This window comes from Haliotis rufescens, unplaced genomic scaffold, assembly GCF_023055435.1.
Source record: "Haliotis rufescens isolate VD_foot unplaced genomic scaffold, xgHalRufe1.0.p SCAF_9, whole genome shotgun sequence".
Classification (NCBI taxonomy): Eukaryota; Metazoa; Mollusca; class Gastropoda; order Lepetellida; family Haliotidae; genus Haliotis; species Haliotis rufescens.
The window spans coordinates 25093073-25159911 of NW_025964383.1; the positions used below are offsets into that span (position 1 = coordinate 25093073).

General features: G+C 41.1%; 3 protein-coding genes across 3 annotated transcripts in view; 1 reads left to right on the forward strand and 2 right to left on the reverse strand.

The window, feature by feature from the left end:
• The window catches only part of LOC125377344, a 12500-nt gene extending 1770 nt beyond the window's left edge, over positions 1-10730 (reverse strand). The window contains exons 1-7 of the mRNA XM_048390381.1: positions 10719-10730; positions 8801-8965; positions 6145-6312; positions 4815-4866; positions 4194-4332; positions 3024-3095; positions 1834-1903 (exon numbers count right to left, since the gene is read on the reverse strand). Of these exons, the coding sequence (XP_048246338.1) occupies positions 1834-1903; positions 3024-3095; positions 4194-4332; positions 4815-4866; positions 6145-6312; positions 8801-8965; positions 10719-10730 (678 nt within the window). The remainder of the gene's footprint in view (positions 1-1833; positions 1904-3023; positions 3096-4193; positions 4333-4814; positions 4867-6144; positions 6313-8800; positions 8966-10718) is intronic.
• Positions 10731-23153: 12423 nt separating this feature from the next.
• Positions 23154-45028, reverse strand: LOC124128002 (DNA excision repair protein ERCC-5-like). Its single transcript, XM_046491420.2, has 15 exons — positions 44922-45028; positions 43546-43661; positions 42543-42718; positions 41210-41421; positions 39860-39938; positions 39187-39330; positions 37623-38382; positions 36508-36899; positions 34356-34475; positions 33383-33596; positions 32143-32287; positions 30583-30671; positions 27238-27340; positions 26009-26093; positions 23154-25136 (listed from the first exon to the last, which is right to left on the reverse strand). Exons 2-15 carry the CDS (start codon positions 43631-43633, stop codon positions 24648-24650), a joined length of 3096 nt encoding a protein of 1031 aa, XP_046347376.2. The 5' UTR covers positions 43634-43661; positions 44922-45028; the 3' UTR covers positions 23154-24647.
• Positions 45029-47346: 2318 nt separating this feature from the next.
• On the forward strand, positions 47347-62143 carry LOC124128010 (H/ACA ribonucleoprotein complex subunit DKC1-like). The gene is made up of 14 exons (XM_046491431.2): positions 47347-47422; positions 48122-48165; positions 49342-49428; positions 49896-49987; positions 51368-51617; positions 52852-52978; positions 53718-53848; positions 54635-54778; positions 55701-55821; positions 56369-56487; positions 57215-57318; positions 57874-57943; positions 58597-58734; positions 59826-62143. The coding sequence occupies exons 1-14, from the start codon at positions 47407-47409 to the stop codon at positions 59889-59891; spliced, it is 1509 nt and encodes a 502-aa protein (XP_046347387.1). The 5' UTR covers positions 47347-47406; the 3' UTR covers positions 59892-62143.
• Positions 62144-66839: the final 4696 nt, after the last annotated feature.

Sequence of the window (66839 nt, forward strand, 5' to 3'; positions counted from 1 at the left end):
TTTGGACCTAAGTTTGCAGTGTTTTGGACCTAAGTTTGCAGTGTTTTAGACCTAAGTTTGCAGTGTTTTGGACCTAAGTTTGCAGTGTTTTAGACCTAAGTTTGCAGTGTTTTGGACCTTAGTTTGCAGTGTGTTGAACCTTAGTTTGCAGTGTTTTGAACCTTAGTTTGCAGTGTTTTAGACCTAAGTTTGCAGTGTTTTGGACCTTAGTTTGCAGTGTTTTGGTCCTTAGTTTGCAGTGTTTTGGACCTAAGTTTGCAGTGTTTTAGACCTAAGTTTGCAGTGTTTTGGACCTAAGTTTGCAGTGTTTTGGACCTAAGTTTGCAGTGTTTTGGACCTAAGTTTGCAGTGTTTTGGACCTAAGTTTGCAGTGTTTTGGACCTTAGTTTGCAGTGTTTTGGTCCTTAGTTTGCAGTGTTTTAGACCTAAGTTTGCAGTGTTTTGAACCTTAGTTTGTAGTGTTTTGAACCTTAGTTTGCAGTGTTTTAGACCTAAGTTTGCAGTGTTTTAGACCTAAGTTTGCAGTGTTTTGGACCTTAGTTTGCAGTGTGTTGAACCTTAGTTTGCAGTGTTTTAGACCTAAGTTTGCAGTGTTTTAGACCTAAGTTTGCAGTGTTTTGGACCTTAGTTTGCAGTGTGTTGAACCTTAGTTTGCAGTGTTTTGGACCTTAGTTTGTAGTGTTTTGAACCTTAGTTTGCAGTGTTTTAGACCTAAGTTTGCAGTGTTTTAGACCTAAGTTTGCAGTGTTTTGGACTTAAGTTTGCAGTGTTTTGGACCTTAGTTTGCAGTGTTTTGGACCTAAGTTTGCAGTGTTTTAGACCTAAGTTTGCAGTGTTTTGGACCTAAGTTTGCAGTGTTTTAGACCTAAGTTTGCAGTGTTTTGGACCTTAGTTTGCAGTGTGTTGAACCTTAGTTTGCAGTGTTTTGAACCTTAGTTTGCAGTGTTTTGGACCTAAGTTTGCAGTGTTTTGGACCTTAGTTTGCAGTGTGTTGAACCTTAGTTTGTAGTGTTTTGAACCTTAGTTTGTAGTGTTTTAGACCTAAGTTTGCAGTGTTTTAGACCTAAGTTTGCAGTGTTTTAGACCTAAGTTTGCAGTGTTTTGGACCTTAGTTTGCAGTGTTTTGGACCTTAGTTTGCAGTGTGTTGAACCTTAGTTTGCAGTGTTTTAGACCTAAGTTTGCAGTGTTTTAGACCTAAGTTTGCAGTGTTTTAGACCTAAGTTTGCAGTGTTTTGGACCTTAGTTTGCAGTGTGTTGAACCTTAGTTTGCAGTGTTTTGAACCTTAGTTTGTAGTGTTTTAGACCTAAGTTTGCAGTGTTTTGGACCTTAGTTTGCAGTGTTTTGGACCTTAGTTTGCAGTGTTTTGGTCCTTAGTTTGCAGTGTTTTGGACTTAAGTTTGCAGTGTTTTGGACCTTAGTTTGCAGTGTTTTGGACCTAAGTTTGCAGTGTTTTAGACCTAAGTTTGCAGTGTTTTGGACCTAAGTTTGCAGTGTTTTAGACCTAAGTTTGCAGTGTTTTGGACCTTAGTTTGCAGTGTTTTAGACCTAAGTTTGCAGTGTTTTTGGACCTTAGTTTGCCTGAATTCCAGTTTGAAGTGATGCAGGTCTCAGACGTTTACCTCTTGGTGAACCTCGCGAGCATGGGTATGGTGCCGACAAACCAGGAAACATAACTGTCGCAAACCGGGATTCGAACCCACGATCATAGATTTCTAGCTGCCCAAGAGACTGTGCGGCACCTCAGACGCCTGGGTTACTTGTACCCAGGTGAGGTAATGAACAAAACCAATGTCATAAAAATGAAGTGCTTAGTTTTCTGCTGAGTCATCACCTGTAGCTTCTTGCTCTGTGATGCGCTCACTCTCTTCAGTTCCTCTAACTCTTCATATGCTTCTAGAAGTCTGAAAGGGAAGACAGTTGACCTGCTATAACAATGTCTCATACTCGTGTATACAAAGGGGAGGTTTGCTTCATCGGAATCTAAATATTCCCGTTTGAAATACTTCCAAGTCACAAATATGTATTTGTCTATTATTATCAAGGGGCGGTCGTGTAGCCTAGTGGTTAAAGCGTTTGCTCGTCACGCCGAAGACCTGGGTTCGATTCCCGACATGGGTACAATGTGTGAAGCCAATTTCTGGTGTTCCCCGCCGTAATATTGCTGGAATATTGCTAAAAGCGGCGTAAAACCTTACTCACTCACTCACTATTATAAGCAAAGGTTCAAACACACCCACCCTCACTATATCACCCCATCTCACACATCAGTTCAGACAGCGAACATCAGTTTCTCTGTTCCCATCTTTCCTTACTGGGCCGCCTCCGTGGTCTAGTGGTTGAGCGTCCGCCCAGAGAGCGGAGGGTCCGTGGTTCGATCCCCGGCCGCGTCATACGTTTACAGATGGTACTTGTTGTTACCCTGTCTGGCGCTTGGTATTAAGGGGACTGGTTTGCTCAGAGTCAGTATACTGTGTCTGAGTGGGGTATTCATGTTAAACTGCGGTATGGTATCTCAGTGGGTTAACACTATAAATCGGTTTCAGTCCGGACTAGTACAAGCAGCCACACACACACACACATGCATCCACGGCTCTATATAAGTGTAATAATAGTGTGATATTGCTGGAATATTGCTAAAAGCGGCGAAAAACATCACTCACTCACTCACTAATGTATGTTGACAATATATGTTTCAGATGCTAGTATTTCCAGTCGTTGCATCAACATTCTTTTCCGTTATATTATTTAAATTAATCACCAGTAGATCTGTTCTTGTTGCCCACCCGCCTTGATATTGCTGGAATATTTCTAAAAGCGGGGTAGTATCATACTCACTCACTCACTCACTAATCCCTGAATATAGAACAATGCACAACAAGAAATGCAATCGAAATGGCAAATCATCATGTCTAGTGATGTTTAAGTTCCAAATTGTCTTGAATTTTTACATGTCACAGGTGTCTTGACATTGAAGGGTTATCTTATATGAGATATCTTTGCCTTCATTCTTCTGTCACTCACTTGGCATTGCTCTCTTGAAGAACTTTCTTCTTCTCTCTCTCCCACAGCTCCACAGTGTTGTATCGCTGCAACCTGAAACATCCAATCTGAACAGGTGCACATCCAATCTAATCAGGTGAAAATCCAATCTGAACAGATGCACATCCAATCTAATCAGGTGAAAATCCGATCTGAACAGATGAACATCCAATCTAATCAGGTGAAAATCCAGTCTGAACAGATGCACATCCAATCTAATCAGGGGAAATTCAATCTGAACAGATGAACATCCACTCTAATCAGGTGAAAATCCAATCTGAACAGATGAACATCCAATCTAATCAGGTGAACATCCAATCTGAACAGATGCACATCCAATCTAATCAGGTGAAAATCCAATCTGAACAGATGAACACTTAATCTTCACAGACAAACATTCAAACTGAATAGGTAAAATTTCGGTCTGAACAGGTAAACATCCAATTTGACCAGGTTAACATCCAATTTGAACAGGTATATAATAAATCTGATCAGGTGTACATACAATCTGAACAGGTGAACAATGAAACCTGAAACGTAAACATCCAATCTGAACAGGTAAACAGTGACATCTAATCTGAACAGGTAAATATTCAATCAGAACAAGTAAACATCTAATCTGAACAGGTAAATAATTAATTGGAATGGTAGAACATCCAAACTTCACAGATTAACATCATCCAATCTAAACAGGTGAACATCCAGTCTTTAACAGTAGAACATCTAATCTACAAAGGCAAATTGTCTGCTAGACATGTTGAATGTCCTGTAACATTTGTTTTGTATGTTTGTTGTTTTACGACGCACTCAGCAGTATTCCAGCTAGTGGTGGTCAGCAAATAATCAAATCTGGGCCAGATAATCCAGTGATTGACATCATGAGCATCGATCCACGCAATTTGGGATACGATGACATGCATCAACCAAGTCAGCGAGCCTGACCACCCGATCCCGTTAGTAGCCTCTTACGAGAAGCATAGTCGCCTTTTACGGCAAGCATGGGTTGCTGAAGACCTATTCTACCCCGGATCTTCACTGGTTTGTCCTGTAACAAACTGTGTTGTGAAAAGATGTCTTTTAAAAAATGTGAGCGGAAAGCTAGCCATAACAAAAATCCTGGAACAGAAAATGAGTTTGTTCAGTTTCCCATACTCTGATATCTTGTCATTCTTCTCTGCGATGAGGTTCTCCATGTACGCCAGCTTGCCGAGGGAGGTCTTCAGTTCAACGTGCTCGATGCTGTGACTCTGCACCTCATCCAGGTACTTCCCCTCCGACACAGACAGTTGAACTGCATCAGTCATAATTAATTACTATTGTGAATATGACTTAAAGAAATGTTAACAATATTCAAGCAATATCGCTCACTATGCAAAACACCAAGAATGGACTACTGACAAACCTAACCACAACCGTAAGGATTGCGACATTGTGACCATACAATACACACCGTAGCAAGCACTAGTGACAAGCCTAACCACGACCGTAAGGATTGCGGCATTGTGACCATACAACACACACCGTAGCAAGCACAAGTGACAAGCCTAACCACAAGGATTCCAGATTAGCACAGATCCCAGCAACCCATGATTGTCATATGAGGCGACAATATTCATCAGATGGTCAGACTTGGTGACTTGGCGCTGTACACCTGTAGGATGTTATCAATCACTGGTTTATCTGGTCTAGACTCAATTACTTACAAGTTGATTTCATACAGCTGGGATATTGCTGAGTGCAGCTTAACAACTAATGAACTATTAAAAGACTCACTTTCTAGGGAGCGTTTCTCATCCTTCATTTTCCTGAACGTGTCTTCATAATCCTGAAATATATCAAATTCAAAAAATTGATTGGCATTTGATTGGTTAACCAAGCATACTTTTTGCGTTTATATTTTTAAAAAATTGATAACAATTTGCGCCACGCCGACCAATGGACAACTGTTTCCTGATAACCACATTACAGAACGGAAAGGGCCTGTGTTGTTCGTATTGTTTTTTGTGTGTTAAATGAATACTAAAAGCTGTGAAGTTATTATTGTTGACACATTTATTCATAAGAATTGGCTTCAATATGATTTTGTTGTTTATGGAGTTCTAAACGTGAAAATCAGAGTGCTGTGTGGATGTTCCTAAGTATGCACGCCGTAACCTATAAGTCAATTCTCACTTGTGTGTAAAATTTCCGTGTTTTGTCCTGCAATCAAACCATACTCATTCTGATATGATGGGGGGACACAGGTGGCCCAGTCGTCTAAGGCGCCGCAAATCGCTGTGCAGAGTTGCGTCCCTTGGCACGCCAGAAACCTATGATTGTTGGTTCGAATCCCGGTTCGCCCCGATTATGTTTCTAGGTTTGTCAGCAACATACCCGTGCTCGTGGGTTTCACCAAAGTGGTAAACGTCTGAGACCTGCATCACTTCGGGCTTTCCTCCAACATTAAGCTGACACGCCGGACAGCACATCTGTACATTAATATTATAAAACATATTTCACCCTGTCTGTCATTTCCTGAGCGAAATTATATCTATTTCCCAATAAAGTGCACTTTCACGGGAATATTTGTGTTTTGTGTTTCGATTTTTTTTAACTAGGATTGACAAAAGATGACTTTATATAGTCGGAATCGTACAATCGACTCTGCTTTATACAGATATTCCCATTGGACAAGGAAAGGAAAGTCGCTTTATTATGTACAGATGAAAATACAAGATGCAGCAAAGAGGGTTTGGGTGATCCTAGCACAGTCAGGCTGGTTTGGCTCATCATCAGCTCAGGGCCCTTGCCCCCTCTACACGCAGCCCAGACAGCGAATGGGACTTCTCCCAGGAGAGAAATCACTCGAACCCACCCAGAACTTTTCGGAGAATGTGAAGACTCCCCAATACTGTTGTTGTTGTTGTTGTTGTTGTTGTTGTTGTTGTTGTTATCATTATCATTATTTAGAATACAGTGAAGTTGATTGGTTTAGAAAGCTGACACTTGGGTGGTCAAAGTTCACTCTGGGCTTACCTGATGTGATTTGTCAGATCTTTAATGAGAGTAATTGTATGTGAGTACAAGATGTGATTGTGATAAGATTGATGAGCCTGAAGTGCACCTGTAACTTGGTGTAGATGGATTGCTCGGCCCCGGACAGCATGCTGAGCAGGTCAAGGAGAAGCTTAGCCGGGTCAGTGTTCTCAGACGCAGTGAACTCCCCACCACAGTAGTCATGGCACTGATCATACAGGTACTTGGCCCTGATGTCCCGCCACACACCCTTGTCCTGGGGGAAAACAATAAGTGTTAACCTTGTCCTGGGGGAAAACAGTAAGTGTTAACCTTGTCCTGGGGGAAAACAATAAGTGTTAACCTTGTCCTGGGGGAAAACAGTAAAAGTTAACCTTGTCCTGGGGGAAAACAATAAGTGTTAACCTTGTCCTGGGGGAAAACAGTAAGTGTTAACCTTGTCCTGGGGGAAAACAGTAAAAGTTAACCTTGTCCTGGGGGAAAACAGTAAAAGTTAACCTTGTCCTGGGGGAAAACAGTAAAAGTTAACCTTGTCCTGGGGAAAACAGTAAAAGTTAACCATGTCCTGGGGGAAAACAGTAAAAGTTAACCTTGTCCTGGGGAAAACAGTAAAAGTTAACCTTGTCCTGGGGGAAAACAGTAAGCGTTAACCTTGTCCTGGGGAAAACAGTAAGTGTTAACCTTGTCCTGGTGGAAAACAGTCAGGGTTAACCTTGTCCTGGGGGAAAACAGTGAATGTTAACCTTGTCCTGGGGAAAACAGTAAGTGTTAACCTTGTCCTGGGGAAAACAGTAAAAGTTAACCTTGTCCTGGGGGAAAACGGTCAGTGTTAACCTTGTCCTGGGGGAAAACAGTCAGTGTTAACCTTGTCCTGGGGGAAAACAGTAAGTGTTAACCTTGTCCTGGGAGAAAACAGTCAGTGTTAACCTTGTCCTGGGGGGAAACAGTAAGTGTTAACCTTGTCCTGGGGGAAACAGTAAGTGTTAACCTTGTCCTGGGGAAAACAATAAGTGTTAACCTTGTCCTGGGGGGAAACAATAAGTGTTAACCTTGTCCTGGGGGAAAACAGTGAGTGTTACCCTTGCCCTTTGGGGAAAACAGTGAGTGTTAACCTTGTCCTGTGGGAAAACAGTAAGTGTTAACCTTGTCCTGTGGGAAAACAGTCAGTGTTAACCTTGTCCTGGGGGAAACCAGTAAAAGTTAACCTTGTCCTGGGGGAAAATAGTAAGCGTTAACCATGTCCTGGGGGAAAACAGTAAGTGTTAACCTTGTCCTGGGGGGAAACAGTAAGTGTTAACCTTGTCCTGGGGAAAACAGTAAGTGTTTACCTTGTCCTGGGGGAAAACAGTAAAAGTTAACCTTGTCCTGGGGGGAAACAGTAAGTGTTAACCTTGTCCTGGGGAAAAACAGTAAGTGTTAACCTTGTCCTAGGGGAAAACAGTAAGCGTTAACCATGTCCTGGGAGAAAACTGTAAGTGTTAACCTTGTCCTGGGGGAAAACAATAAGTGTTAACCTTGTCCTGGGAGAAAACAATAAGTGTTAACCTTGTCCTGGGAGAAAACAGTAAGTGTTAACCATGTCCTGGGGGAAAACAATAAGTGTTAACCTTGTCCTGGGGGAAAACAGTAAAGGTTAACCTTGTCCTTGGAGAAAACAGTAAGTGTTAACCTTGTCCTGGGAGAAAACAATAAGTGTTAACCTTGTCCTGGGAGAAAACAGTAAGTGTTAACCTTGTCCTTGGGGAAAACAATAAGTGTTAACCTTGTCCTGGGGGAAAACAGTAACAGTTAACCTTGTCCTGGGAGAAAACAGTAAGTGTTAACCTTGTCCTGGGAGAAAACAATAAGTGTTAACCTTGTCCTGGGAGAAAACAATAAGTGTTAACCTTGTCCTGGGGGAAAACAGTAAGTGTTAACCTTGTCCTAGGGTAAACATATACATTATTCACTTTCCTCAAGGAAAATATTTAGTATTTGCCTTGTCCTGGGGTAGAAAAATAAATGTTAACTTGTCCTGGGGTAAGCATATACATTATTCACTTTCCTCAAGGAAAACATATATAGTATTTACCTTGTCCTGGGGTAAAACAATAAGGGTTAATCTTGTCCTGGGGTAAACATATACATTATTCATTTTCCTCGAGGGAAATATACATTGTATATAGTATTTACCTTGTTGTGGGATAAACATAAACATGATTTTCCTGTCCTTGAGGAAAATATACAGTATTTACCATGTCCTGGGACAAACATGTACATTATTTACTTGTCCTGGGGTAAAAATATACATTATTCACTTGCCCTCAAGGAAAATATTCAGTATTTACCTTGTCGTTGGGTAAACATAAATAGTTTCAATCTTGTCTTGGGGTGAACAAATACAGTACTTACCTTGTCCTTGGGGTAAGCATATATATTATTTACCTGTCCTGGAGGTAAACAAACAGTATTTACCTTCTCCTGGGAGAAACATAAATAGTGTGTATCTTGTCCTGAAGGTAAACAACCAGCATTTACCTTGTCCTGGCGTAAACAATACAATATTTAGCCTGTCTTGGGTTAAACTTCCCAACACATAACATGTCCTGGGCGATATACATATATATTTCCAACCTTGTATTACCATAATACAATAGTTCCAATCAATTTCTATTGGTAACACTAGTACTGTCCAAATAGTCATGATTAAAGTCTATGCCATCAATTATCCTATCATCTATCCTACCAGTGTTGGCTGTACTGACCACTTTAACCATCTTGTCCAGGACCTCCTTGTAGCCGAAGTAGTCGCCATGTTGGAAGGGCTGATTCAGGATCTTGACGAAGATGTCCAGCACGCTGTTGATGGCGCCGCGAACCTCCTCCAGGTTGTTGCTGCTGAACACCAAACGGTTTATCTTGTCCTGACGCTAAGGGGAGACAACCAGAAAACTCTACACAATGCGGTTCATTTTGTCCTGACGCTAAGGGGAGACAACCAGGAAACTCTACACAATGCAGTTTATCTTGTCCTGACGCTAAGGGGAGACAACCAGACAACTCTACACAATGCGGTTCATCTTGTCCTGATGCTAAGGGGAGACAACCAGACAACTCTACACAATGCGGTTCATCTTGTCCTGATGCTAAGGGGAACAACCAGACAACTCTACACAATGCAGTACATCTTGTCCTGATGCTAAGGGGAGACAACCAGACAACTCTACACAATGCGGTTCATCTTGTCCTGATGCTAAGGCACTCTGCAATATTTAAGCTATATGACGGCGGTCTGTAAATAATCGAGTCTGGACCAGAAAATCCAGAGATTGAGATCATGAGCATCGATCCACGCAAATGGGATCGATGACATGCATCAACCAAGTCAGCGAGCCTGACCACCCGATCCCGTTAGTCGCCTTTTACGGCAAGCATGGGTTGCTGAAGACCTATTCTACCCCGTGATGCTAAGGGTAGACAACCAGACAACTCTACACAATGTGGTTCATCTGGTCCTGACATTAAGGGGAGACAACAAGACAATTCTACACAATGCGTTTAATCTTGTCCTGGCACTAAGGGGAGACAACCAGACAGCTCTACACAATGCGGTTGATCTTGTCCTGACGCTAAGGGGAGACAACCAGACATCTCTACACAATGCGGTTGATCTTGTCCTGACGCTAAGGGGAGACAACCAGACATCTCTACACAATGCGGTTGATCTTGTCCTGACGCTAAGGGGAGACAACCAGAAAACTCTACACAATGCGGTTCATTTTGTCCTGACGCTAAGGGGAGACAACCAGACAACTCTACACAATGCGGTTCATTTTGTCCTGACGATAAAGGGAGACAACTCTACACAATGCGGTTGATCTTGTCCTGACGCTAAGGGGAGACAACCAGACAACTCTACACAATGCGGTTGATCTTGTCCTGACGCTAAGGGGAGACAACCAGACATCTCTACACAATGCGGTTGATCTTGTCCTGACGCTAAGGGGAGACAACCAGAAAACTCTACACAATGCGGTTCATTTTGTCCTGACGCTAAGGGGAGACAACCAGACAACTCTACACAATGCGGTTCATTTTGTCCTGACGCTAAGGGGAGACAACCAGGCAACTCTACACAATGCAGTTTATCTTGTCCTGACGCTAAGGGGAGACAACCAGACAACTCTACACAATGCAGTACATCTTGTCCTGATGCTAAGGGGAGACAACCAGACAACTCTACACAATGCGGTTCATCTTGTCCTGACGCTAAGGCACTCTGCAATATTCCAGCTATATGACGGCGGTCTGTAAATAATCGAGTCTGGACCAGAAAATCCAGAGATTGAGATCATGAGCATCGATCCACGCAATTGGGATCGATGACATGCATCAACCAAGTCAGCGAGCCTGACCACCCGATCCCGTTAGTCGCCTTATACGGCAAGCATGGGTTGCTGAAGACCTATTCCACCCCGTGATGCTAAGGGTAGACAACCAGACAACTCTACACAATGTGGTTCATCTGGTCCTGACATTAAGGGGATAAGGGGAGACAACAAGTCAATTCTACACAATGCGTTTAATCTTGTCCTGACACTAAGGGGAGACAACCAGACAGCTCTACACAATGCGGTTCATGTTGTCCTGACGCTAAGGGGAGACAACCAAACAACACATCACAATGAGGTACATGTTGTCCTGACGATAAAGGGAGACAACTCTACACAATGCGGTTGATCTTGTCCTGACACTAAGGGGAGACAGCCAGACAGCTCTACACAATGCGGTTCATATTGTCCTGACACTAAGGGGAGACAACCAGACAATTCTACACAATGTGGTTCATCTGTTCCTAACGCTAAGGGGAGACAACCAGACAACTCTACACAATGCGGTTGATCTTGTCCTGACGCTAAGGGGAGACAACCAGACAACTCATCACAATGCGGTTAATCTTGTCTTGACGCTAATGGAGACAACCAGTCAACTCTACACAATGCGGTTAATCTTGTCCTGACACTAAAAGAGGAGACAACCAGACAACTCTACACAATGTGGTTCATCTTGTCCTGTTGCTAATGGGAGACAACCAGACAACTCTACGCAATGCGGTTCATCTTGTCCTGATGCAAAGGGGAGACAACCAGACAACTCTACACAATGCGTTTTATCTTGTCCTGACGCTTAGGTGTGTTTCCTGACAAAAACTTACGTCACAACTAATATAAATGAAATGAAAATATGAAATTAAATTGTGCTTTAATCATTTCAACACACGCACACACTTCGACATGAAGAAACATAAATCAATAATAATATAACCAGGTGAAGTCATCAGATCACACAGAATATGCAGAAAGGCGTCAAATGTTTATTTGTAAACGTGACTACAGACATCCAGATAACTCTACAGCATAGGGGTCATCTTGTTCTGACACTAAGGGGAGACAACCAGACAACAATCTCTAAAACTCTAGCAGTGATGAGGGATTTATCGGGGATGCCAAACTTAATGCCCTTGTCATCATAATTGTGGGGAGAAATATTATTTTGTTCAAAATTGGAGTTTTTGTATTCATGTGGCCATGTCTATTGGCATTCTGTGAGCAATTAAAGAAGCCATCACTTGAATATTTGATACCATTGGCCTTACAGTTTCAGAGGAACTGTTGGTAATGGAAAACTTAACTTTTAATGGACAGATAACATGACACATCAGGTGCTTAATGGTTGAATAAATATTCAGTAAATCCAATCACCAAAAGCTTGGCTTATCTCATTTTCTTGAAGGTTCATGATATGTGGGGGCGGCGGGATAGCCTAGGTGTTCGTTCGTCACGCCGGAGACCTCGGTTCGATTCCCCACACGGGTACAATGTGTGAAGCCCATTTCTGGTGTTCCCCGCAGTGACATTGCTGGACTATTGCTAGATGCGGCGTAAAACCATACTCACTCACTCATGATTTGTGACTCAGGATCTACATTCATACACTGTTGTGACAGACATAATTAACCAGGGTATCACAATACAGTAAACTACGGTTATAACGAACACGCTTATAATGAACTGACGGATATAACGAACTCACTTTTTGGTTCCGACTACTTGCTGTAGTCATGCTGTATATGTACTTATAACGAACTACGGTTATAACGAACTAAAATTAGAAGTCCCTTTGAGTTCGTTATAACCGTAGTTTACTGTATGCCACCTTCGTGTTTTGATACATACATCGCTATACTAGGAAACACATTATGATACACCTTGTGATACATAATGTGCGCAATTTGAGCATGAACTTTTCCATGTTCAATGTGAACTGGCTAACAAAAGGTTGTTGCTATCAGTAAATCTGTTTTACTCGCATCGACTTTGATTTCGGCTCACTTAAATAATATCAGGCAATCAGATTCAGCATCTTGTTTCCTCGTCATCTTTTGGGTCACGACAGCCATTGCAATATCAGTCCGGGTTATTGCAAACCTTCAAGAATATTAGTGAGTGAGTTAGTTGGGTTTAACGCCGCTTTTAACAGTATTCCAGTTATATCACGGCGTGTCAGCTTAATGTGGGAGGAAAGCCCGAAGTGATGCAGGTCTTGGACGTTTACCACTTCGGTGAAACCCACAAGCACGGGTATGGTGCTGACAAATCTAGAAACATAATCGGGGCGAACCGGGATTCTCAAGAATATTACTTACGAAAACTGGAACAGAATTAAGACATGAATTAAGACATGAATTAAGACATGATTAAGACATGAATCAATACATGAATTAAGACATGAATTAAGACATGAATCAATGCATGAATTAAGACACGAATTAAGACATGAATCAATACATGAATTAAGACATGAATCAATACATGAATCAATACATGAATTAAGACATGAATCAATTCATGATTCCGTGTTGAATCAGCTGTAATGTTTTTTATCCATCACTGAATGACTACATCCTATATAATATCATGGTAAACTCACCTCCGTAATGACTTGTGACATTATCCCTGGTTGTGTGTGATCTCAAGCACCAGCAAGCACTGCACCTCCTCTAGACGGTCTGGGAGTCTAGCTGCTCATGCCACCGGCATGCAATGTGAGCTAGGTTGGGGATGAAAGATTAACGGCAGCTGAAACTAAACATGCAAACAACTAGACAATATCAGAAAATAAAATCGTGGGATTCCACAAAAAGACATCCCGTTTAATCAATTTAAAAAAGGCATTAATTCAGAACACAGCTTGTCTCTGTTGATTGGCTGAATTATCTGTGTTCGGAATTGATTAATGATAACATGTCTTTGAAAATACAATCCATCCAATCTTAATTTTTCATTATTTTTTTAAGAATTCTGGAAGGGTATATTCTATAACATGACTTAAATTCAACAACTTACACAATTTTACAATTATAATTACAATAATAATACTAAATAAATTGATATCATAGATTTGGAAAATATAATGTAAACAATACGTCATTTCTCTTTTTAAAAAAGACATAAGCACTTTGTAACTACCATATCTATGTATACCATCCAGCCTTCAAACAAGGTGCAACAGAGTTCTTCAAACAAAGCAATCACGTTATTCCGCCAGTAAACTGCCTGAATTGATTGAATCACAAGCCAACACAGCAAGTGTATAATCTCTCCAGAGACAAATGTTCTTGCCCAACGGCGGGGATTGTATTAATAATGGATTGCAATCAGGCAATTTTCTTCCATCATGCTAACACAATCCCTGAGGAGAACAATGATTACCTTAATTGCACCACCTTCTCAGCAATAACAGTGGCACCACCTGGCTCGTAACAGTGCTTCAGGTGAACAAATACGCTTGCCCACTGGTCGAATACAAGTCAAATTTCAATTGGACTAGTAGTTTTATGTCAGTGCTTGAGTAAGTTTATGTTGCTTTATGCCACAGTAGGAATATATTCCAGCTACATGACGTCAACCTGTATACGATACAGTCTCCGACAAACTAGTGGTTGACAGCATGAGCACTCAATGCCATTAGGGCATGATGACATACAGTCAGGTTGATTGGTTGGTTGGTTTGTTGTTTCACGCCGCACTCAGCAAAATTCCAGCTATATGACGAAATCTGCATGACACTTTACGAACCGGATGTCGATTTCAGTGCGCGATTTTGATTGGACTATGCATAGACTCGTTAGTCCAGCCAAAATGTAACTCCATAATACCAGCCTAGTTCGGCAAGGGTGGAAACTGGACTTTTAAAGTCAGTTAACTCTCTTGCCTAGGGAAGATGATCTTAAACAAGCGGGCCGCGATATTGACGGAATAATGCTAAAAGCGGCGTAAAACAATACTCACTCACTTACTAAAACAAGCGGCTTACCGCTGTGGTGAGTGAGTGAGTGAGTGACTATGGTTGTACGCCGCTTATAGCAATATTCCAGCAATATCACGGCGGGGGACACCAGAAATGGGCTTCACACATTGTACCCATGTCGGGAATCGAACCCGGGTCTTCGGCGTGACGAGGGAACACTTTAACCACTAGGCTACCCGACCGCCCCCTTACCGCTGTGGGTGGGCACAGTTCTTTACGACAGACTTAAGAAATGTGTTACTGTCGCTGCTAATGAAAACAACATTTCTGGAACTAAAAATATATTCATGCATAATTTAAGATTTGTTACTTCACTGTGCCTCTTCATCATTTCGCTTTGATCCCTGGGTCCAGGTGAGCTAATAAGTACACTACATGCACTAAAACGGAAACTAACTGAAGTTCAGAAAGCATGCTGTTGGGGAAGGTTCTCGCCTGATCCAGTCACGTGACTACTACGTAACATGAACCACTAGATCTGGTCAAATTACCAAGTTGGGATCACTTCATCGTCTCGGCTTCGTGTTGCCACCCCCTTATCCCGAGAAAGTGGGGAAATACTTAATTAATACTCTGCAAGCAGCAGTAATAGTGCAATCATCAGCCAGACAGCTGATGAAATATGTACTTAGTCAGAAGCACCAAGTAATCACACAGCCAATGCGCCCCAATCATAGCCACTGACACCACACGGAAGAATCCAGTTTTATTAAGACTTTTACAAATCTTAGGGGATACATTTTACCGTATTGGTTTGCGGATTCTGCTGATCCCCCAAAAGTATTTTAAATATTAAAATCTGGAAAGCACAATTTATTGAGTGATTTATTAGATTTCTTTTGCATACGATATGTTATATTGTAAGCAATATGTTACAATAGGTTAAACAAGAATACATGCTTCATTAATCATGCCGCAGGCAGTATCAATTAAGCTTGTTTATCATACCTCCATGTCAGAATGATGGAATCTGATTGGTCCACGTGATCTTGATAAAATACTGTGAATCACGCCTGGGAGGGAAATACATTTCTCAGCGGGTGAGAAATAAATTTCTCAGCGGGTGAAGAAATCACTTATGGCCCGCCACGAACAAGTCAGACTGCACGTGGATTTCTGAGAGGTAGTCTAAATCCCTTATAAACCGCTTTGATGCAAAAAGCCGCAAGCTTTTTCCGAGTCAATGAAAGTCACGTGACATAGCATGAGTTAACTCAGCTCAATCGAACATCTGTTTTATATCAATTTTGAATTTGTATAAAATTCTTTTCCAATGTCACATTAAAACATGTCGATAAGATCCGTTGTAGCAGAATCACTGGGGGTACGTGGGGTGTTATGCGTCCCTCGTTAGGTTTTCTACCACGGGCCGTCATGGTATCCTAATTGCATGATCGATGTCATTGATCTCAATCACTGGATTGTCTGGTCCAGACTCGATTATTTACAGACCGCCGTCATATAGCTGGGATATTGTACGGCGTTAAAAACAAACAAAACAAACAAACACAAATGGCCAGTAGATATCGTCTTTACCAGACTTCAGCGCTCCATGAATCAACCCTTTCCACGGCAAATAGCAACTACATATTAGAGCACGAGCGAGGACTTGGTGTCTATTGTCCGTCTGCTGCAATATATTACCGATGAAATGAAAAAAAAAGATATAAATCCAAAAGTAACAATTCGTCTTAAATGGCATTAAAATTGTTTACTTGTCCATACCAACTTGTCACAATAATTTCAGATATTTTCATTAAGTAGAGAAAAAGTTGTTAAACAAACTGACATGTAGTTGTCTGCACTGTAAACTGAACAGCCAAGCATTTGCACGTGAAATTCGCGCGTTTTAGGCCAACCCACTACTGTTTGTTTGTTTGTTTGTTTGTTTGTTTGTTTGTTGTTTACCGCCGCACTCAGCAATATTCCAGCTATATGACGGCGGTCTGAAAATAATCGAGTCTGGACCAGACAATCCAGTGATTGACGTCATGAGCATCGATCCACGCAATTGGGATACGATGACATGCATCAACTATGTCAGCGAGCCTGACCACCCGATCCCGTTAGTCGCCTCTTACGACAAGCATAGTCGCCTTTTACGGCAAGCATGGGTTGCTGATGACCTATTCTACCCCGTATCTTCACGGGCCGTCTTTTCTGTAATGAAATCATGTCAAATGAAAAGTCTAAATCAGAAGCGTATCTTTCTGTAATAGTTATTAAACGGATTATACAATGAAAATCTGTAAAATATTATCAAAGCAATGTTAGTGATGTTCTTGGTATTGCTATCCATCTAATTTCAAATGCAAATAATAAAATTTAACAGAACGAGCTCTTGGGATCCTTTCGCACGTGCACCTCGCTCTTTGGCGACTCGGGTTATGAAATGCATGTTTGGGGCATGTATACAATTCATGCGGGACCAGTTCGAGCACATTTATCCTTCACTTAATATTACGTCTCCGTGTTGATGGATCTGTGATGCATAGCCCTGATCAAAATAAGAGTAATGTCTATTGTGGAGGTAGAATTAAGTTCCGTCGATGTAATTCGGTGTTTAATTTACAGTTCAGTTAGTTTATGTGCGATCAAAAAAGAACCATGATTTCAACAGTAGCCAAACTGACCTCTTTACTCCAAAATCTTCAGTCAGTAGATCTGTGACGTATTTGAAACACACACTGCAGGATGGCTGTCCAAGGAATGAAACGACGCCGAGGATATTTGTTGCCAGACTGACTTTTACTATGGTCTGTTTAATCACTTCGCTCGGCTAACAAAGTGCCACTCACTGATCATGGCATATGTATACCGGGGTATTATTTATAAAGATCTGTAAAGATCATCTGAGATTAAGCAATAGAATAATAATGGAACTAGTAGGTTGGAAAATAGTTTTAGCGACCAACCAGCGGTCTTGATAAGCGATTAACCTTTCCTCACAGTGTAGGTTATGTAAACCTGTTGTTGCTGAAAACATACGATTATTCAATTCTGATTTCTGCCCAAGCTATTTTGATTTGTTATAGTTTTATATTTAATGTTTGTAGCCTTTTCACACTGATCTAGCGAGAATATATATGAATTGTTCGATAGAAGTTGACGGATGACAAAGTAGACACAATGTATGGATAACAACTTCTTTCATACTGTAAAGGCAGTGTTAAAGAAGTTCTTATCCATAACTTGTGTCCACTTTGAGAATATATATCTATAAAAAAATATCCAGGAGCACCTGAAAATCTTTAAATCCACAATAAATGGACAGTTTAGGTAGGAAAATATTGTCTTTATTTAAGATCTTGCGAGAAATGTTAAAATGTATCGGATAAAATATGTGTTCCTTAATAATTGACTTTTTTCGGAATTATTCGGAATTGTTTTTCGGAGTTATATACAGAATGTTAAATAATGGCTTTATGTTTGTGGTTGAGAAGTCTCAATGGATATTGCGGTCAAATTCAGTTTCTTGGTATCATCGTATCCCGATTAAGTAGGATTCTTTATGATATCAATCAATGGTTTGTTTGGTCATACATCTGAAGTATTCAAAAGTGCGGCGTTAAACGACAAAATGAAATATCTTGGTCATTAGAACAAGTTAAAACAAGAAGAGTCTTCAATACATCGTCCTGTAGACTTACAATTGTAAATAAAGAATATTTTATTTCTGTGAAATCAAAACATTAGGCACCATCTTAATAAGCCTAATACAGTATCACAGTTTCGTGGAGAAAAATGAAAGTCCGACAACTGGTAGTCTAGATCACGAACTTTGTGTACCGCTCTGACAAGTGTAAATTGGCACGGCTCCCATGGCCGTGGTCAAATGTAACAAATGTTATATTTGGGATAACACTTTCTTTGTAAAGTACAGATTCTTGTACTTTTGGGGTTGAGTCCCGTCCGGTTCTAAGCCTAACCATGGGGGCCGTGCCAGTTTACACTTCTCAGAGGGGTACACAAAGTACGTGATCTAGACTACCAGTTGTCGGACTTTCATTTTTGTGGAAGCCCCATGGCTGAGTGGGTTAGATGGTTTGGGGCATGGTCATGCTTCAAAATGTACGGGGAGGGCACATGTTACATAAAATTGATGTATGATGTAGTCCGAAGACCAACTGATATTTTGTTTTTCAAATGGAAGCATCTCTCCAATCGGGTGAAATCTCGATTGATGTAAATTCAATTGACAACTGTTTTCTTTATATTTCAATGGATCGAACTTGCAGCCTTCTTTTCTGTGTGGCTGCTTGTACTAGCCCGGACTGATGCCGATTTATAGTGCTAGCTCACTGAGATACCATGCCGCAGTTTAACATGAATACCCCACTCAGACACAATATACTGACTCCGAGCCGACCAGTCCTTGTTTTAGCCCCTTAATGCCGAGCGCCAGACCGCGTAACAACAAGAACCCTCTTTTAACGTCTTTTGGTATGACGCGGTCGGGGATCGAACCCCGGGCCTTCCGCTCTCCGGGCGGACGCTCTACCACTAGACCACGGAGACGGTAGCAAGCATCAGACTCAGCTGATGACGTATCTGAATCTGTAAGGTGTGACAACTGGTGCAACAAGGCTGATGTATGTCTTCACGTTGGCGGTACTGATGTTCTATTTCTAGAACGTGATCTTCAGCCTTTCGCCATACTTCTGGCGTGATTTTTAGCAAAGACAGCCTTCATCCACCCTTTGATATGTGTGAATCTGAATGTTTTGTTGTGAGTGTGAATATTTTTTTATGTCTTGCCACGAACCTTTTACAGTTAGCCCAGATAAGCTCAAAATAATTGAGCTCACAACAGACGTACGTAAGACAACATGACCGTGTTTGTGCCGCCAGGACATCGGTCTCGTAGTTTACTGGTCTCTTATTCAGGCGAATTTTCTCCATGACTGCACTATGTCAGATATCCCTGCATGGTCGCCTACAGTGAGTGAGTGAGTATGGTTTTACGTCGCTTTTAGCAATATTCCAGCAATATCATGGCGGGCGACACCAGAAATGGGCTTCACACATTGTACCCATGTCGGGAATCGAACCCGGGTCTTTGGCGGGGGTTGTTTAAATTGGGCAGTGGGTGATGTTCAGTGGAATGACTCACCCAGGTTTCATCAAGGTAACTGATCTGGAGTGAGTGAGTGAGTGAGTGAGTGAGTTGGGTTTAACTCCGCTTTTAACAGTATTCCAGTTATATCACAGCGTGTCAGCTTAATGTGGGAGGAAAGCCCGAAGTGATGCAGGTCTCAGACGTTTACCACTTCGGTGAAACCCACGAGCACGGGTATGGTGCTGACAAACCTAGAAACATAATCGGGGCGAACCGGGATTCGAACCCACAATCATAGGTTTCTGGTGTGCCCAAGGTACGCAACTCTGCACAGCGAATCACAGCGACTTAGACAACGTTTCCTGTTTAGACTGCCCCACGCCTACAGATGCAGCGTATTGGCTATTTTCCTTTTTTCCTGATGATCTAATCTAGTTCCTCAATCTAGTTCCTCAATCATCTAGCTCCTTCAAAGATTCTAAAAAGGAATACGTTCGTAAGCGTCACCTGGGATTCTGGTCTCCATTAAGTGGTCTAAAACAATTCAGCTTGGAGAGAGAGAACTCACAATTCCCTTGCCTGCAGCTCCAGGATCCCCCTTCTGCTCTATTAGGGCCATTCGTTGCTTATGCCCGCCCCACCTGAGTCCCCAGGTTTCGTAATTCCAGATCCAAACAGCACACAGCCTGTCGCCTACACAACAAAATAAAACCTTGAATGCTGCCACAGGTCGGAACCCAGAAAGCTATTCTTCCCATAGTTTCCGCAGAGATCCAAGATCCAAGGTTCCAGTCAAGCTGGCCCAGCTCCATGGTGACTGCCGCAGTGATGCTATAAACTTTTTGTCTGTGCCGCCCTGCTGAACAATATCCCCTCCAGTTAGGATGCTATTATTGTCTGGTATTGTTTTCATTATGAGGTTTCCCTTGAGGAGGCCCAGTCGTCTAAGGCGCCGCGATTCGCTGTGCAGAGTTGCGTCCCTTGGGCACACCAGAAGCCTGTGATTGTGGGTTCAAATCCTGGTTCTCCCCGATTGTGTTTCTATGTTTGTCAGTACCATACCCGTGCTCGTGGGTTTCACCGAAGTGGTAAACATCTGAGACCTGCATCACTTTGGGCTTTCCTCCCACATTAAGCTGACACACTGCGATATAACTGGAATACTGTTATAAGCGGTGTTAAACCAAACTCACTCACTCACTCACTCACTCACTCACTCACTCACTCACTCGAGGATATCAATGTCCAGGTCTGCTGACCCTACCACTATTTGGCCTTACATTTACTTTTTCGTCTCTATATTACTTTCAATTGAGTGAGTGAGTTGGGTTTAACGCCGCTTTTAACAGTATTCCACTTATATCGCTGCGTGTCAGCTCAATGTGGGAGGAAAGCTCGAAGTGATGTTTACCACTTTGGTGAAACCCATGAGCACGGGTATGGTGCTGATAAACCGAGAAACATAATACAAATCAACTAAATCAAAGTTTTTCTGATAAGTAACAAACACAATATATAATGGAAGCGGTTTTCTTGTTGCCATGACAAAATCTATGTATTTCAAATTTGGGACATGATACTTATCAAGGAAAGTTTTCAAGCCTGGAGATTCACAGCAGGGCTTCAAATCCAAGGTAACAACATTTTTCAATTAATCAGAATACAGAACACATTCCCAATCATTTTACAATGTTGTTTAATTAATCGACCATTTATTTTCACTGTCATGCTTATTCCTCTAAATCAACACACACATAATAAATTAAGCATCTTCCCAAGGCAAGGGAGTTACCTGACTATAAAAGTGCGGTTCCACCCTTGCCGAACTTGGTTGGAATTATGGACTTCTAATTTGGCTCGACTAATCGTGTAACGAAATTGACACTCACAGTTCATAAACAACATGGCAACTGCTGTGAAGATTTCGGTTGATTGCAGGATTTGCAGAGCATATGTACTGTCAACTGGGCGTGGACAGATATTTTCCAAATCTTTTCATGTTTTTAATCAAGGTTCTCAAGTGATTTGATGTACTTCGCGAGGTAGGACACATTTTATTACAAAACAAATACCTTGATTATCGATCAGATCGTCTTGACTGGGCCCTGCCATTTTGTTTTAAGCAAAAGGCAGGTGCTATGAGAGGTGGATTCTGATTGGTTAGTAGGAGGTACATAGAAGGGATATAACTTGTAATTGACACTGGTGGCGCTCAATCTGGCCAAAAAATTCAGGCCAAGTTTGGCGAGGGTGGAAACTTGACTTTTCAGTCAGTTAACTCCCTTGCCTAGGGAAAATTGAATGAATAAATATCTATTACAAAATTTCATTACAGTAACAGTAACAGTAAATGAAACAATGATCATTATGATACCTCTACAGCATACAGAGAATTGTAGTGTAAAGTTACAATATCTCAGTGTTACAATCACACATGACAATGGAATAACAACATTTATAGGCTCTAGTACAAAATAGTTCATGTGGCATAATATCATTTATAGCCCTAGTCAGATATATTCCAGCAACATCACAGAGTCATGTCAATAATGATGTTTGCATCAAGTAGACTAATGGTCGATAGTATGAGCAGCAATTCATTATTTCATGATGTCAGTTTGGTCGACTCTCACAAGCATGAGGTGCCAGTGACCTATTCTTCCACTGAAACACAGCGATCATCAGACAGACAGACTTTAGGACCAGACAAGAGTTCCTATCATGCAGATATAAATGATTAGAGGCACCATTATAACAAAGTCACATTATGATACAAGTGAGTGAGTGAGTCAAGTTTTATGCCGCTTTTAGCAATATTCCAGCAATATCACGGTGGGGGACACCAGAAATGGGCTTCACACATTGTACCCATGTCGGGAATCGAACCCGGGTCTTCGGCGGATGAGCGAACACTTTAACCACTAGGCTACCCGACCGCTCCCATTATGATACATATTGCGATTTCTTGAATCACAATACGATATGTTCTGAGATACTTGAGTCACAATATAATACATATTGCAAAACCTGAGTCACAATAAGAAATGTATTGTGATACTTGAGTGACAGGGGCGGTCGGGTAACCTAGCGGTTCAAGCGTTGCTCGTCACACCGAAGACCCGGGTTCAATTCCAAACATGGCCCACCGTGATATTGCTGGAATATTGCTAAAGCGGCGTAAAACCTTACTCAGCAACTCACTTAAGTCACAATATGATACATATTGCAAAACCTGTTTTGTAATGTACTTAACAAAGACATTTATCATCAGGAGATTCAAGCTGCAATTAAAGTCGTGAAGGATAATAAAGCCATTGGCCCTCAGGGAATGAAAGCGGAGATGATCATGTGTTACAAGTTCTACTACACCAAATCAGAACCAGTTTGGACAGTGCGGTTTTCGTAGGGAGCCTTCAGTGCAGATCGAGAGATATCTGCAGGCTGTGATTGGAGGATATTCTGTAAGATTTTTATGTCTTTCAAATGTATATCCATTCAGTTATTAAAACTGACCATGTTTTTCTATATTTAGTACTGTCTTTTTCAACATGATGACTTATGCTGAATGTGACCACAGCTATTTTCAAGTAGGTGATATTTGGTGCGAAACTGGGGGTGGTGTGTTTAGCTTCCTGTACTCGGAAAAGGAGCTGGCTAAGCTAGTCATTTTTTATTGTTTTATTGCTGCTCGAAGGCCAAACTGTGCACACACGTACAGGTAATAGCTGTTGAATGCTTAGTTATTTAAAAAAATAAAATAACGTTACTATTGAAGTCTATGGGAAAACATTTGGTTGTGTGTAACCTGTAGTCCTCATTGATGACAACTTATTTTCATGGAATATTAGTTAAAGTGATGAAGAATATGTATTCTAAGATCCTGTCTGCTGTGAAAGCAACTGACACATCAACCAGGGACTACTTTTAAGTGTCTAAGTGGACTCAGGCAAGGATGGGCACTAAGTCCCTTCCTCTTCACAAAGTTTGTTTTCAGGGAGGATCATAAAAAAAGTACAAGGATATGGGGAGGATCCTGAAAAAAAATATACAAGGAAATAGAGAGGTCATCCCAAATATTACAAGCATTATAACAATTGTACAAATTTCATCATAGCAGACATCAGGACCAACCTCATTAAAACATGGTCATATATTCCGATACAATAGCTCTCTGTGAAAACATCAAGAAAGGTGAACTTCATAACCAGGCAATCAGCTAGAGGCTTCTAAATTCTCAGAATGAGCAATTCAAAAATTTCAGAGCGGCATATCTGGATTCCTTATATCAGAAATGAACATGAATGGACAGTTCTGAATGCAAAATAAAAAGGGCTGCTTTATTATTTTGTCATGGTATGTTAAACACTTTGTGGTTTCTGAGTACCATGGCATCTACAGCCAAAAGGATGTACTGTCCTTCCAGACTGAGATGGTAAAGATCAGAAGCAGAATCCTGCTAGAAGGCCGACATCTTATTGGCTCCTACTCATCCTTCACTGTGATTGGTTCATGCAGGGTTTGTCAGATCTCACAGCAAGAGGTATCAGATCGAAGATAATGATCAGATTTAATGAGACTGTTCTCAGCACTTCAATAAAAATAATTTACAGAATTATGACATTAAACATGTATGTACAATACAATACAAGACAATCCCTGAGTAAAAAGGCAGGATCAAGATTGTGTAAACTGTGTCGTGTAAAAACTAACTCAAGTAAACAAGTAAATATAACAAGGTCATGACAATAAATATACATCTTCTATGTAACACTGCCAGGAATAGAATGAATGACAGAGGGTGAAAAAGATGAAGACGCTTTGACCTCATGTAGGGGAGCGAGCAGAGTTCTTTCCCTTGGGTCAATGCTGCAGCCTCATCAGATGCCAATGTGGATTTTTACACTTTGTTTCAATATGAGTAACCATGGTAGCTGAAGTTTACTGTGCCACCAGTTTAATCACAAGCCATTGCGCTTCAGCTCGGCCCCTAAATAGATTCTTAGCTAACATTTCAATGGAATCTGCCTACACTCATGCCAAGGCCAATATATTTTGTTCAGTATTGAGGTAGACAAATTAATCCAGTTTTGCTGCCTAGTTTGATATGTACCAGTATTTCATTGCTGCCTCAACATAAATTCCATCATATTGTTCCCACTTCATTGTCTGGTCCTTGGGAAAGTTCATTTCTTAGCTGAGCGAACTGATTGTCCTCTAACCGACACACTTCCAGTGTGTCTGACACTGTCAAAGTCTCCATCCAGCTTCCTGTTTTTTCCTCTTCCCTTCCCTTTTCCTCTCTTCACTCCATCTCCTGATTTCTTCTGTATCTCCTCACCTTCCTCCTGCTCTTCACGGAAAAACCCTCCTTCATCGCTGGAACTACTCTCTGATAAAGCAACTTCATCCTTCACCTTGATCTCTGGCCTTTGACCTCTAACCTTGCCCCGACCTCTACCTCTACCTCTACCTCGACCTTTCCCCCTTCCTTTTGGCATTCCCAAAATTTCTTTTGCTCTTTGAATTCTGTCTTCATTTGTGACGACTTGAGGTACTTCATTGTGATTTGCCCCCCTCACTTTCTTCAGAGCCTGTCTCACACGCTTGCTGACCGTCTGCTTCGATTCCATGAAGTATTCCGGTTGGAAGAAGCTCTTGATTTTAGCCTGTGTCTGAAATAGGAGCACATATTCACTTAATAGTAGGATTCTATGTTTGGGTACTTATATACTAATCAAAAGAAGTTAGGGAACGATTTTTTCATATTACTACAATTATTGTCATGCAAAGCCAGCCATATGATTTTCAATTCTTCTTTCCACATTCCATTTTTTCAGTGTCTGTGGATCCATTGATCAGTCTTTTAAAAAAGATATTGTCTTATGATACAGACTGAAGTAAGACACCAGACAAGAACTCTTTCTAACAGTGGTACAGTCGTGCCTCGTTTATACGGACACTTGCGTCATTTCACAATTCGTCCGTATAAATGAATTTCCGTATAACTGAAACCAGCTTCTTACTGGAAGAGTTACTTCCCTTCAATTATGCAACTCATGACAGATGACAGAGCAAACAGATACATCCACTCAATCTTTATTCAAGACATACACGTTTCAAAAAATCTGTCATGGAAGTTTGAACTTTACCACATTTTGAGGTTTGAATTTTAAACAATAATTCCAAATTGTCCAGATCGCCTGTGTTCTCGTAATATGTAATCAAGGTCTCTATACAAGCACAAGCTTCCTTGTGAGTGACATGTACAATAAACAAGCTCGTCTCAAACGTAACTCAGTATCACTTGGTTAATTGACTTCTCACGATCAAAGGATTACCACCCGGGAAAGTGAGACAATTTTGTGTGCATTTCAGTGTTTTGTGTATGAAAATGACCATCCGGTTCCGGAAACTGAATTTCCGTATATACCGATAAATTAATATAGTAATTATTTCGTTTTGAATGAAAATCGTCCGGGAACCGAGGTTTCCGGATATCTGAAGTCCGTATAAGCGGGGCATGACTGTATACTGAACACCATACCTCCTTCTTGTTGAGCTGCTTGAGGACTGGCAGCACGAGGTCATCTGCCTTCTGCTTGTTCCAACCCAACTTCTCACTGGCATAACTGACAAAGTCAAGGATCCTCGAGCACAATATCTTACTTATGTTGAATTTCAACCAATCAAAGCCTGTGAAGATTCGCTCTAGAATTGGTCTTCAGCAACCCATGCTTGTCAAGGTGACTAACAGGATCGGATGGTCAGACTCTCTGACTGGTTGATGCATGGCATCGTACCCCAGTTGTTGAGACTGATGCTCAATCACTGGATTTGATTATTTACCGATCACTGCCACATAGCTGGAATATTGATGAGTTTGGCATTTAGCAACAAACAAACAAAATCAACCAATCAGAAGGAGCATCTGCAGTAATGACCTTGACCTGTTCATATAGTTTCCCAAATGTTGAACAACAAGACACAAAGAAGAAAACTGTAGACATCAATCTTCATTTATTTATTATATGGCAACCAAATATTCAAAAATAAAATCCAGTTGAGAGGCTAATTCTCAATAATAATGCTGAAACCACCAATTGAAAAGACCTACATCTGAAACAGATTGGTTGGTTTGTTGTTTAACGCCGCACTCAGCAATATTCCACCTATATGACGGCGGTCTGTAAATAATCGAGTCTGGACCAGACAATCCAGTGATTAATATTATGAGCATCGATCCACATAATTGGGATCGATGACATGCATCAACCAAGTCAGCGAGCCTGACCACCTGATCCCGTTAGTCGCCTTTTACGACAAGCATAGTCGCCTTTTACGGCAGCATGGGTTGCTGAAGACCTATTCTACCCCTGATCTTCATGGGTCTCTGAAACAGAGGGCTATACTCCCTTAAGTGATATTAAAACTGTCTAGCCTTGTTGGTTTGTTGCTTGACGCGGTCACTCGGCAATATTCCAGCTATATGACAACAGCCTGTAGATTAGCACTTAGTATTCACCAGGAGCCTCTGTAGATAAAAATAATAACCTTGGGCCTACAGCTATCGTCAGTTAATACATAAAACACACTTGACTTTTTACCTCCATTTTTGATCATGGAGTAATGGTTAGCATAAATCTCTGTCCAACCCTTTGAGGGATTACCGTTATGTAACGAGCTGTACTCGAATCGCTTGCTGTTCAACGAGATTATTTTCTTCTCTGATGACGATTATGAGGTAATGAATAGTATGGCGTCACATAAGGATACTCTCTGAGAAGGTCAAGGTCGGGTGAGCCCCAGGAGAAAGTCTCAGTGGACTCTTCTACGGTTGGGTTGAGATAGGCTTCCATGACTGCAGGGTTAGGGAAACCTGCGCAGTGAAAACACTCGTTGAAATCCAACACATCAACAACGTTCCTATACAACAACAAAACCTGTGCAGTGAAAACACTCGTAAACACAAACATCAACAATGTTCCTATACCATGAAATAACTGGTGAAAACAGTTATATTATAATCAAACACATCCACAATGTTACAATTCAATAAGGGGCGGTCGGGTAGCCTAGTGGTTAAAGCATTCACTCGTCACGCCGAAGACCCAGGTTCAATTCCCGACATGGGTACAATGTGTGAAGCCAATTTGTGGTGTCCCCCGCCGTGATATTGCTGGAATATTGCTAAAAGCGGTGTTAAACCAAAGTTACTCATTCACTACTACAATTCAATAATAAAACCAATGCAATGAAAACACTCTTTGTAACCAACTCCAATCGTCTTGGAATGACAAACATCAACTATGTACCTACAAAAATAGGATTATATGGCCGAAAGTATATATCTTTTTATGCACAAGATGTTTTGCTCTTCCATTTCTTTTCAAGCAGGAGCCAAAATCCTGGAAATACATTTTTAGATCTTCTGAAGTTAATTCCGCCATGTTTGACACCTAATACTTGCATGGTCAAGACCCAGATGATTAAGGCCTATAAAAAATATAAAAGAATTGGTTCTCAGGCAAAGGCTTTTAAAAGAATAGTGCCGGTGGGTGGTGTTTTGGGTTGGGTTTTTTGTTGTCTGTAACCAAATTTTGCTTACAATAATTTCGAGGAAATCATGTTATTCTTTAGTGTGTGTGTGTGTGTGAGTTGGGTTTAACACCGCTTTTAACAGTATTCCAGTTTTATCTTGGCGTGTCAGCTTAATGTGGAAGGAAAGCCCGAAGTGATGCAGGTCTCAGACATTTACCACTTCGGTGAAACCCACGAGTACGGGTATGGTGCTGACAAACCTAGAAACATAATCGGGGCGAACCGGGATTCGAACCCACAATCATAGGTTTCTGGCGTGCCCAAAGGATGCAAATCTGCACAGCGAATCGCAGCGCCTTAGACGACTGGGCCACCTGTGCCCCCGTTATTCTTTAGTATTGTAGCATCTCACTGCAGGGGTTGTGTGTTCGAGATGCAGAATATCAAAAGATTTGTTAAATTTTTTATTGATGATGGAAATAAAATCGAAACGCGGGCCTGACTTTATGATGATGCGGGCAGTGCCTGAGAACCAAGTCTATTTATTTTTTTCTGCCTAATCTGAAATTCACAAATTTACAGCAAACCTAAATAATCCAATCCAAGATTGAGACAAGAAATCATAATCTACTTGCAAGAATAGCTGTATAGGTTAAGATAACTTCCCTTGACTAAACTCACTCACCAATACGTCCAAATACATAAAACAAATATTCTTAAGACTCAGTGTATCTGTGGAATGCCTGATGTGAATTTCTTCCGCCATTGTTTGTGTATATGCTTAGTGCAGTCAACATGGGGTTGTAAGGGAATACTACCAAGTTCATATATAGAGATTATTACACAAGCATATGTGGCATACTTAGTTAACAAAACGAGTACCATATTTGACGTAATAAGCGGCCAGGGCGCTCTCAAAATTAGAAATAGGGGGCTCTTATATGAATATTATTTTCGTGAAAGATAAATTTCGTTGTTTATGCTGACAGCCTGAAATGTTTATGTACGGTATCAGATTTCTTGTATTTCCCAAGAGAGCACGAGGGTGATACAGAAATTCTAACAAACGTTCCGTAAAACATGCAAGTGTAATTATTTCTTATCACCGATTATTTCTTTATCCTTTTGAGCAGAAACAGAAACTATGGACTATGTGGCACAAAGTGTGGCACTTCTAGAGCAAAACAGGGTCAGTGTTTACAAGGCTGATAAAACGTGCACAATCATAAAGAGGCTCGGTTCATGAAAATACATGCTGGCATTTCCGTCATTGTGAAAAAGATACATGTAATCCCGGTGTGACTGTGGAAAGGATACATGTAATCCCGGTGTGAGTGTGAAAAGGATACATGTAATCTCGGTATGAGTGTGAAAAGGATACATGTAATCCCGGTGTGAGTGTGGAAAAGAGACATGGAATCCCGGTGTGAGTGTGAAAAGGATACATGTAATCCCGGTGTGAGTGTGGAAAAGAGACATGGAATCCCGGTGTGAGTGTGAAAAGGATACATGTAATCCCGGTGTGAGTGTGGAAAAGAGACATGGAATCCCGGTGTGAGTGTGGAAAAGAGACATGGAATCCCCGTGTGACTGTGGAAATGAGACATGGAATCCCGGTGTGACTGTGGAAATGAGACAGGGAACGCCATATTATCCTCACTTGTTAAAGAATCTAGCTACCACACTGGACAGTCATTGTCTTGTAAAAAAACAATACATATAGGCTGGCTGGCCGGAACGGATATCATGATGTCATAACATGCTTTTCACATCACAATTAATCCATTGGCACATCAATTTACTATGACGAAAATCTGATAGCAGACACAAAATCTCATTGTCAAACCCAAGTATTTCACCGATAAAAAAACTTGTAAACTGTGAATTGTAATGGTAAAATCTGTTACACATTTCACTAGGGACACACGTAACGCATAATGTGTTTTCAATGTAGAGCTGGGTTACACAGCTTGATTTAACCTTAATTTGAATTTGGAACCAGATATGCAGGGTTTTTTTACATCGTAATACAGCACTCGAACTCATAAAAGGCCGGGAAGATGTAGCCCAGCATCTTCATAAGCTTACATAAAATGGGCACCCCTACAGAAAACGAAGCAAGACTTGCAAGAGGTGGTTATTGTGACTTGAAACCTCTAACAGAGGTGGTTATTGTGACTTGAAACCTCTGACAGAGGTGGTTATTGTGACTTGAAACCTCTAACAGAGGTGGTTATTGTGACTTGAAACCTCTGACAGAGGTGGTTATTGTGACTTGAAACCTCTGACAGAGGTGGTTATTGTGACTTGAAACCTCTGACAGAGGTGGTTATTGTGACTTGAAACCTCTGACAGAAGTGGTTATTGTGACTTGAAACCTCTGACAGAGGTGGTTATTGTGACTTGAAACCTCTGTTTGACTAACAAGAACTGAGTCACTTCCAAATTCAAGGTACAATATTACTTAGCATATCAATAAATGACTACATACTACTGGGTAGTCTTCTGTCATTTCTGCTTGGCTCAGACAGAGGGCCAGCAGTCCTGCCTAGAACGTGAGTGACAGCATGAGGCACCTACCCTCCTTGAACTCCATCTCTCGTATCTTGGTCCTCACTTTAGTTGTCACCGGCTTCTTGTCCTGTTGCCTCGACTCATCCCACCATGCCCTGCACACAGACATTGATGTAATGCACCACCGCTGGACACATTAATGTAAATATTTACAGAATAACCTACAAGCTGTGAGGAATAACTTTGTTTGTTCCGAGTGAATTAATTAAGTTCGGAACTTTGGCAAGGAATTTTCATCACTAATTCAACAGGAACAGATAATTTGTAATCAAGAGTTGCAAGTACGTTATTCTTTACATCACCAACAGTCCTTTTTTCTAAAAATATAGAAGAAAAATTGGGTTTCCTGATGAGTTGCAATCATTGACTTTCACCAACTCGTACCAAGTCCGTAGTTAACGTTTTTTGACAGGGGGACAAATATTTGTACAAGTATCACTTGTCCCAAACTTGTATTTTCATGATTCAAATAAAACTGTTTTCTTTAAAAAAAATCAGAACTGCCCCCCCGGCTGGCGACGGCACTGCGTACACAACATGCAGATTTTTGCTTCGTGGGATGCAATATATTTATTGTCCCTTTCAGAAATTCATGTGAAGCCTGTTTTCTTTGTAGAGGGTATAAGGGACTTATTGTCCCACTCAGGAATTTAATTCCCTCCCAGTATTTTATCCCCATATCAGATCTCAACATTTTGACTTGGAGGCAAGATAACAGATAATATTTTTATTGGGGCAAGGACATTGGATAGAAAATTTGGAGATAAACAATGTTCACCTAGGTTACCTGTTGTTTTAACTATGCTCAATTGAATTTGGAACTGAATGCAAAACAAGAGCTTTCAAATGTTAAGTTTTGTGTGATAAAATCTAATAGTAACCTAGCTCAGACTTTTTAACTTCATTCTACTATAATTACCGTATTCAACTAAATAAGCGCCCAGGGCGCTCTCAAAATGAGAAATAGGGGGCTCTTATTAGAATATAATTTTGGTGAAAAAAACAGAGTTGAAAGATAAATTTCATGGTTATGCTGACAGCCTGAAATGTTTATGTACGACAGATACATTTTTTCCAGAATTTTATTGCCCATAATTAAGGGTGTATATAACACACGAGTGCATATTACAAGCGAATAAGTTTGTCTTGTGTACATTGATCAATCTGAAGGGGTGCTAATTGGGATTGTTCACCAGCCAATATATCAGCAAATGTCACCATGGGCCCTTATTAGAGCGAGGCGCTTATTACGTCAAATATGGTAAATAAAATGCCAACACTTTGGTGTTAGCCAAGATATTGAGTGGAGCAGAATAGTTTGAGTCCAATGAACTGAGTGGGTTGTCAATCTGAACTAAGGAAACTACGAAGATAGCCTTTCATTGAAGTATGGCACATTAGTCTTCTCTTATGACAAGTATGGGTTGTTGAGGACCAATTCTACCCCGGATCCTCTCAGGCCTCTGTTCAAAGCATGGCACAGCAAATAACACAGATTTTACCCTCCAACTATTGATGGTGTCTTTATTGGTGGAGTGTATTATAAAACAAATATATCATGCCTACTTGAGTGCAAGAAGTCCCTCTATGTTGTGGCCGGGGAACTCCCCAAGGATCTCCAGAGCAGTGACAGGCCCCACCCCTTGAAATCCCTCAGTGTAGTCACTCCCACACAGGTAGGCCAGCATGATCAGCTTCTCCCTGTCTAGACCTGTAACATGCAATGGTAGTCCATACAGAGGTCGTAACATACAGAGGTTGTAACATGCAGAGGTCGTACATACAGAGGTCGTAACATGCAGAGGTTGTAACATGCAGATGTTGTAACATGCAGAGGTTGTAACATGCAGAGGTTGTAACATACAGAGGTTTTAACATGCAGAGGTCGTACATACAGAGGTCGTAACATGCAGAGGTTGTAACATGCAGAGCTCATAACATGCAGAGGTTGTAACATACAGAGGTTTTAACATGCAGAGGTCGTACATACAGAGGTCGTAACATGCAGAGGTTGTAACATGCAGAGCTCATAACATGCAGAGGTCGTAACATGCAGAGATTGTAACATGCAGAGCTCATAACATGCAGAGGTCGTAACATGCAGAGGTTGTAACATGCAGAGCTCATAACATGCAGAGGTCGTAACATGCAGAGGTTGTAACATGCAGAGGTTGTAACATGCAGAGGTTGTAACATGCAGAGGTTGTAACATGCAGAGGTCGTACATACAGAGGTTGTAACATGCAGAGGTTGTAACATGCAGAGGTCGTAACATGCAGAGGTTGTAACATGCAGAGGTTGTAACATACAGAGGTTGTAACATGCAGAGGTTGTAACATGCAGAGGTTGTAACATACAGAGGTTGTAACATGCAGAGGTCGTATCATTCAGACAGTTGAATTCAAGCAGCCATAGAAACTAAATTTTTTTAAGACTAGCCCCGGGGACTGTTGTAAACCACTGTTCCTCAAGAGATTATAGCCAGCCCTGCTGGAACAAGGCAGACGTGTTTACTACATTCACATTTTATTAAGTTCCAACTGGTTCAGAATTAAAGCTCTCAACTGCTACCAGTCAACAAGGACCACCATCATGGCAATTCTACTTGTCCCCGGCACAATTTGGTAGTCTTGGGCCATCAGACAAGCATGAATTTCAAAGCCTGTTAAAGTTGTTAAAATATTACGTTGTTTGTCCGCTACACACATGTAATGATGTATACCAATCAAACAGTAAATGATGACCTGGCTCACAAAACACAATGTCTACATGTCACACAAGTCAAACCTGATAGCAAAATACTGACCAAACTTAGCCTGGATGCCAGCAAAGTTGTAGAACTCTACAGACTTCTTCTGGTTGAAGAAATGTTTGTACACCCTGGTACCACCGAACAGCCAGACGTCACTGTCGTCAGTGACAGTGCCATGGGTCAGCCCGAGGATGTCCAGCTGGGCGCACTGAGCCTCAGCCTCCATGGGACTGACAATGTAGGGGATCCCGAACAGCTGCAGCAGCTCCTGGAGACGACAACAGACTTGACATGTAGGCCTAGTGGTTAAAGCGTTCGCTCGTCACGCCGAAGACCCGGGTTCGATTCCCGACATGGGTACAATGTGTGAAGCCCATTTCTGGTGTCCTCCGCCGTGATATTGCTGGAATATTGCTAAAAGCGGCGTAAAACCATACTCACTCACTCACTCACTTGACATGTAGGGTGAGGTGAGGTGAAATTTGGTTCAACGTCGCGTCCAAGGTTACTGCACTTATATAGCGACGTGCATATGCACATGTGTGTGTGGCTGCTTGTACTAGTCCGGACTGGTGCCGATTTATAGGACCGGGTACTAGCTGACTGAGATAATATGCTGCAGTTTAACATGAATACCCCACTCAGACACAGTATACTGACTCCGAGCCGACCAATCCTTGTTTTAACCCCTTAATGCCGAGCGCCAGACAGGGTAACAACAAGTACCATCTTTTAACGTATTTTGATATGACACGGCCCCTGACCTTCCGCTCTCTGGGCGGATGCTCTACCACCGGACAAAGGAGGCGGCCACAATGTAGGGATATGCTCTCTTGACGAAAGGTTTACGGGAAATTATTCAGCCCCAGACATACCCTTGGGGCTTCCTGAGAGCTCAGAGACATTAAAAAAAAACATTAATGTCTATGAAATGTAAGGACTTCTACTGAAAAACTTAACAAATCGTTTCTGCTGGTTTCTGCTTGTCCTTTGATTTTCAGTGCAAAATCAAATATAGTTCACGTACCTGGGCCTCCACATTCATCTGGTCTGAGATGGAAGTTGCCAGGCGCTCCTGACGCCCACGTTCAGCTCGCAGTGTCTCACTCTCATTCACTAGCTCATCCTGCATGTCCTCCAAGTCAACCTGTAGCCAAAACACTCTCTGGAAACACATTTAGGCAGGACCTGTGAAGATTCCGGGGTAGAATGGGTCTTCAGCAACCCATGCTTGCCGTAAAAGGTGACTATGCTTGTCGTAAAAGGCGACTAACGGGATTGGGTGGTCAGGCTCGCTGACTTGGTTGATGCATGTCATTGATCCCAATTGCGAGGATCGATGCTCATGATATCAATCACTGGATTGTCTGGTCCAGACTCGATTATTTACAGACCGCCGTCATATAGCTGGAATATTGCTAAGTGCGGCTTAAAACAACCAACAAACCAAACGAAACATTTAGGCAGAGATCAAAGTTTATACTGGTAAAATTTTGGAACCTTGAACCCAGAACCAGCATAATATTGTGTTATTTGGGTAGAAAACAGATTTGGACCAAGTATTGTAAGAGTTACCCCCCTTTCACTGCATTACACTTGGCTATCTACTCATCAAGACGGCACTTTGTACTGCACTGTCTACTGCTCCTGGTCTCAACATGGTGGACCATTGGCATCATTCTGTTCTTAGTATTTAACCAACTCATGTTAACCTATTGTTATCCCCGCGTATGGGTTTTCGGACGCTTACAAACATTCATAGATTTCCCTGTAATCACATGAACAACTGTAAAACATCTCATTCACTTATGAAAGACAACTTTCTCTTAAAAACAAGCCATTATCTGAGTATTTTAATGGTCTGTGTGATGCTATACCCCCTGTTATAGCGGTAGTAATCATGATAAATATGGCCGTCCGAAAACTTGTGATGTCAGTAAACCTATGATATGACGATATTTAACCAACTAATGTTAACATCCTTCTGTTATTATTTTACCTACCCATGTTAATCTCTCTCATGCATGCAGTTGTTGTTACTCTTAATCCCCCACCTACTACATATATTCTGTACCATGTTCATTAGTCAGTCTTGCTTGATAACAGTATAAGGATCTATACAGAAACGTCGCCTTTACAGTAAAATAAAGAAGTTGTTATCCATAAATCATGTCTACTTTGCCATCCGTCAACTTCTAAGAAATGCCAATCAACCAATTCATTAATTATTAGGAACATCAATAATATCATATAAAACTGAAACTCAAAATACCTCAGCACCTTGATGGAACATGGCTCAAGTACAGTCAAGTCCTGTTAATCTGACATTGTTGGTTGCATATGATTATGTCAGATTAACGAGTATGTCGGATAAATAAAATTAGGGAGTATTAACGTTTGTGATCGAAAAATCGGACAACTACACGATAGATAACGATTCAAACATGTAATAGATAAAAGGAAAAAGGAAATATTTATATCGTTATGTTACATTGTTAGCAGAATATGTTTTCTAATCATGCAACTCTAATGTTTAACACAAAACTACTGTTACGGACTGTATGACTGACTCAAAATACTTTTTAAAGCATAGTCTGGAATGGATGTCGCCAATTTAAAACTAGACGCAATGCTTAAGAAAGCTGCTTTCTTAGTGGCTAATGTTGTCTTCCTGTTAGTAATTTCATTGGTCGGTCAAAGTTCGCGAAAGGTCGTTCTGACGTGACCTGTAATGGGATGTCCTCAGCGGTAGCGAGAACTTGTATCCGATTTTAATGAGATTGAGGTATTCTAGGCATGTGATTAATCCTGTTTGTTTATTTAAAGCAGTAATTGTTTATTGTTAAGAAAGTTTATCTCTGCAGCCGTTGAAATATGCAGCTACTCGCCGACCCGTCTTGCATCAAAACATGAGCTGTGTACTCGCGGGCAGATTACCACGGAGTACACTGATCACTGTGTTGGATTAACGAGACTGATTAATGAGTGATTTCAGCAAGTCGTTGCAAATCAGATGTGTCGGAGTCAGAGTGCGAGACTGACGGATTAACGGGTCTAAATAGCACTGATTTAATCGGTTCCCATTTTTAGTGTCGGATAAAGCCGATTGTCAGGATTAAAGAGTGTCGGATTAACGAGACTTAACTGTATTCTGAAAAGAGACACTGCAACCAACTTACTGTAGACATTCCCTTGAACTCTTCAGATGGTCCTTGTGTGTCAGTGCTGGCTTCCTCCTCACTAGGGGGCGCCACCTCAGCCTCACTTTCACTCTCATCAAGCTGGTAGTCCTCAATGTTGAACTCTGGGTAAACCTTTGACTCAGTAGCCACCTGTACTGCGTCTGCCTGCTGGACAACTTGTTCAGTGTGAGGTGCGGGAATGTTTCCAGCCGACACAGAACCAGACATCTTGTTTGTGCTGCCAGTACTGTCTGTGACCATGTCCGAGGACGAGGCAGGCTCTGTGTGAGATGTGGGAGCAGAGGCGAGGAACATGTCGGCGGGGAACAGGTCGTCAGCAGCAGCAGCAGCCGGGTCGACGGTTATCTCAATAAACCCTTCATCATCATCTGGGGGAAACAAGCAGAACATAACACACGTGTCACAAGGACAAGTTGTGTCACATTGTTTTCACAAACAATGTTCAATATGGTTATAGAAAGCATTGGACAAATTAGCGTTCTTTTCTTTCTGTGATTTGCAATAGTTGAATTCTCAACACAATCAAGTACAGATTCACAGCTAAAGTGAGTGAGTGAGTGAGTTGGGTTTAATGCCGCTTTTAACAGTATTCCAGTTATATCACCGCGTTTCAGCTTAATGTGGGAGGAAAGCCCGAACTGATGCAGGTCTCAGACATTTACCACTTCGCTGAAACCCACGAGCACGGGTATGGTGCTGACAAACCTAGAAACATAATCGAGCGAACCGGGATTGGAACCCATAATCATAGGTTTCTGGCGTGCCCAAGGGACGCAACTCTGCACAGCGAATCGCAGCGTCTTAGACGACTGGGCCATCCGTGCCCCCATAAAGTATATGAAATGGTGTTGTGTACATGGTGTACTGGAATTACTTTAAGACCTTTACCTTTCTTGTAAAAAATTTGGCACAATGAATATTACTGTGTTTCTTAGTACATTCTAGACATTCGTGCATTCTGGAAGCACGTTTCTGTGCTTCTTAAAAAACCTGCACAAGGTGACATTATGCTAAATAATCAACACGAAATATAGAATATGGTCAAATTAGCAATTAAAATGGCCACTAGATATGAAAGGGTCTTTCGTTACCGGACTCGGATTCCTGCTGGGCCTGAGGACTGTCCTTCGTGACGCTCCCTGCATCATCGGTTATCCTCACATCAGCAGCCAGCTTGGACATCTTCACTTTCTCAGCTTCACATTCATCCGTTTCAACCTTTCTCTTCATCTTGTGACCCCTGTCAACGTGTTCTGATTCCCCACTCCCATTCATAATAATCTGAACTCCCGGCTGAGGAACGGTATCATGTTTTGGTTCATTTTTCACATCTTTCTCCACAGAAGTAACTAGTTTAACATCATCACTTTCAGAAGAACTTTCAACATTAACAACGTTTACGTCACCTTTGTGATGCTCGAAAACGTCTGGACCAATATTAATACAACAGTCATTGTCACGGGAGTTTTCAGCTGTGTTAGAAGTGTAGTTTTTGTCCTTGTCGCTATCGATCAACAACTCATCAGGTTCTTCCAACATCTTCTTCTCCTCCTCCGTCACAACGTTCCTTACTGCATCAGCATCAACGTCAGTGACGACATCCTCGCATCGGACCGCCTGTTCCACCTGCCGTTGTTTGCTGAGGCCTTTGATGAGAATGTAGTGAGAGGCATCCTCCGACACCACACGGCGAGACTCAAACTCTCCAGCCAGGTATTCGCTGCCAACTGCCTGAGAAAAGTCGGCGGTGTTTTGGGCGTTCATCTCTCTACGGACAGACTCGATGTGGTTGGTCAGGCGGCTCTGGTTAACAAGCTTGTTCATTTGGTAGGAAGAAAAGTCATCAGAATTCTGGAATAATAATAATAATAATAACAATAATAGGTCCGTATACAGCCTCAGATGTATCCAGGCCAACAAACCTACAGTCATTTTTCACACTCATCGAAGCAGGATAACTTTGGGTTTTTCCCCCTAGATCGGAAAGTAGTGTAAATATCCGGAGAACATCGTCTTACATCATTGATTGAGTATACAAAACTGTGGTTGCAAATGTAACACCAACACCTTCTTTGAGAGGCATTTACAAGTTGGAGTACAAAGTAAGGATAAGAAATATGGATGACCTGGGTGGATAACGGTGTTAGAACCTACACCGAAATGTCACTCCTAATTGTAATAAGGAAGTTGTTCATCCAAATATCTTATCCTTACTTAGAAATGCCAACAGTTAAGCAATTTAAGTGGGGAATACAAGAAGTGTACCTGACATGTTAGCAGGGCAATAAAAACAGAGAATGGGTCTCAGCTATAATTCTTGAATCCAATAGTCATGTTAGCGGGTCAATAAAATAAGAGAATGGGTCTCAGCCATCATTCTTGAATCCTATAGTCATGTTAGCAAGGCAATAAAATAAGAGAATGGGTCTCAGCTATAATTCTTGAATCCAATAGTCATGATAGCCGGGCAATAAAATAAGAGAATGGGTCTCAGCTATAATTCTTGAATCCAATAGTCATGATAGCCGGGCAATAAAATAAGAGAATCCAACATTCATGTAAGATAAGATAACTTAGATATGTCATATCCATCATGGAGAAGGTTGTAAACAGCAATGACTGAACTCTACAGAAGCAACCCTTCCATCCGCGTACCTCGGGCAACGCCACTCTTTTGCCGAGTCGGCGCCTCTTCCTCATCTCCTTCATCTCGGTGAGAATCTCGTGCTTGATCTCCGACGGCAGGGAGCGGAAGTCGTCAGACTCTACGTCAATACTGTCCAGAGACTGGAACTCCTCCTGTAGATTGAAAAGGGCAAGCTAGGATTGTTGCAAATGGAACAGAGGATGATACCAGTTATGATGATTCAAATGTTAACAATAATCATCACCTGTTTCCATGGGAGGGAGGCAATGTTGCAGCTACATAAGTTCGTACTTGGGTGCTCTTTCAACAATACATCAGTTGTTTCATAGCCTACAGCGTAGGTAGGTAGGTAGGTAGGTAGGTAGGTAGGTAGGTAGGTAGGTAGGTAGGGAGGGGGGGAGGAGTGAGTGAGTGAGTGAGTGAGTGAGTGAGTGAGTGAGTGAGTGAGTGAGTGAGTGTCAGTATTGGTCCATATCAGAACAGGCCAAAGTCTTATGTAGATATTTCAAAGGGTGGTGCTTCACTTTTTACCAGGTGTATTTATGATATGTTAGGGTTAACGCTTTGTTACGGTCTTCCATCTTTCTTCCCGGTGACATTGGTCTTAGGACTGCAATATATTCTGCTGATCCACTCACTCACTCACTCATCCACTCCACCAATGGCAACATCAGTGTCTACCTCCACAATTCTCTGCTGCAACTGTCGTTCCTCCCAAGGATCATCATCTTCATGACCGTAGTTTAAGCCCCCTGTTGTCCTGAAACAACAACACTCCCATACAGTCAGGGACAAAATCAACTGTCAAGTACCTTCTCTTACTCTCCGAGCACCCCATTCTCAAACTGCTAATTACTGTCTACAAATTGAAAAAGTTGGAAGAATGATGTTGGATGATAAATAAAATCTCACCCTCGTGTCTTTTGATATCAAATATATCAACACTCGTTGATAAAAGTGACAAAAATCCTCGGCAAGCCTCGGGAATTTTTCCACTTTTATCACCTCGTGTTGATATATTTGATATCAAAAGACACTCGGGTGAGATTCTCTATATCTCACTGAACATGTCCAGGAATACAAGCCAATGAGAGCCTTGTGGTCTATCAGTAAGCATTTTCTAACAGTAAGCATCTTACCGAGGTAAGAAAGGTAAGTGACTTTAAAAGTCCAGTTTCCAGGCCGGAATTTCTGGGCTCGATCGTAACACCACCAGTGGCTATTATGAGTTATGTCCCTTCTATGTAATGACAGTGATCAATCCAACCACCCAGATGTGATGCACCACATTCAACATCATAGCAAAGTCAAACATAAAGCTGAGTAGCAGGGAAAGGAGTGAGTGAGTTGGGTTTAACGCCGCTTTTAACAGTATTCCAGTTATATCACAGCTTGTCAGCTTAATCTGAGGAAAGCCCGAAGTGATGCAGTCACAATCATAGGTTCCTGGTGTGCCCAAGGGATGCAACTCTGCACAGCGAATCGTGGCGACTTAGACGACTGGGCCACCCTTGCACCCAGCAGGAAAAGGAACAAAAGAAACGCACTAAGACAAAGAAATCAAGTTGGAGTGGGGTACTCAATCCCAGCCATATTTCCAGGAATTCTCTGAATGAGATTCTACATCAAGTAATCACAATGGTACAGATAGCATCTCCTCCACTTACACAAGGAGATGTTTCAGGTCAAATTATTGAATGTTCACACATGGTCATAACTGGACATGTTATCTGAAAGTTTCAAAATAACTCTTCATAATATTACTATCCAGAGCAAATATCAACCGCTAAAGCTAAAATAAATAATAGTCTTCGTTCTCAGGCACTGCCCACATCATAAAGTTCACTTCACGTTTCCTTTTTGTTTCCAATTTAATTTTTTGTGCATTGTGTTAAAGTATTAGGATTTTTATATTTTTTTGAAAATAAAAATTCAAACGAAACATGAAGTGAACTTTATGATGATGCGGGTGGTGCCTGAGAACCAAGACTATTATTTTTTTCAGCCTAAAGTCATTACATGACAACTTACTCCTTGTCTAGTTCTGGCAAGGGAGGTAACTCAAACAGGTCCCGCCCCCTGCCTGACGACCTGATTGCAGCTATGCCAGCGCTGGTGCTGCCCTCTGCTGGCTGTCCGAGGGCGTGCTTGATGGCCTGACTGCGGATGAGGTTGTGCAGCAGTTTCTTGGTGGCCTTGTCCCCCTCCTGCTCAGCCTCCGTCCTCCTCTCTCGTCTTGCAGCCTGACAGTTAACATAGTACACACATAGCACACACATAGCACACACATAGAGCAACCCTTCCCTTGTTCACATTAATATTGATGCTAAGACAAGTGAGTGAGTGAGTGAGTTGGGTTTAACGCTGCTTTTAACAGTATTCCAGTTATATCACAGCGTGTCGGCTTAATGTGGGAGGAAAGCCCAAAGTAATGCAGGTCTCAGATGTTTACCACTTCGGTGAAACCCACAAGCACGGGTATGGTGCTGACAAACCTAGAAACATAATCAGGGCGAACCGGGGTTCGAACCCACAATCATAGGTTTCTGGCGTGCCTACGTGACGCAACTCGCGGCGCCTTAGATGGATGGGGATGCTAAGACAAGAAACAAGAACATATTCCCCATTTGTCTACCATCCGGTCCATAATCATTCTGATATAAATGTGTCTCTTTTACCAAACGGCAGAAACGTGAAGTGATTTTTCTCTCACATAATTATCTCCCCTGTATCCATGACTACAAAATGGCGGCAACTGAAATATTGAATGCATGTACGTAAAATCAGTGTCAAACACTGACAAACACTAACAATATACTGCAAGACAAATTATTTGCCTATACACAGCCCTATGGAGTATAACACCACACCCACAGAAGACAAAATCGTATTAAGGAACGATGAGTGGCAAGACCTCGAGAAAACCGACTCTGCAATGTATGTAGCTCTCCTGCAGTTGGTGACAATTTGAAGCACTGTCATAACCCAGATTAACCCTTATACCGTACAATACAGACAGCGGACCAAATAATTCAATCGAGAAAATGTTTAAATCAGAAACCTGAAAAATCGGCCGTAAGTAATTGTCCATCTGTTGAAGGTAATCAGTAAGACGATGTGAAATTAAGACCCACCATCTTGATTAATTGTAATTTGTTTAGATATTGTTGTAAATTGTATTTCACTCGTGTACCATCATTGGTGGACCAAATTATTCAATTGAGAAAATGTTCAAATATCAAAAACCTGAAAACCTTTTGTAAGTAATTGTTTAAATATTGTTAAAAAATTGTATTTCACTCATGTACTATCGTTGGTGGTCTTTTGAGAGTACAGGGAAGTGAAGAAGTGAAATAGACTTTACCAGTGTCTGTTTCTTGAGTATGGGGACGCCACCGTCAAACACGAACACTGGCTTTATCTTGTAGAAGAGGAGTTTACACACGCGGCTGAACAGACTCTGAAGGTGGGCGTTGGGCAAAGGGTTTCCATCCTTGTCTCGCATCCCCTTTGCTGCCTGATGCAGCCAAATACTCACGTCTTGGGGGTTAAGGAGCAAATTCACGCTGACAATGATAATATTCTAACAAATAATGTAGCAGGGCGTGGAGTCGTCCCACAGATGACATTCTTGACAGGGTTAACCTCTTTGGTCATGTGGACAAGGTGTCCAACCTTGGTCAGAAGGTCCGTGGTTCGAATCCCATCACGGGACGTTGAAATTTTATGGCCACTACAATAACAAAAACATTTAAACATGGTACTTGTTGTTACTCTGCCTGACGCTCGGCATTTAGGGGATAAAACAAGGACTGGTCGGCTCGGAGTCAGTGAACTGTGTCCGAGTGGAGTATTCATGTTAAACTGCGGCGTGGTATTTCATTGGACTCTCACAATATAATCAGTGACACACACACATGCATGCACATCACTATATAATTGAAATACTTGTGAACAAGACATGGAACCTTGTTTCACCTCACGCCAATAAACTGACCCTTGAAAAAAGAATTCTTATTCACAGCTACAACATTAATTTCCAACGTTAGTTTCTGACAATGATTCTCATGCCAAAGGGAAAACCCTGATGATGACATGGGCAACAAAAATTTCAATGAAATCCTACAATTATTTATACAATTTATTTATATCATATTTTTGACATTTATATAACCATAAACATTCTACACAGCTGCAATAACCGTGGCAAAATGAACACTATTTGCAAAGCTTTCTAAAGCTAAACCAAGACAAGTATTCTTAAATTTCAGACCAGTGGTGAAAGTTTGCATGATGTTTCAATAAGCAAGGTTGATCTAGAGGGTCTAGCTGTGTTGGCTTAACTTGTACACAGTGTTGCAGGATACCGACTGCCAGTATCTTCCCCTCCAGGGACTCGAGCGACACTGGCTTCCCTGCTGCCTGCAGGAGCTGCCATAACCCCTGGACTCCCATGATGCCTCAGTCCTGTCGTCTACACGATCTACAAACAGAAAAGTTTTATTCCAGACAGAATATATAAGGGGAAGGGGCAAAGTCCATTGTGGCTGCAGTCCTGTCAAGATCTAGAAACAGAAAACTCTAAGACAAAGAATATATTGGGTGGGTGGCCAACTCCCAAGTGTAATTACACTCAAACGGGATATAGCTAAAAAGGAAACTCAGCAAAATGTAACCGAGCGAAATTGGCACCGACTGACAAAAACAGCACTTTGTCGAAAGCGAAAACAGAGCTATTGCCTGGCGAAAATGGCACCTTAATTTTTTTACCTTGGTACTGAAACAAATGAAATTAAACTAACATGGTCATTTGCAAACACAAATAATTGTGAAATGTTAATCGCCTTAAAACAAGTTGGGAGGCGCAACTAAACTTATTGTGAAAACATCACATGCTTTTAAGTTTCCTACGACTCCAGGCAAGGCTGAATTAGACTTGACATTTGAGATAATTTGGGCAATGTTACTGTCAAAACATTTATACTTTAAACCTGGCCTTATAACAAGGGTGAACTGGTGTAGGCCTGTTATGGGTCATATTTTTTGTCTCTCATTTCTGACATCATACAATATTAATTAATACATAAAGCTAGGCGACCTCAATAATATGTTTTACAGATGTATCAGTCATGCTTACACTATTCCACAAATTGTGGTGAAGATCCAGGGAAAATAGGTCTTCAGCAACGCTTGCTTGCCGTAAAAGGCGACTATGCTTGTCGTAAGAGGCGACTAACCAGGATCGGGTGGTCAGGCTCGCTGACTTGGTTGATGCATGTCTTCGATCCCAGTTGTGTGGATCGATGCTCATGATATTAATCACTGGATTGTCTGGTACAGACTCGATTATATACAGACGGCCGTCATATAGCTGGAATATTGCTGAGTGCTGCGTTAAACAACAAACCAACCAACCAACCTTAGAGTTGGAGAACTGGGCCAAACATACCACTAAACTAGTTAATGAGGAGCTGATGAGGACAGAATAATATTGGTGTAATATTTCTTATGAAATCCTGAATTAATTCAATAATCTCGATCTTTATTAAATTAGAGATACAATCATGCGTCATAATGATGAGGGGGAACGCCGATCACAACTGGCATGTTCGACATCATAATTCATATCTGACTAAATTTCTAAAAGTAAAATCAATTAAAGTTCATAATCATATCGAAACTATCTATTCACCGTGTTCTATGTTTGCCTCAGACACGTGACATGTGTATAGTTGGCACTTACACTGATAACAAGACTGACATCAAGTTCCTCGCTGTCGATTTCTGCTGACACAAAATAATCAGTCGACGGTGTCATCGAATTTCCGTGTTTACCGCACATGTTCAAAACTTCCGGTGTTCTTGCGCAGGCGCATTTTGGATTTAAATGATAAAATCCGGAAAATGTATATTTTAAAGGTCTACTATATTATTCGGAATGCATTCACTTGTATAATACCATTCACCTAATTATTCGAATCCTAGGGAACTGGTTATACTCGTTAACAGACTCAGTTTTGTCATTTATTGATTTGAAGTTAGATAAGACAAGATTCCTTGATATAAAAAATTGGGATTTTTGTTTTTTAATAATAACTTGTTTCAGAAATATTACCCAAGGTTATACCAGCTGAATCGTTCTCTGACTGTCATTATACAACTTTATTGTGTGTGCACAGAAAAGAGTTTGGCTCCTTTCAGAGAAAAATATTATGGCTATAAAATATATTAATTAAATCAGTGACGGAAACAATATTCAGCCTCTGATAAATATAGAATCCCATCCTGGTGTCTATTGGTATCAACTATATCGATGCGAGTCGATAACAGTTTAAAACACAGAGGTTTGCAGAGGAGTTTTAAGCTTTTGTTTATATATTTGATATCAATAGACACCAGGTGAGGTTCTATTTATCATATAAAAGCTTGTTTCCTGGTGATAAACCAATCCAATAAACCTGGTACCATGATTCGATAAATATGCAAATCAGGTCGTCTGGCAGGAACTACTTCCAAGCTCCATACATCAGCGTGATGCCTTCATTCTTCATACACTTTTGAGTGAATTTACGTCTCTGACATCCATTGTTCTAAAATGACGTTATGCGATAAATAAAATATTACCAATTCACTGTAGTGATATCTCCCGTGGACGCCAGTTTGAGAAAATGGAAATAAATAGCGTTACGCAGAGTTTAATGCATTCTTAATATGGAATGTTTGAACATTTAGTATGCACACTGTAAGTTGCTGTGCACATTTTCTCGCGCGTTCAAATATATAGAGAATCTCACCCGAGTGTCTTTTGATATCAAATATATCAACTCGAGTTGATAAAAGTGGAAAAATTCCGAGGCTTGCCGAGGATTTTTGCCACTTTTATCAACAAGTGTTGATATATTTGATATCAAAAGACACGAGGGTGAGATTTTATTTATCATCCAACATCATTCTTTCAACTTTTTCAATTTGTAGACAGTAATTAGCAGTGTCTTCAGTGTAAAAAGTACTGCAAACAGCTTCAGTAGCAGAGCCATTAGTGATGTCATTTGATTGTGACGTCATGGTAACCAGTGACGTCACAGTGGTCAGCAAAGCATTGTGATGTAATTTCATTGCAGCGATATCTACAGTGTAGATCTAATCCAAGCGATATCTCCTGTGGGAGACAGTTTTGGATGATAAATACGCACACATATACATATACAGAACATATAACGTCATACTTTGTTATAACATGTTTAATACTGATTGGGTCGGTCAAAAATATAACAATGTAGCTCAATTTATTATATTTATTTTTTTCCATGAAGTTGTTTGCAGTGGTCAGAGATGACATACATGGTATTATTGGTTCATGGCTGGCTGATGTCTCCTGGTGTCAATGGCTTCTTGTAGTTTTCTTTGTCCCCAGTTGTTGTTGTTGGTAGACAGGACCTAGGTGGCTTCCCACATGATGTAATGGTCTTGGTTCTTCAGGGCGGGTTCGGAAATGGCGGATTTCAGGTCGAGTTTGTTGACAGAGGTGTGATGTTCTCTGAGTCTGGTGTTAAGAGGTCTGAGGGTTTCTCCAATGTACTGCTGGCCATAGTCTGTCTTACAGACCCTGATACAAATATATATCAAATACAGCCCATGCAAGTCTATAATGTTTGGCAAGTCTAGATCACTGCAGTATCTGAAAATGAAGAGAGTCACTGGGCTCCTTTTTATTATACTTTTATTAAGATAACTGAACAACTGTTTTTTTATGTACGATATGTTCATTTCAGAGACTAGATTTTAGTCTATGCTGGCCACAGTTGCAGAGGATCTGGTATATACATCCTGACGAAGGAGTAAGCATATACTCCGAAACGTTGAGTTTCCTTATAATAAAGAAGTTGACATAAATTCTCCATAAATTTTCTTCCTTATGTGTATCACTTCTAAATGCCATTTAAAGACGTGTAATATGTTGCATATTTAAAGTTTTGCTATGTCTCCCAAAATATACATATTGATAATAGTAAATGTAAATTTTTAAAAGAAATTCTATTATGTCCAAACAAATGTAATAAACCATTGTCGGATTATATATACCATGTACATGTATTCGTGCAGCGATCACTGTACAATACAAAAGTAGACAATTTACCATTCACGTACAAAGTTATCTCCCCTTTTACCGCGGACTGTCCCGGTGGAGGTCCTCCCGCTTAGTTCAAGTGAAACCCACGTGTTGAAAAATGGCGGACGCAGGAGGTGAGGCATTTGCTGCACATTGATGAATTTAGCAGTCCACGAATTTAATTCCTTTGAATTTAGACGTTATTGCTATTATGGAACTTTAGGGCAGCGGTATTTATAGCATGGTTTTGTTTTTAGGCAATGTTACTAGGTCGTGGGGTTGCAATACGATTTGAATGTACGTCCACGTGCTCGCAACAAAAACAAACTGTAACATGTGGATATCGGCTGGTAGTGGCTCATTCATGGTGTTCTCTGCTCGTTTAATTGTGTCAAAAGCAACCGAGTTAGCGTCACGAAGGGTTCTTCTTTGCATTAAATATCAAATAACACAGAGTTATCCTCGTATTGCGATAATAACACGAACTGGCAAATCTTAGGACTAAGTGGAGTGCGAGATCTGAGGATTATCTTCTCGTGAAATTGTACTGTTAGCATGCATGATACGTCATGGCCCAGTTTCATATGTTTAAAAATCATAGTGCATGTGAACAACGTGTACGCCTTTTTAAAAAACACACACAAAGGAAGTTACTGATTAAAATCACGTAAGTTGTCATAGTACACCGAGTAATATTGTTGCCCATCCAGTCGAGTCGGGAATTCAGTTTGGACCAGACTCACTGTCTGAAGGCCATAGTTGACTGCTGTGGAAAGCAATCACTGTTTCATGATTTGGGAACTTGTACAAGGTAAATATGTTTGTATTTTCAGAATCAAAGAAAAAGCACAGGAAGAAGAGTGGAGAGGACTTGGGGGTAAGTACAACGCCAACGATATGAATATATTAGTATTACATACTGTATCTTCTACCATATATGCAGTGGGGTGGGGTCGGGAAGCCTAGTGGTTAAGTGTTCGCTCATTACACCGAAGACCCAGGTTCCATCCCCGACATGGGTACAATGTGTGAAGCCCCTTTCTGGTGTCCCCTGCCATGATATTGCTGGAATATTGCTGAAAGCGGCGTAAAACCACGTTCACTCCCTCACTCCCTCTACCTATCTGCAGAAATGATGGAACTACAGGCCATGCAATCAAGTTACTTGCATGGCACTATAAATCTTGTATCAAGTTGTGATCCCCAGCTTTATGTACTACTCAGTAAAATTAAGGACAATCCAGTTCTTTCCTTTAACCATGATCGCTACAGTTAATCAGTCATGCCATGGTAGTCCTTAACTGTTTTAAGTATTCCATTTCTTTGCACTTATTTCATTGTAGATTAAGATTCTGTTCCAATAAGTCTGGCCTGGTCAGATTAGGTATATGTATCGGTAAGATTCACAGCAAATGCATGTCTCACAAAGTGTAGCTTGGTAATGATGGACTGTAAAGATCTGTCTTACATTTTAGCTCAGTAATTTCCTCATGATGTCATCCAGGGGTTGTCTGCCACGACTTACACATGCAGTCACAATATGGCTGGAATATTGCTGACTGGCTTAAGACAACTTGAGCACGTGCATTTTAAACAAGTTAATCGTTCTGCGTTGATAATAAGTACATTGTAATTGTAATCAAAAGGAGGTGTTGTCATTTTCATTGCTCACATTTATGGCAATCAACATGTCCATCCGTTATCTGTTTCTGGAGCAGAAGTCCTGAACAGTTCAATATTTCTCAATGAAACTTGCTATACAGATCAGTTCAGTGGTGAACTGGTGCCTTTTGATGATTTGGGATATTTGTTATTCTTTTATTATTTATTTATTTTCATGACCACAACTTGGACTAATACTGAAAAAAAGGGTAGTGCTTGTTTCCAGCATGTCCAGAGCAGAACTCCCAAACTGTTGAATATTTCTCAATGAAGCTTGCTGTACAGATCAGTCTAGTGGTGAACTGGAGCCTTTTGATGATGTGGGATATTGAAAAATACTTAACAACATTATTTTGTTGTGATTGGTGATTATTGTTTATCATATTTGCAGTCCATCCAACAATCTGAAACCTTTCTGATTCAACCATCAGAGAAGGCAGCCAAACTAGACACATCTCAATGGCCACTGCTGCTCAAGGTGAGTTAATGGCTCATAAAAGGGTCATTTAAATGTGTTACCATAGTTGCAATTTGATTATTATTTAATTGTAGAGGATATCAATGGGACATCTTCCATTATGACATGTGACCTGTGAAGATCCAGGGTACTATAGGTCTTCAGCAACCCATGCTTGCTGTAAATGGTGACAATGCTTGTCATAAGAGGCGACCAATGGGATCGGGAGGTCAGGCTTGCTGACTTGGTTGATGCATGTCATCGTATCCCAATTGTGTGGATTGATGCTCATGATGCCAATCATTTGATTGTCTAGTCCAGACTCCATTATGTACAGACTGCCGTCATATAGCTGGATTATTGCTGAGTGCAGCGTTATACAACTAACAAACAAACATACTTGTCAAGGTTTTGTATGAGATGTTTCACTGTATTTCTCAAACAAAGCTTAATACATTCCATACATAGCATAACCACTATATTTCCAGAACTTTGACAAGTTGAATGTGCGAACAAACCACTACACACCCATCGCTTCAGGATGCTCTCCCTTGAAGAGACCAATTGAAGACTATGTCAGGTAATCATATCAAGCTGCTCACAGCGATAGCCCGTTCGTGGAGCTCTCTATACTGTCGCTGCCACCAGTCAAAACTCCCCACTGTGATAGGTGACCACAACCATGCTTGGAGCCGATTGAATGTTATGTTCACAAACAAGTGACGACTGTCGTGATGCAGAATACACTTAACCCTGCTTTCTTTGTTTGTCAATTTGAATTCTATTTCATTAAACCTATCATGAAATTAATAAAGTAAGAATGTAGGGGAGAATTTGGTTGATTTTCTGTTAGTCTGCAATCTCGAACCAATCTGATTATACAAACAAAGTAAATTCAACTGGAAAACATGGTCTGTCAAAACCTTTTCAAAATGAACAATCATGGCATTCCCAAAAACTTAAACAAAGGTATTAACTTGACTACATTTGGGGTTAGAGGGCATATTTCAAGATTCTTGTAATGGCCGCGCCCACACTGGTGGCAGCGATGTTACCGAGAGTGTAATGAAGGTGTAGCTCGCTGGGAAGGAGCTTGGAAATCATATCTTATTGATAATGATAAAGATTACAATGTTGCTGACAGTTTGTTTATCAATGTTTCTAGCCCGGTGGAGTGGGCAATGTTTTAGTATTTGCTCCAGTCAGCATGGAAGTCAAGGCATTCTTGTCCTGGCCTTGGTGTTATGAGGTAGACAATGAAGGAATCCCTAGATTCCAATACTGTGAGCAGACCCCAAGGACACTAGGACCAGGCATGTCACGATACAGGTGTCACCCAATACAATAAATAGCTTGATACGTATCTCGGTACTGCATATACAACCCAGTGATTAGACTGAGAATAGAATCCATAGAATCGCTCATAAAGGTAGACAACATCTGACTAAGACCCATCGACATGACACTGAATGAAGTCAACTATTCTGTATTAGAAAATAAATTGTGAGAAACAAAGTTTATGTACTGTATTATGGTTTCACGACCATGAAAGTTATGTGTGATAGTTGTTAAACCAAGTTTACTACTTGATAATTATGTTTATGAATGTAATATAAATGAAAGTATTTCTGAAATGTCAAAAGTCAGTCATTTTCCTCCCTATGGCTACTCTAACCAAAGGGAAGTAACTCTAATCTGAAGTTAGTCCTTGCTAATCAATGTGGTTGGTTTTAATTCGACTGCAAAAACTTGTTTCCTGATGCATAACTTGTTGTACTTCTACTAATAGCAACTTCTAACCAATTGCGAAAATATCGATTGTTATGCATACTGTCGACGGTACTAGAGATTCCTGGTACAATTGTAGGGTTAACAATTGCAAAACACTGATAGTTTGATATATTGTTACACTCCCAAATGTTTGTCCAGTTTTACATGTGCAACCTCATGCCCTCTGCAGGAGTGGTGTGATAAACCTCGACAAGCCCGCCAACCCGTCTTCTCATGAAGTCGTGGCGTGGATCAAACGTATACTGCGTGTGGAAAAGACCGGGCACTCCGGGACGCTGGACCCCAAGGTGACAGGATGTCTGATCGTGTGCGTGGAGCGCGCCACCAGGCTAGTGAAGTCTCAGCAGGGTGCAGGGAAGGAGTATGTCTGTATATTCAAACTACACAGTGTCGTGGAGGACCAGAAGAGAGTCAAACAGGTAAGGGCGTCTGCAAATCTTGGATAAGACAGTTCTCAGAAATATCAGGGGGCACGGGTGGCCCAGTCGTCTAAGGCGCCGCGATTCGCTGTGCAGAGTTGCGTCCCTTTGGCACGCCAGAAACCTATGATTGTGGGTTCGAATCCCGGTTCGCCCCAATTATGTTTCTAGGTTTGTCAGCACCATACCCGTGCTCGTGGGTTTCACCAAAGTGGTAAACGTCTGAGACCTGCATCACTTCGGGCTTTCCTCCCACATTAAGCTGACACACCGCGATATAACTGGAATACTGTTAAAAGCGGCGTTAAACCCAACTCACTCACTCACTCACTCACTCACTCACTCACTCACTCACTCAGAAATATCACAATTATGATCTTGGTCAAGAAGTATTGGCATAATTAGCAAGGTGTGAAATGATAGGCATTAGCTGTATTACAGTTTGGAATGGACCCCTGAAGACCCGAGGTAGAATAGGCCTTCAGCAACCCATGCTTGCTTAAAAAGGCATCTATGCTTGTCGTAAGACGCAGCTAACAGGACCGGGTGGTCATATAACTGACTCGTTGGATGCAGTCATCGTATCCCAATTGCGTAGATTGATGCTCATGTTGTCAATCACTGGATTATCTTGTCCAGACTCGATTATTTACAGACTGACATCATATAGCTGGAATATTGCCAAGTTTGGCGTTACACAGACACACAAACAACATTTTGGAATACTTTTTGTGCAAGTTTGGCCATAAGGCGTCTTAAAGCCCAATCATGTGTTAAGATCCTGTTAGGCAGTGTCACCACATTATGGCTGCACAACATTGTGACAGTGATAAAATAGCCGTATAAGCATGATGCAATGGATAAATCACTCGAATCTGTTGGTTCCACTTTTGGAGGCAATAGATTCGAGTGATTTCTCTGAAGATGCAGACTTCAAGAATATTATGGTTTAAACAGGATTTCTGTAATTATACATAATGACGTATAGTTGTCAGTTTTACTTGTTTGAAGTGCAAGTTCAGAATGGAGAGTAAATTCCTGGTTCCGAATCAACTGAAACAACAATAGCGTGACTTCATCACAATGGCTTAAACAGTAGTAACGAGGAACAAGATGAAGCAAAAGTATAAGATCTTCATGCTTGGTGATTAGATATTTATCAATTGATCGATATTATGAAATGTTTGTGTATCTGTTCTGTTGAAAGTACATTTCCTTTGTATTACTTTACCAGACAATTGAAGGCATGACAGGAGCTCTCTTCCAACGTCCACCGCTCATCTCTGCTGTCAAGCGTCAGCTGCGTATCCGCACAGTGTATGAATGCAAGATGTCCGAGTATGATGCAGAGAAAGCTATGGGTAAGTCCACACCCGCTACCTTCCTTTAAACACGAGGGGCGGTCGGGTAGCCTAGTGGTTAAAGCGTTCGCTCATCATGCTGAAGATCCGGGTTCGATTCTCGACATGGGTACAATGTGTGAAGCCCATTTCTGGTGTCCCCCGCCGTGATATTGCTGGAATATTGCTAAAAGCGGCGTTAAACCATACTCACACACTCATGAATAGCAATCACTGGATTGTCTGGACCAGACTTGATTTTGCAGGCTGCTGTCGTATAGCTGGAATATTACTGAGTGGTGTTAGGCAGTGTAGCGGACATTTTAGTTTATTATCCATGCAGATCCAATTTAGAAGACGCCTTCAGCAACCACTGCTTGTTGTAAGAGGCAACTAACGGGATTGGGTGGTCAGGCTCGCTGACTTGGTTGATGCATGTCTTCGTATCCCAATTCCCTAGATCGTTGCTCCTGATGTAAATCATCGGATTGTCTGGTCCAGACACAAATATACTACTCAAAAGAAGTTAAGGAACACCCGATTATTTCATATTACTATAGTTCACCTATCATGGCATGACAAATTAACAGTAATATGAAAGAAACAGGTTTTCCTTTACTTCTTTCAGTAGTATATTTACAGACTGCTGTCATATAGCTGGAATATTGCTGCGGCATCAAACAAACAAACAAACTTAGTTTTTTTTGTCTATGTCCTGAGTGACTATATAACAGAAGGGTGGTTCTCTGTGTTTGCTCAGGTATATTCTGGGTGAGCTGTGAGGCGGGCACCTACATCCGAACCATGTGCGTCCATCTTGGCCTCTTCCTAGGGGTCGGAGGTCAGATGCAAGAACTGCGTAGGGTTCGGTCAGGGATTCAGTCCGAGAAGGTAGGTTGTGGGAGATGTGTATTGTTGTTACTGGAATTCCTTCAGGATTTCTGGGAGAAACTTCAGAATATTATTTTGCATTTCAATTCATTTATTTCATCGGTCAGTGTTATAACTATGAGAATGTTTTACACACTACACTGTCACTATTTTACCTTGACTTACAAAAATGGGGGTCCCCTGGACCCACAGTAATTAATTTTGAGGGTCCTGTGGAGTAATGAAATGGTGTACTGTATGTTGAGATAATTAGTTTACAGCCTGGAATAAATAAATGATCATGTGGACAGAGGTCATGCTTAACACAGTGATAACTGCTCTTGATGCACTGTAGGTACCAGTGAATACTATTGTGCATATCTTTTTAAGCAGTATTATATTTGCGTCCATTCTCTACATTTGTGCATACAGGATGCACATTTGAGGTAAATACTGTCTTGAGGGTAAATATTGAGATTTATTTGGCCATAGTGCTAAGATTGCTTTGTGAAACCATTCTAGACTGCCAGTCGCTTGTTTGCAGAGAAGATCCAGGCCTGTTTGGTTTGAGTGAGATATTGCAGGAATGAGTATTATAATATAGCGATGGAACTCTTAGAAATATTAGCTAGATATCGTTGAAATAGATGAATAAGAAGACCTTCCCAAGCTCCCGGAACACTTGAGGGAACTGAATACAGCATCTACACCAGCTAGTATATGGAACCAGAAGGAATAATCCTGAACTGTTCAAGAAACTGACACCGCCTGTTAACTGATGCTGAGGTGTATTTTGCTTGTTTGCAGGAGGGGATGGTGACGATGCACGACGTGATGGATGCCCAGTGGGCATACGACCATCACAAGGATGAAGAGTATCTGCGCAGAGTTATCCGCCCCTTGGAGTCTCTTCTCATCTCGCACAAGAGAATCATCATGAAAGACACTGCTGTATGTACTCTTTCAATAATGTCATGTACTTGTAGGAGTATTTAGAAACAAAGGAGCACCTTCGATTGTGAAGTTTCTTTGTTTTTCAAGGTATTGCTTGGTTGGTGTAATATTGTAATACACGGCCGTGTGTGGAACAGTGTTCCCCTTTTCACTTGTCCTGTTGGGATCAGACCGCCTCCATGGTCGAGTGGTAGAGCGTCCGCCCGAGGGTCCCGGGTTCAATCCCCGGACTGTTCGTACCAAAATATATTAAAAGATGGTACTTGTTGTTACCCTGCCTGGCTCTCGACTTTAAGGGGATTGGTCGCGCATGCACACGAACACACACACACACACACACACACACACACACAGTGAATTGCACACTGATCCATTTCTGAGTCATTGCAATTTGTATCAATCCTGTCATGTGACAAATAGTGCTGTTGAATTACATGTCAAATTTGACAGATGGTTTTAGTATTTGGGACTTTTGACCAATAGTAATGCTAAGCAAGGCATTTCATAATTTCATGATTAAAACAAGTCCTACAAGTAATGCGCAACCATCAAATATTGTTCCAATTGCGTGGATCAATGCTCATGATGTCTATCACTGAATTGTCTGGTCAGACTCAATTATTTACAGACCACCGTCATATAGCTGGAATAATGCTGAGTGTGGCGTTAAAACAACAAACAAAACAAACAAAAAATGAACGATATTGCATTGATTTGATGTAGTTCGACTGCCATTTTTGTTTATTTGACTTATTGAATGTGCTATTGACATACTACATTTCTTGGATACAAGTCATTGACCTATGCAGGTGTTTATGTCAAAATCACCAATGAATATCCATTTTTGCCTTGTACATGTTGAATGTTCTTTATATTCTGATGGCTTTAGATGTTAAGATCCGTGTTTTCTCCCTTCCAGGTAAATGCTGTGTGCTACGGTGCAAAAATCATGTTGCCAGGTGTACTAAGATACGACGATGGTATTGAAGTCAATGACGAGATCGTCATCATCACAACTAAAGGAGAGGCCGTAGCTTTAGGTGTGTGTGTAGCCTGTTCTTCGTCTTGAACAGGGTGGTGGAGTAGCCTTGTGATTAAAGTGTACTCTCATTTCTGGGTTTAATTCCCCACATGGGTCAAAAGTTTCCATTTCTGGTGTCAAGTTACGTAGAGTATAAAATTGTTTTTTCTTTCTTTTTGGAGTGCCTGGGTGTGTCATGAAAATGTTCTTCTGTGTTGAGCCAGATTGTCAATAATCAACTGCGGACGTGTATTTGCTAATCATCTTACAGAGATACCAGCCATTACTATCTTGAGCTGAAAATTATGCTATTACGCTTGTCCTCCCCAAATTAATTAGGGTTGGCATCTCTGCATATTTTTTTTCAGGTTTATCAAAATCAGAAATTAAAAGTAAAGTTTTCCTTGGTAATGAAGAAATACTTTTGATTTTGTCAGACATGATTGAATAATTAGATGGTCAGTTTCCCACCACCTCCAAGCTCACAGCTTATGGGGCTTTGACAGTTCCATTAAAATCGAACTGATAGCAAGAAAGAATTAAATGTATGTCATTGATCTTTCCAGCCATTGCTCAAATGACGACTGCAGTGATATCCACATGTGACCACAACGTTGTGGCCAAGATCAAGCGGGTTATCATGGAGAGGGACACGTACCCTCGCAAGTGGGGCTTGGGGCCAAAGGTGGGTAGTGCAGAGTCAGGAGGGTCTCGGCAAAAAACATAAGTGACTCCTGGGATGGGGTGTGGACAGGGATTTTCTCACTGTTTACACTCGTATAGTTTGACTGCTTATAAGTGGGGGACGGTGGGGTAGCCTAGTGGTTAAACGTTTCCTCATCAATCACACCGAAGGACTGGTTTCGATTCCCTACATGGGAACACTATGTGAAGCGCAGTTCTGATGTCCCGATCGTCATTTTGCTGGAATGTTGCGGCATGGGTGAATGGTAAATTGCGTAACATTGCTTCAGCAATCTTAGACATCTATGACGAGTCTGCTTCGGATTCTACAAGTACCGGTAATTAAATGGTCAGTGGATTGTATGTACTTTATGTTAAATACCAATTGTGGCTAGCAGGACATGTTCGTGAGACCCGTGAAGATCCAGGGTAGAATAGGTCATCAGCAACCCTTTGCCGTAAAAGGCGACTATGCTTGTTGAAGGAGGCGACTAATGGGATTGGCTGGTCAGGCTCGCTGACTTGGTTGATGCATGTCTTTGTATCCCAATTGCGTGGATTGATGCTCGTGATGTCAATCACTGGATTGTCTGGTCCAGACTCGATTATTTTACAGACCGCCGTCATATAGCTGGAATATTGCTGAGTGTGGCGTTAAACAACAAACAAACAATGGTGCCTGTAATTGATGCTGGTTGATCATAGTTAAAATCTGTCCTCTTTTTCAGGCCTCCCAAAAGAAGAAAATGATTTTAGATGGCAAACTAGATAAGTTCGGTAAACCAAATGAGAAGACGCCCAAGGATTGGTCCAAGTCATATGTAGATTTCAAGTGAGTGGAACATGTCTTGTACTTGGTGAACTTGTTGAACTTGTTGGCTGTACTGCAGGGTGGTGAGGTAGTCTAGTGGTTAAAGTGTTTGCTCATCTTGAGTAGTACATGATTCAGTATCCCACATGGTTACAATTTGTCCTCACATCAGTTGACAGTACACATGCTCTGCAAATCCTGTAAACGAACGAAATTTGGCACGACGGTTGCCATGTAGTTTAAGAACCGGATGTGGATTTTGTTGCGGGTGTTTGATTGGACTATGTATACACTCGTTAGTCCAGCCAAACTAAAGCTCCATAATACCAGCCTTGTTCGACAAGGGTGGAAAATGGACTCTTACAGTCAGCTAACTCCCCTGCCTCAGGACGATGCAATTTCGCAGCCATTATTGTAGAGCTAGGAAGTGTAAGTTATAATTATACTGAATTATGTTCTGATATATCTTGGTTTGTCAAATAAATGAAACCCAATGTTTCCTTGTTATTCCAGATTTATTTGCCATTGTACTTTTTAATAATGATGGTAATAAATATGGACTTGATCTGATTTCAGTGTTAAGAAGGAAGAAACCTCAAACGGCTCAGGAGATGCCCCCGACTCAACACCAGCAAAAGCCCCAAAGGTGCGTTCCATCTCTATATTTCATCTAACGTTCATCATTGGAGGTTTGGTAGCCTACCGATTTAAGTGTCGGCTCTTTGAGTTGGAGATTTGGTGTGATGTGTCTTGCTTAAAATGACTGCTGTCGAGGTCTAGTGGTAGAGCGTGTATCCTGAGAGATGGTCGTGGGGTTCAAACCCTGGCCACGTCATACCAAAAGATGTTAAATGATGATAATTATGGTTACTCTGCCTTGCGCTCGGCACTAAGGGGCTAAAACAACATCTGGTCTGTTCAGAGTCAGTATGCTGTGTGGAGGGGTTCAATCCCCGCCCGTGTTTATACCAAAAGACGTTAAAAGATGGTACTTGTTGTTACCCTGTTTGGCGCTCGGCGTTAAGGGGCTAAAACAAGGTCTGTCAGTTTGGAGTCAGTATGCTGTGTCTGAGTGGGGTATTTATGATTAACTGCCGCATGGTATTTCAGTGGGCTAGCACTATAAAATCAGCATTAGTCCAGGCTAGTACAAGCAGCCACACACAGGTGCATGCACGTTGCTATATAAGTGCAATAATCTTGAACACAACATAAACACCTTTTCACCTCAGCTGACTTGAACTAATGTTCAAAGTGGCAGTACACACGCATCTCGCTAACTTTGTGATTCATGTGCAGAGGAAGCACGATGTCACCAGCAGCAGCAGCTCCGATGAGGAAGTGGCCACGCCAGCAAAATCTCAGTCACCAGAAAGTGGTGAGAAGAAGAAAAAGAAGAAGAAGAAGAAAGACAAGAAGCAAGAGGAAGTTGAGGAGGTAAGTCTTGCACCAAGCAGCAGACCTGTGAAGATCCGGGGTAGAATAGGTCTTCAGCAACCCATACTTGCCGTAAAAGGCAACTATACTTGTCATAAGAGGCGACTAACAAGATCGGGTGGTCAGGCTCACTGACTAGGTTGATGCACTTCATCGATCCCAATTGCATGGATTGAGGCTCATGTTGTCAATCACTGGATTGTCTGGTCCAGACTTGATTATTTACAGACCACCGTCATATAGCTGGAATAATGCTGAGTGCGGCGTTAAACAACAAACTGAGCAGCAATTCAGGTGGGATCAAAGCTAAATTCATTGCAGTTCTCAAAATAAATGTGGGTCCTTGAGTTCTTGAGAATCTATGCTGTAAACTACTTGTGTGACCACATCTCCAAGGTGATCTGAATAATCAGACATCGACTGAGTGATTCAACGTTGGAGTGAATATTCACACAAGACAGATTGGTAGATGGCTTATTGGAATACATTTGTTGAAAACGTTTGTTGGAAACATTTATTGGTTGTATTTGGTGCTGTTGGAATTTACCAAAGATTTGGTGCATCTCAACGATGTGTCAGGGTGGTTTTCACACAGCCGTGACTGCTGCTCCCAGTATATAAACGTTTATGTGCAGACGCAGACTTGTCGCTACACAGAGCTACTGGCTGTTCCATCGTGTGTTGCTTATAGATCCCCTTTATATGCAGTATTTTTGTGATGGGATTCATGTATGTTATGGGAGCCTAGTGGTTAAAGCATTTGCTTGTCATGCTGAAGACCCCGGTTCGAATCGGTTCGAATCCCAAAATGAGTACAATGTGTGAAGTGTGGAATATTGCTAAAAGCGCATAAAACCATACTCACTATCGTTATGGCAGGGTTGTTAATGATGTATGTTTCACATTGGGAATCTATTAGGTAAACATTACGGAACAGTCGTAGTTCTGTGTAGTGGCAAGTCAGTGTCGAAATTGGTTTAGTTTAGGTGAGAGGAATTCCTGGAAATCCGTTCTTTTCGGGGGTGATTGTTTCTGCACTGTATCGCTGCCCTAGTTTTGTGACATGTAGCACTCTGTCATTTCTGTTCCAGCCTTCATCAGAGAAGAAGAAGAAAAAGAAGAAGAAACAAAAGAAGCAGGAATCTGACTCGGATTAAATCATTTAGCACATTGTTCCCATCAGGAGGGTATACGACAGATACCACACAGTATATACGAGATGTATCCTACATTGTATAGGATATACAAGAGCCGTGGTACAGGATGTGTGGAATGGCAAGAAACTGCAACCTCAACAATTCCAGCTTGAAGACGACATGGTTTCATGTGTGGACGAAGTGATGGAGAAGCTTGTTTGTGTAAATAACTGCAACTATTCAGGGAAGATACAACAAGCCCCTAGCCCCAGTGCGTCTTTTATACAAAATTATCAGTTCATTCCTTCTGTTGCATCAACCTTTATATTCCGTCTTTCTTTTGGTTTTGTTCTGTTGTACAAGTCGGATATACCTCAATATATCGTGGCAGATTTTGAACATCTTCCGTGTTTTGAAGAATATGAACACTCTGAAAATACATTACAAGGCATTATTTGGTATGCAAGGTCTTGTTTTTTAATTAAGATAGTGTTTTTAACAGATGTATACAAAGTTGAGCATTTATGGTTTGTTTGATTAGAGATCTTGGATACCGACATGTTGTGTATGTATCATACAGACTATGTTTTAGTTTATTGGAAGGATGGATTTACCCAAACATTAAGTATTGACAATAAGCACCGAAAACTCAGTGCAATTATCAGGATAATGCATTTATCAAACCTTTAGTTAACTTTTGTTTAGTTTAGAACTCACACAGGTGATAAATAGAGATTGACATCAAGTATGGAGGTGAGTTGGTTTGAGTGTTGATCCTAGTGATTGTTGAAGCCATCAATGTATGATCAAGAAATTAATCCGAGATAGAGCATTATTTGGATAGATCTCTTTTGATGTTGGAACATTTCAGAAATGAGACTAGTGTCGTAAACATAGTATGACATGAACACATATAATATCCTATTTATTTGGATAGATTTGTTTTTGGCGTTTCAAAAACAAGATACACTTCTGGTAGTGTCTTATCACCGATCCTAATTAGGATAATTCACTGGCTTCATGTGTGTGTAGGATACAGAGTTGTACAGTTGTTATTGAATACTTACAGGGGAAATACCTTGCTATACTCACCAGAGCATGGTGCAAATTATGGAAGCTAAGAATGTGCTACTTGGCTGAAGTCAAACAGTATGTTCATCATGTGGGATAGATTGCTCCACTAAATTCAGGCATGTGGGGCAACTGGTGCCTTGTATATTTCTTTTAGTTGGTTGACAAAGCTGGTCTGAAATAAGAAGAAAAATGAAAACCCATTTTTATTTGACTTTTTTACAATTACGAGGAATGACCCCCCAAAATGGCACCGCTGTTCCTAAGAAACGGTGAATAATGCATATGAAAATCTATATTCTAATCCCCCAAAATGAAATCAATTATATTTAGGTGTCTTGCCATGTTAAATCTTGTTTGCTTTTATTCATTGTAACAGCTCTAATCTGGAAGTTGAAAATTATTATTCTTTTATCTTTTGCCCAACAGCTTTCATCAAATTTTAGGCCAAAAATGTTGTAAACCAACTAATAAAATATAATGGCCTAATATTTTCCTTCATGTGAAAAGAACTACTTGCTGTTTTGATTCAGATGGAGAACATTCCTGGAATACTGTAGTGTCATTGATGAATGAAATTCAGCATTTGTTGGTGATGGTGATGGTCTCACTGTAACTCTCGTCTCAATCCTTGCTGTTGGGTACAGTACTCTTCTGTCATTGTGAGAACTGAGGTATGCTGTCCACGGAGATTGAGAGCAAGTCTTGTTTTTATCTGGTTAAGAACTACCTATATAGGATATATTTGTTTGTGTTAAAGTTTTTACCAAAGACATGAAATTTTGAAGGACTAACAGATTATTGGTAGAACTGTTACATTGTCACAAGTGACAGAATTGTTACTCTATTTCATAGGTGGTGTATAACCGTCAAAATATTTGTAAGACAAAATAATTTATTAGTTCAACAACAGCTTCAAGAGACTATGAAATGTTTTATTACAAGATAAACCTGCAAGGCTGCATGGTAATTGATGACTTAAGGTGTTTTGTAATTTAGATGCATTGAACATTCCCAATCCAATAGTTCGAAGTACATCAGTCATGGTTGGTTATGAGCCTCCACACATGGATGAAACACAATGTGGTTACGAACGTTGTGATAGTGGTATGATGGGCATTTATTCTGCATTTCTGTCATCTTAGCATTGCTTCATTTTATTTTGTAAAACATATTTTGTAAATAAATCATCATGAATAAAATAGTCATTGTATTTTTTCAAATGACAGTTCACTGTCAGGATTAGCGGGGCATTGGCGGCCCAGGCATCTAAGGCGTCAAAATTTGCTTTGCAGAGTTGTGTCCCTTGGGCATGGCAGGAACCTATGATTGTGGGTTTGAAACCCGTTTTGCCCCAATTGGTTTTTTTGGCCATCATATAGCTGGAATATTGCTGAATGAGGTGGTAAACAACAAACAAACAATTACGTTTTTAGGTTTGTCAGCACCGTACCTGTGCTCTTGTATTTCAGCCAAGTGGTAGACGGTTCGGACATCACTGTCTGGATTGGCTGGTGGTGGGTTCAGACACCTCACTGGATTTCCTCTTTCTGCTTCGCATTGAAAGTAATCATACACTTTACAAATCAACTGTTTCACAGCTGTGTAGCGCATTTCATCAGTCAACGACGTAAACTATGTAGCACCTGCAATTCGGCCGTGCACTGTTCCTTCTACCGTTGTGCCCCCTCTGTTCAAGATATCAACTAGGGGCGGTCGGGTAGCCTAGTGGTTAAAGCGTTCGCTCGTCACGCGCAATACCCGGGTTCGATTCCCGACATGGGCACAATGTGTGAAGCCCATTTCTGGTGTCCCCCGCCGTGATATTGCTGGAATATTGCTAAAAGCGGCGTAAAACCATACTCACTCACTCACTCACTCACTCAAAATATCAACTTGTACACGACACAAACAACTCCAGTGATGGGAATACAAATAACAAACAGCAGAGATTGTTGGGTACAGGGTACCATGAACCTTTTTTGCAATTTAATAGATTAATCCTGATTTTGAGGTAATTTGCCATTCTTCGTCCTCATTTTGAGCCAAATGGACTATAATTGACAACAATACAACTATCTAGTTTGGGTGGAAAGAAGATCACTATAGGTCGCACACAAAGAGCCTTCCATAAGTTTGGCGAGATCTGAGACCCAGCATGAGGTTCTTGGGATCCACTCTGATCAGAATTCACTCATGTGGACAGAATTAATGACAAAATATGACTTCCTTGAATATTTATTGTTTCATGAAATACACAAAACACAGATGCATAGTATCCATGAGAGGTGTGGACAGATTGGAACCACTACTACATGAAACAATTCACCATATTTGAAGGAAGACCTCCCTATGTATATATTCAAAGTCACTCCAGGGAGCACGGATGGCCCAGTCGTCCAAGGCGCTGCGATACGCTGTGCAGAGTTGTGTCCCTTGGGCACACCAGAAACCTATAATCGTGGGTTCGAATCCCAGTTCGCACTGATTATGTTTCTAGGTTTGTCAGCACCATACCCGTGCTCATGGGTTTCACCGAAGTGGTAAACGACTGAGACCTGCATCACTTCGGGCTTTCCTCCCACATAAGCTGACACGCCGTTATATAACTGGAATACTGTTAAAACGGCCTTAAACCAAACTCACTCTCACACAAAGTCACTCCTGGCTTACAACTTGAGTACTTGCTGAAAGGTGAAAACCCTGAATAGAACAATGGGAAGATGTCACTGGAGGTTTATGACCTAATCCCAAGACTGTCACAAGCACAGCCAAACTGTATATTGCTAAAATGTACTCATAGTGAAAGAAAATATATATTTGGATTGCCACACAATGAAAAGGTTTACAATTTTTATATATTTTAATGTACAACTTGTATGACCAAAACACAATACAAATAAACATGGCCTTCTGATTTTTACATGGTCCGGTTCTTAAAACCTGCAATTTCATAAACGTAGAATAGTGTTGTTATGACAACCCGTTTTCATGGCGACATTAATAACACAATCAGCATCCTATTCAGAGAGAGTGAGTTGGTTGTGTTTGATTGAGCAGTGTTTCAGTCATACACTGCAATCAGCTTACTGTAAGAGGAAGCCCAACAATGCAGGTCTCAGACGTTCACCACATCAGTGAAACCTGCAAGCTTGGGTACGGTGCTGACAAACCTAGAAACAACAAGGGAGAACTTGGATTCGACCCTCAATTGTAGGCTTCTGGCACACCTAAGGGGCACAACTCTGCACAGGGGATTCCAGCGCTGGGCCGCCTCATGTTCACAAACAGTAAAGGACAGCTATAAGGTAACAAGAAACAGATTATATAGAATGTGACAGCGATGATATCACTGTCGTAAATATATTATGATGCCTGCATGGCCACATCCTACACACAGGTCAGTGACACACAGATGGGTTTCCACTCAATCTCCTTAAAATCTGATCTTTGTGCTCTACTGGTACACGTAGATCTGAGGACATCTATTACTAGTCATCTCAGAACGACATTTCGTGAACTTTTGACGACCATTAAATTAACTGACAAGAAGTCAACATTATCCAATCAGAAAGCAACTTTCTCGAGCTTTGTGTCACAAATTTCAAACCGTCAACTTAAATTCTAGACTACACAAGAAAGTTTTGGAATAGAAGGTCGAATTCGTATGACAGTACTTATCACGGGCTATGGAAAGTGTCTTCCGTTTCAAATGTTTATCTCATTGAAGCAAAATAGACTATGATTACTCATACACCCCGTAACTGTCATTAGAAAACACATTCTGATTGTAACTTTCCTGATCTGGTCAGATGAAAGGTCGTTCTGACGTGACCCGTAATGGGATGTAATGGGATGTTTAGCGGTAGCGAGAACTAAGATCTGATTTTAATTGAGATTGGGTTCGAACTCTACATAATGAAAGCACAGTGGTACATAATATCAAAGTTTATGACATACATCATGAAAACAACCTGCATTTTGTTTCGTTGGCTAATTTTTTTCAAGGTCAAGGCCAAGGTCAAATGACACATTTGAATTGCTCACATACCTGAGGAGACATAATAACTGACATTTCTAAATTCCCCAATAAATAATCAGTCGGACACAGTGTGCGTTGAACAAATACCTGGTAATCACATAAAAATATACACTCTAGTCAAACAGTTCTATTTGACAATTTCTTATTCTCATGTTACAAGATAATAGTGAAATCTCATCAAAATCATATTGATCACTCTGATCGGATTCATAGGTATTGATAGTAAAAGATCTGATTTTTTTTAGATAGGATTATGCTTCAGCAAGTCTCAGATCTAAGACAAGTACATACGGAAACTGGTCTTGAATAGAAAATGAATTCAATACAACACCAGAATGATTTGGCAAGTCTAGATTGCCTCAGGTCAAGCCTGAAATTAGGGATTGTTCTGGGCTCCACTTGGATTTTATTTTGTTGGGTGCTGGTGTACAAAACAACCTTAGCTAAGAGTATTAAGGTATGTGTTAAGGTATGAAAGTTACGATCATCCTAGTGCTAAGATCGCTTTGTACAACAGCACCCAGACGAATAATTTTAAACAAGATCACTTTATTTCTGGGGCTAAATGTTAGTCGAGAGAGTAGGCTCACTGTCCAGATCTGGCCCCCCCAGAAATCTTGAATTATTACTTGCCTAGTATTGGGGTGTTAGGTGAAATGGGGTTTAATGTCGCGTCCCAGATTATTGCACTTATATAGCGACGTGCATGCATGTGTGTGTGTTTGTGTGGCTGCTTGTTCTAGTCCGGACTGATGCCGATTTATAGTGCTAGCACACTGAGATACCATACCCCACTCAGACACAGTATACTGACTCCAAGCCGACCAGTCCTTGTTTTAGCCCTTTAATGCCGAGCGCCAGACAGGGTAACAACAAGTACCATCTTTTAATGCTTTTGGTATGGCGCGGCCGGGGATCGAACCCCGGACCTTCCGCTCTCCGGGCGGACGCTCTACCACTGGACCACGGAGGCGGTCGCCTAGTGTTGACTCAATTATTTTTCATTCAGCTAATTCTGAACCAGTTCTTTCGAACAATTTTATATTGAGTACTGTCTGGAGAAATAGAGAATTTTACAGCTATTTTCCTTGAGACCTGCATTAATACCATCCAGTTGGTCTGGGAATAAGGAGATACACACACCTGCTGCCTTGCATGCTGGTGATAAAATAACAAGCATCATGACTATCGTACTATTGTTACACTACAATAATACTTGTAATGAGTAGTTTGACCTACCGTCATATTGATGTTCAGTTGTGACATCATCTGGTTTGTTCTATGACGTTTTCATATTTGTAAAAGTGGGTCAGTGACAATCGTTGTGTGTTGATTGCAGTAAATGTTTCAAAACCGATGTTGTTGTTTATTTTTATTTGATAATAAATTCTATCCATTTTAGCTATAATAATGGTAATGCTATTTTTCAGGGCATTATCATTTACAGAAGCCCTCTGTCTTTTCAACTGACCTCATTCGTCAGGCAGTTAATGGAAAACCTTGGGCTTCTGCAAATGATAATGCCCTGAAAAATAGCATTACCCTTGACATAATGACAATACTATTGTGAGAATACTATAGCTGCTTTCAGCATAAATACTTAGGACAAAAACATTAACAATCATAATACAAGTACCTTAAGCTCCACAGTGTTTCTAAATATACAAGAGTGAGTAAGTATGGTTTTTCGTCACAACATTCCAGCAATATCACATGGGTAACACCAGAAATGGGCTTCACACATTGTACCCATGTGGGGAATCGAACCCTAGTCTTCTGTGTGACGAGCGAATGCTTTTACCACTAGGCTACCCCACCACCCCTTAAATATGTATACAAGAATAAACATACTATAG

Coding starts and splice junctions, on each gene's coding strand:
- LOC124128002 (XM_046491420.2), bottom strand. CDS start 43,633: ATGGGAGTCCAGGGGTTATGGCAGCTCCTGCAGGCAGCAGGGAAGCCA. Junction 26,094..27,237: donor GACCTTGACCTTCTCAGAGA/GTATCCTTATGT, acceptor TGACTTTGTCAG/TTATGCCAGTGAGAAGTTGG. Junction 25,137..26,008: donor AGCAGCTCAACAAGAAGGAG/GTATGGTGTTCA, acceptor CTCCTATTTCAG/ACACAGGCTAAAATCAAGAG.
- LOC124128010 (XM_046491431.2), top strand. Junction 52,979..53,717: donor TGATGCAGAGAAAGCTATGG/GTAAGTCCACAC, acceptor GTGTTTGCTCAG/GTATATTCTGGGTGAGCTGT. Junction 54,779..55,700: donor TCATCATGAAAGACACTGCT/GTATGTACTCTT, acceptor TCTCCCTTCCAG/GTAAATGCTGTGTGCTACGG.